The sequence below is a fragment of the Leguminivora glycinivorella genome, chromosome 9, assembly GCF_023078275.1.
Source record: "Leguminivora glycinivorella isolate SPB_JAAS2020 chromosome 9, LegGlyc_1.1, whole genome shotgun sequence".
NCBI lineage: Eukaryota > Metazoa > Arthropoda > Insecta > Lepidoptera > Tortricidae > Leguminivora > Leguminivora glycinivorella.
The window spans coordinates 11,009,542-11,070,489 of record NC_062979.1 but is presented as its reverse complement, the minus strand read 5'-3'; the positions used below and the strand labels follow the sequence as shown (position 1 = coordinate 11,070,489).

General features: G+C 36.6%; 1 protein-coding gene across 3 annotated transcripts; it reads right to left on the bottom strand.

Moving 5' to 3' along the window:
• Nucleotides 1-1,552: 1,552 nt before the first annotated feature.
• LOC125229656 lies at nucleotides 1,553-29,310 on the bottom strand. 3 transcript variants are annotated; one of them, XM_048134546.1, is made up of 5 exons: nucleotides 29,283-29,310; nucleotides 28,531-28,602; nucleotides 26,726-26,791; nucleotides 10,851-11,209; nucleotides 1,553-3,662 (listed from the first exon to the last, which is right to left on the bottom strand). In XM_048134546.1, exons 4-5 carry the CDS (start codon nucleotides 11,157-11,159, stop codon nucleotides 3,165-3,167), a joined length of 807 nt encoding a protein of 268 aa, XP_047990503.1. In that variant the 5' UTR covers nucleotides 11,160-11,209; nucleotides 26,726-26,791; nucleotides 28,531-28,602; nucleotides 29,283-29,310; the 3' UTR covers nucleotides 1,553-3,164. The 3 variants fall into 3 exon arrangements, with proteins under 3 accessions (XP_047990503.1, XP_047990500.1, XP_047990501.1); XM_048134543.1 differs by lacking the exons at nucleotides 26,726-26,791; nucleotides 28,531-28,602; nucleotides 29,283-29,310 and adding an exon at nucleotides 18,375-18,580; XM_048134544.1 differs by lacking the exons at nucleotides 26,726-26,791; nucleotides 28,531-28,602; nucleotides 29,283-29,310 and adding an exon at nucleotides 14,168-14,441.
• Nucleotides 29,311-60,948: the final 31,638 nt, after the last annotated feature.

Below are 60,948 nucleotides of genomic sequence, written 5' to 3'. Positions count from 1 at the left end.
GGCCAGTGGTTGGCAACGTGTCACTCCAATGACTCAATTTCATATTCCTTTCAACCCCTGAATTGTAAAGAATGGCACTGAAGCTTCAGCCGTTTCGTGCTCTGCCTACCTCCTATGTGAATACAGGTATGAGTATTATGAATAATGTGCGTATGTATGCTTCCTTAGACTAAGTTTCGTATTAAGTTTTGATTATTTAATTGGGTGCCCGGAAAACAGCAGTGAAAACCAGCGCCGCGTATTGTATTAGCCACTGTTTAAGCTGAATGCCATCCTATTAGGTGTAATAGTTATTTGTTATACAAGGGGCAAAGTTGTATTTTGACGCCGAGTGTGGAATTGAAAAACGAGCAAGTGAGAGGATTCTATAGTTGAACCACGAGCGAAGCGAGTGGTTCGAGAATAGAATCCTGAACTTGCGAGTTTTTTAACACATGAGAAGTAAAATACATTTGCACCCGAGTGTAACACAAAACTTTTCCCCTCACTATAGCGAGGAAACTACAACGCAAAAAATGCGTTTATCACTGCTTCCAGTAGTTCCACAGGTGGTAAATCATCTTTATTACTAGATTCACCTACTTTTATCAATTTTAAAGCAGTTAATTTGACTTTATTCAAGGTCAAATTACTTTACCCACTAGTGGATAAAATGCGTTTTTACCCGCTGGTATTAAAGGACAAAACGCGTGTTTCCGAGCTAGTGAGGGGAAAAAGCAATTATTTAGTTGGTTCCACGTATCATGTTATTCACATTTCATGGTTTTATGACCAAAAATCACCTCATTTCATTTCAATATCATGGGCAAGATTAATGCCGCACCACTTCACTGGTGCGATCACCTGGAAAGAACCGAACTGTGAGGTCGCCTCTGCAGCACCCGCCCCATACTTCACATCAAAAACATGCCTTCGGATCTCTTGCCATCACTTCTAGAACTGCCAAACGGTTCTATTAGAGCAGGCACATTGACCGATGTAAGAGACCGACGGATGACGTCATTATGGGCGGCATGCCTGGAGAAGCGGCCCGCGCTTTTTCGGTAGGAGAGACTGTGGTGGCCTAACTAGTCTACATTCGCAGATTGGGAGCACTAACCGGTATATCCAAAGTACCCAAACGGAGGCGAATCGACAACCGAAGCGTGTTGGGCTCTAAAAAGGTTCGAGTTTAGGGAGAGGTTATGCGTGAAGCCAGTGTCCAGCCTCTCTGGGTGTAACTGCCAGGAGTCTGGCTTTATTAAAATTTTTAGTTGTTTTTCATGTAGGTATTTATTTGTATAATGTATTATCCCAATAAGGCCTAGTTACCCTTCGGGTTGGAAAGTCAGACGGCACGCGCTTTCTTAAAAGCTAGTTCCTACGCCAAATCTTGGGATTAGTTGTCAAAGCGGACCCCAGGCTACCATGAGCCGTGGCAATATGCCGGGATTGCGTTAGCAAGGAGGATGATGATTTATTTGTATTATTATTATGTATATCGTTGTCTTGAGCTTACCGTGGGACACAGTCAATCCATGTAAGACTTTCCTTTAGAAAAAAACGAGAAAAATATCCTCAGAATAAATTTATTTTCGTCTTTCATTTTATATGCGGTAACAATTTTCGCATGAAACGTATAAAATATTATTTACATAATATTCGTAATAGTCAGTTCATTTACCTATTTACTACGTAACTAACGGCACATTTACATGGACATACCTATAGTATTAGAGTTTATAATTAACTAGGTATTATTTGTGTTTTTGAAGTGATTAAAAACTATTATTTTGCTAACACTCGCAACGGTTTTCTAAGATTAAGTTCACAATACGTTTGTTATGGTGTACTACTTGATCTTAGAAAATCGAACAAACAAGCCTATTTAAGTTAAGTAAGTTTTCAGGAACGTTCATATACCTACTCTAGCATAAAGTTGTAATTTAAGCAAAAGTAATTGTACTTTATTCACTCCAGCAAATCAATAAATAGGCAGAATCACTTACTTAAAAGTCTTTCTTGGATGAAAAGGCAAATAATCTTAGAATAGTAATTAAGTGAGAGAGAATTAAGAATGGTTGCGACCATAATAATACTGACCGGTCTTATCAATACAAAAATTATACATAATATTTTGTCAACTATGTTGAAATTCTGTTTAAAAAATTGGAATGTGTAGGTATCTTATCACCAATGAAACATATACAAAATATATATAAATATATTAATTTAATACTGTGGGTACTATTGAACTATTATTTACCAAAGAAATAACTGGCTTCTTTTTTCAACCGTCTCTTGTGACTCTTTGACAAATGATGTTATTACCAAGAAAAGTATATTGTTCTTATAAAGATTACCAAATTTACTATTATCGATTTTGGATCGATAAAAATAAATATAAGATTCATAAAAAAAATTGAATGATCGAGAAAAAGAAAACAAGGGCAATGGCATTTTAAAATATGAAACAATAGGACGATAATAAATAATTAAATGTTAATATTGAAGTGAATTTGAAATAATGATAAAAAATTTAAAGTGTCGGTGAAAAGGAACTTATTAAAAGTGCTTAACCTAAAATAAATTAAGATTACTTACATCGGATTACTAAATATCACAGAGAAAGTACCCAATACTTACAAAACCGTTACTTCTTACATTTCACCATTATAATGTATTTATTAGTTGCTGCATGTTTCGAAATATTGGCGAACAATACTGATTATAATGTTACTTACTTAAAATTTTATCAAACCATTAAGAAGTTATATCAGTAGGTATTCCATAACTCGACTGGGCAGTCAAACATTTTGTGGCAACAATTTTACACAAGCTTAAGGTGTTACAGAGAGCATAAAATTATAAACTAATAATAAATAATATATACATTAAGTTATGGAATAAATAGCTAAGAGTTCAAATTACGTAACTATAATACTTAAAGTCTGACTTACAAAAAAAAGTCCTGTGACTTAATTATCATTGGTTAACAATCTGTAATATCAACCGATAAATAGAAAAATCAACCTGCTCAATGATTTCCATGAATCAATTACAAGGACAAGTCGCGAGGCACGACTCGCAGGTAACATACATGTTTGTCTAGTTTTAGATGAATTCAAATCATTGAAATGCAATAAATTGGTTAAAAACTACATAGAGTAGGTATCTAATTTCAACTACAGAATTGATCTAAAATGCCTGTGCCTTCTTTGTCTCCTGTGCCGTCTAGAATTGCCGTTTCGCTGCGGAGTTCTTTTCATGAACAGTGCCTGTTCAACTTTTTTGCATTGTTCAGACAATTTTGGATTAGAGTCGTCTGGACACCGCAATTCCCAATACCACTTCTTCAGTGTATTGGCGTACGCTCTAATAGCAATCATGTCTTGTCGAAGACAGAGACTGGTTTCCACATTGTTTTTTTGTAAATCTTCTAGATTTAATTTCTTAACGTTAATGGGTGGTTTAGGGATATTTGCTTTATCCATATCATCTTCGATTTCAGTAAGGAGCTTGATGAGTTCGTCGAGCGTCGAACGAATGACAGATTCGCGTTTTTTCGCGTAGTTCTGCTGGAAATGGATGTCGAGTTGAGTGATGGTGACGTTGCCGAGGCGCTCCCAGACCAACTTGAATTGTACTAAGCTTCTGTACAGCTTCGGGATGACGTATTCAAACTGAAACAAAAGAAAAAGAAGGTCAGTGATGTTATGATAATCTACTATTGTTTTCTTTTATAATTCTTAAGTTTAAAAGAGAGGCTTAGTTAATTTTTCAGGCAGTGTTATCCAGGTTCTAAGCTCAAAGCAAGTACAAGTATATTATTGGCCGTTAAACGTGTATAAAGTCCGATATTTTACTGCGAAGCTAATTCGTGTCGAGGTTGTATTATCCGTTTTTGTGATCAACAGGATTGTTCAACTGACATTAACACAACTTTACACAACCTATGACCGATTGCTTGGTCATTACCCAGTTTTTCTTCAAATTCATTGCAAATGAAATCATACTTTACTTCATAACAGTTATACTAATTTTAATACTATGAACTTAGGTAACGAAATTAACTAAGGAGGCTACAGATCTAACCAAACTTTAAATATCTATCTAAATTTTATATACCTATTTGATCTATTGCAATAAGCATTAACTTATCTATGTCTAATTATCAATTACACAATTTATCACTTCATTATGTCAACACTCCTCTAAATTCAGGGGACAAATAGAAATATGATATCTGTTAATTTATTTGTCTTAGCATTGAATATCTGCTAACCGATGAATACTCAGGTACGTCTCGTCGTAACTGCTTATAAAACTCAAATCTAAAATGACAGAATTTGACAGAGGATACTGGGCGCTTAGGTCCTTTAGAGTTAGGTTAGAGGCATAGCTCGACTATGACACAATCTCCCAAGCATAATTGCAAGTGTCGTATCCAGTTGCAGTACCAATAACATAGCAATGGCCACTATGCGATTAGGCTGATAAAGAATTACCATAAGTTATACTATAAGCCAAGATTGGACATAACAAAACAATTGTTATACCTATTGTCAAAAATAAAACGGGTGATGTATCAAACAAGAACAACTACCGACCTATTTCGCTGGCTACCATTGTAGCAAGGGTATTCGATGGCCTGTTGAACACACAATTGGACAAATATGTAAGATTAAATGATGCTCAGTTTGGCTTTCGCGCCGGCCTATCTACCGAAAGTGCAATTGTTTGTTTAAAGCAGGCCGTCGAGTACTACACCCGCAGGAAGACTCCTATATATGCGTGTTTTTTAGATCTTTCCAAGGCCTTCGATCTTGTCAATTATGAACTACTGTGGAAGAAACTAGACGAAGTGCAATTTCCAAAGGAACTCACACGCATATTTAGGAGTTGGTACGCGAGCCAGCGAAATACTGTTCGGTGGGGTAGTGCGCAGTCGGATGAGTATGGTCTAGAGTGTGGGGTGAGGCAGGGGGGGATAACCTCTCCCAAGCTTTTCAATCTGTATATGGACGCCCTGATCGGTGGGCTTAGCAGTATGCATGTCGGTTGTCACATAGATAAGGTTTGTTTTAACAACATTAGCTATGCTGATGACATGGTATTGCTGAGCCCCTCGGTTGGTGGCCTGCGTATGCTGATTGAGAAGTGTGAATCCTACGCTCTAAATCATAGCCTTAAGTACAATGTGCTCAAGAGTGAGTACATGGTATTTAGGGCGGGAAATAAGTGCCCTTCTCATATCCCACCCATTCTCCTGAATGGCGAACAATTACAAAGAGTATTTACATTTAAATATCTCGGGCACTTAGTTACCGATGACCTGCGTGATGACGCGGACATGGAACGAGAGCGTAGGGCTCTGGCCATCAGGGCCAACATGATAGCCCGCAGGTTCAGCAGGTGTACAGCGCTGGTTAAAATAGCACTATTTCGCGCGTACTGTACCTCACTGTACGCCTGTAGCCTGTGGACTAGGTATACGCAAAAAGCGTTTAACGCCCTGCGCGTGCAATACAATGACGCGTTCAGGGTACTGTTGCGGCTGCCGCGGTACTGCAGCGCGTCTGGCATGTTCGCGGACGCGCATGTGGATGGGTTCCACGCGACACTGCGCAAGCGCTGCGCTGCCACGCTCAGCAGGGTGAGCGGCAGCCGCCACAGTCTCCTAGCCGTCGTTGCAGGTAGGTGGGACAGTGGTTTAATTAAACACTGGTCTCAGCTACATTTATGTCTAGGTTCTAAGTTAGTAATTTAAGATATTAACATTAGTTTATAAGGTTTATCTTTGTAAAATTTATTAACAAACTTATGGACTCAAATAGTCTGAAATAAATGCATTTTATTTTTTATTTATAATGTGAGACGTTTATTAAAACTGGTGATTGTAAATATATCTAATGGGGTATAATCCTGTCTAGGTCGGTCCATTAATTAGTCTGACTCCATTGTTCCACTATCAGTGACAGTTGTTTAGTATTGTTGGCAAGCGCTCAGCGCAAAGGTAGCACGTGGAATAGAAATTGCATTAAACCCATTTGGCAAGCCCATAGTCTATGCTACAGGGGCATTAGTTTACAATACTTATTTGTTAGACTATAGTGTGTCATCTTTTTTGTCCTACGACAATGAGAATTACTGTGAGTCTGGTTCAGTACTATACTCTTTATAGTTGTACTGAAGCGCAGAATCTAGGTAAATACAAGTTGCTTAGCCGGTTATCCTCGACTCTTGTAACTGATCGGTTATTATTCTTTTAAAACGTCTTGTCTTGATGCTAGTTGCGTTATTAACTTATGATACAAACGTTACATGATGACAACGGAAATTATTCATCATTTGTTTAATACTTATCATTTTAATATAAACTAGCAATTTTTGCTGACGTGGCATTGTACAAAGTTGACGGGAACTAGCTTTTGCCCCCGGCTTCGCTCGCGTTAGAAAGAGACAAAAAGTAGCCTATGTAACTCTCCATCCCTTCAACTATCTCCACTTAAAAAATCACGACAATTCGTCGCTCTGTTTTGCCGTGAAGGACGGACAAACAAACAAACACACACACTTTCCCATTTATAATAGTAGTATGGATAGCAGAATTGTCAAAACTTAGACATGTAATAAAGTGTTTAACAGAAAAAAAGCTGTAGTACGAAGTGGTTTCCTAATATTAAAATCCAAATAAAATTAAATAACTCCTAAATGTTATCTTATTAAAAAAATACTCATTTAGACTTCGTCTGTCTCATGATACCTACAAGGAAAACTGCTCTTTTCAATAAAATTTGTGATTTGCCACGCTACAATTTGCTCCATTGTAAATACAGTTGTAATTCCGTTTCATATAAAGCCGTCTTTTGTTTATGTATAAAATTTAAATGCTGCATGAATGAACTCATCTAGAATAATTGTCACACTTCATAGAATATAATATTACACCGGACGGCGGAGAGACGTAACTGAATATTTTGTTTACTTATAAAGTGTCATTTGTAAACTTCCTCCCTGTGAATGAGAGTGAGTCACGACCCATGGGATAACGTTTGTAGAATATTGTTGCTTAGTGGCGCTCTATTTATAAATATTGTTTCATGGCTTGGTTTCAGATTGTATGGGATCTGTTGAGTTTTTTGATACGATTTTAATGTGAATACTTAACATGAGGTACCTAAGTTAAAATTAAATGCACTTAAATACAATTCTGTTTTTAGCACTAACATTTAGGTGAAAGAATATAAATATTATATGACATAAATATTATAAGACATTTTTTACACAGATTGACTGAGTGCCACGGTAAGCTCAAGAAGGCTTGTATTGTGGGTACTCAGACAACGATATACATAATAATAATATACAAACACATATATACATAGAAAACACTCATGGCTCAGGAACAAATATCTGTGCTCATCACACTAATAAATGCCCTTACCGGGATTCGAACCCGGGACCGCGGTTTAGCAGGCAGGGTCACTACGGTCGTCGTCGATACATCATAACTCTTAAGAATACCTGCATGCATCTGCGAAGAAATTAACAGGTTTATGTGAAGTCCCCAAACCGCTTTGGGATAGCGTGGGTACTATTAGCCCACAAGTCCTTTCGTGCACGAGAGGAGGCCTGTGCCCAGCAGAGAGACGTACATAGGCCAACACTCCACATCCCTAACCACGGGACCACACGCAAGCCAGCCAGCCTGGGCTGCCGGTCTCCAGTACTGCGGTACCGAGCCCGGCCCCGCTCAATCAAACGGTATCACCGAGGTCGGGATCGTAGGACTGGAACATGACCGGCAGTAGTAGGTCTGCGACTGGCACTCATCCCACTCGAGCCATCCACGACAAGGATGGCCCATCACCCCACACAGTCACCGCAGCGGAGACGCTTAAGGGGCTTTTCACACCCAGAAACCAAGCAGGCGGGTTCTGAGTGGTCGAACTCATCCATTCGTTCGTTCGTACATAGGCTCAATTATTTATTCAGTTAGGTATTTGTATTTTATAATTGTTTAACAATCAATGTGTCGAAGTCGTAAAATCGTGTTTCACAGTTTCCTGCATGGAATTCCGAAGAAGAAATTGTCGAGCGATAATAAAAGCGTCGGCGCAAACGCAGGTATTAAAGCTGAAAACCGACAATACGCCGTATATTTGCGCTAAAGAGCGGCGCGAGGCGAGAACGTGTCCGGGACAAACGGCTCGCCCGGAATCGTAAGTTCACATTCGTCTCAGTTGAGCAAATAATGTGTTTTTAACATTTCTTGTTGTTTTGTTGAATCGTAAATACTGAGCAAACTCTAGCGTCTCCGGCGAGAGCTTGCGCTTGTCTCTCGACCGCCGTCGGCCCGCGAGGGCGCTGTTAGCTTCGCGGCTTTAGCGAATGCTTATTATTTAATATGAATTTGAAAAACGAAAATATGTTGTATCCTGGTTAGTTTTACTCTATGCAAGTTAATTTCTACTTTATATATTTCGTTTGCCAGCCATTCTATCTTAAAAAATAATATGTACCTAGTAAGTTAGTAGCTGTAGAAAAATAAAATATATGTAAAAAAATTCACTATATTTGCCAGAATTATTTTTTATGGAATCTGTCGTTAATGCGACATACCTACATAACTGGGACAACGAAGTGCATAAATACATAACAATCATATTTTTTTTGTTCACAAAAGAGTTGAAATATCTAAGTGACACATCATGCGTGCTTGCTTAATTCATACATATACTAAACATGCATCTAAATTAAAGCTTACTTCTTGTGTAATCGTGTTGAGGGCTATTTAAGTTTTAAACTGTCCGTAAGTCAACTAAAGTCGGAGCGGAGCTGAGATCACTTGAATTCTAACGCTTTCCTTTGCCCATAGTCAAATATTTGAATTTCTTAAGTGGCCATACATCGATGAAATGTCAAGACGAACGTCAGAAATATTTAACATACAACGTGTGTACACTGAGCGACTAATACTGCACCGCGTGAGAAGTCAGTTCGACGGCTGGTGTCGGTCATAAAACTCTCCTAATGTGAACCGACACCAAACCACCAATACACACACGCTTATTGTCTCGTGTCGCATTAGTTTTGTGTACTAATTAGTGGGTGTCCAATACTAATACGTAATAGAAAGTCGCGGTCCAGATGTGTGTTCAACAAACAATAAAAGAGCTTAAGAAGACCCGTTACATATGCTCGTGTATCTTATATATCGGTCGGAGGCGGCGAGAACAATCAATGGTCTAGAAGCAATTATCATACGCGGCGTGGACTGTGGTTATCGGCTCGCGTGCCGCCATGGACGCCGTCGATCTATGCAAATTTCCTCGAAATATTTAACTGGCTTCTTTGTTTGCCCGGCTCCCACCAACACGCACCTTAAAGCTCGGATTTATGAACCACCAGCTACACTTGAACCCTCGTAACTCAAGCTCTCGCATACGGATCTCCGTCTATCAAAGACCTTTTCTGCTTGGCTGCGCTTGGAGGCGGTGCTTTATTAAATTTGAAGCGATAATTCCTCCCAATTAAATTTTGAATTGGTAATCGATGTGTTTAAATTTCGAAACTGAACTTTATCAATTTAATTTCATGAATTAGAGCGTCGATACAAAATTTAAATGAAGTGGTATCGGGCGTTAAAAATTGCGTAAATTTTTGCGCAAAGCGGTATTGAAAATAAAGGGCTGCATTTGTAGTTATTGCCCTTAAGTACAATGTGAAGTAAATAAACGCGCGGCGGGCCGGGCCCGTGTAATTTGGCCGACGAAGCCTCATTTAAGCCGCCGCGAAGCCTCGAGCGGGCTAATGTGCGCGGGAATCTTACCTTAAAGAGAGCAAAAATTAAAAAATAATTTTAAAACATTGAACGGAAAATGAGAGATGAGCGCAACCCGTCCTCCGCCGCCGCCATGACGCATCGCAGCGAACATTTTACTACTTTTATAGCTTAATTTGCCTTCTTTGTTACTCAGATCTCCAATGGTTAGGTGCTTAAAAAATTAAAATTATTATTTAATAAGTAACTAAATGTAAACTGTAATTATTATACGTCACATTATGTCATGTGATGTGAATCACTTGATTTTAATTATTTAACCCAAACGATTCATCAGTGACCTATTTAATAGTATATCCGGCGTCTGGTTGGCCGACTTAGTCATATGCAAAAATTACGAAATAGGCAGACGGAACCGTTGAGAGGTCTTTGATCTAAAACGTTACTCACAAGTTTGCATAATATAGTGAAAATAAGTATTTGAACAGTATATTCAGTTTTTTTGTTTTTATATAAAAAAATATTGGGGACACCTTACACAGATCAACTTAGACCCCAAACTAAGCAAAGCTTGTACTATGGGTGCTAAGCGACGAGATATATACTTAAATAGATAAATACATACTTATATACATAGAAAACATCCATGACTCAGGAACAAATATCTGTGCTCATCACACAAATAAATGCCCATACCGGGATTCGAACCCAGGACCGCGGCTTAGCAGACAGGGTCACTACCGACTGAGCCAGACCGGTACCGATATGTAGGTTGACTTGAATTAAAACTGTATTTGATAATACGTATTTAAGCAATAGTTTTGTGGGTAAATTTATTATACCTACTTCTCTTTTAAATCCAGTAAGTACCTAGTCATCCATACTATACTATCTAAGTTATCGAACAACAATTGATGTAATAATACTTTAATACGAGGATGTACAGTCAGCTGCAGAGAAAAGTACATACCCTTGCATACAAATTTGTATGCAAAGGGGTGTAATTTTCTCTGCAGCTGACTGTACATAGTTGTGTATAGTACAGGATCGGGTAAAGTATATATAAATTAAAGTGAAAACTTACTTTTTTCTTTGACATCCCATTATTCAAGTCTTCGTAAGTATGATTATGTATTTCGGTGAACTTGACTTTCGGCAACCATTTCGGGTTCCCATATCTGTGCTCCATTGAGTCCCTGACTTCTTGTCGCGAGTCTTCGAAGAACCTTCTCGTGTTCTTAAGTTTTTTTATTATTTTCCTCGCTAACATCGTGTGGAGGGGTACGTTCTTTGACTTTATTCTTTCTTCTTTTGGTATTAGCTTATTTTTTGATCTTTCCTCTTTGTTGTGTCTTGTTTTGTGCGGACGGGCTTCGGCGGGCGTGAGGCACATAGTGACTACTAGTACTACGCATACAGCTACCAAAAGCTTTTTGGGAAAACCTGGAACAACATAGACGCTGTTATGGTATGGTCATAATAAAATAATATGTGCCGTTACCTGGGTAAAGGGACAGAGTAAAGGGAGGTATACGATCATTGCTCATAACGCCGTAAGCGCCATCGACGATAAGGTCCCTTTACCCAGATAGCGTCACATATAATTCACGAGGACAAATTTGGCTTACGAGGACAGAAATATACAATAAGTACTAGCTTTTACCCGCGGTTTCGCTTGCGTTAGAAATAAACAAAAAGTAGCCTATGTCACTCTCCATCCCTTCAACTATCTCCACTTAAAAAAATCACGTCAATTCGTCGCTCCGTTTCGCCGTGGAAGACGAACAAACAAACAGACACACACACTTTCCCATTTATAGTATAGTATAGTATAGTATTTATAGTATTAGTATACTAAAGCTTAGATTTAAAAAAATTGGCCGTCATCGTGAGTGACATGAATTCATCAGTGACAAGAAAGTGGATCGATTTATTGTTATCATTGATGACTTTAATTAAATTATTCAGCCGTAGATAATAATAATACTTTACAACGTGCTTGTTAATAATTGTGTAATTTCGCTTACCTATTGTATAAATAGGTTATCAGTAAATATTTTGCATACGTAGATATCGAAGTGTTATTATTTCAAAATTGTGAAATTAGGCATTACATTGTTAGTATCGTCTATATCTTTGTAGAGCTTACGAGTAGATGCTCAAAATATTTGAATAAGCACTGTTCAGACATTTGTAAGCACCTTGACTGGTCAATTATGTATCTGATAGGAATTTACTGAATATTTTAAATTCTTGTTACAGGAAAAACTGACAATCGCGTCAAGAAATCGATATTAGATAACATTGTAAAATAATAAAAGGGTTTCGACTCATTAGCTATCGACTATTTAAATTTGTTTTTTAAAAATCGCATTGTTTTATATTTTAGTAAACACAATCTCATGCATTCTTCAACGTAAACTTCCGAAGTCGGTTCACACAGTAGCTCGCATTCCTTAAAGTACCTACTTGAGGAGTCACATAAAAAATAATAAGCTGGGCGATTACGGTAGGCTCAGATATATAGGTGCTACGTACGCTGCTATAGGTACTATCTTCATCTCGTCTTCTCAACGCACTTTCTTATCCATTAAGTTTATGACATGGAAGCTAGGAGAGATGAAATTCTTTTTATAACCACAAAATTAAAATTTTGAATAAATCCCCGACATAGTGGACCGATTTTCATGAAACATGGTTAAGAGAACACTCCCGAAGTCAGCTTATAAACAAAAAAAAACTAAATCTAAATCGGTTAATCCGTTCGGCAGCTATGATGCCACAGACAGACAGACAGACACGTCAAACTTATAATCCCCCATCGTTTTTGCGTCGGGGGTTAAATGTATAAAATCAATCCACTGGTAAAACTATGCCTTTAAAAGTTGTATTCAAGTTGCAAGTAACTTTCGATTTTAATGTTAAATATTGACGGCAGAGATGTTTTGCAGCGGCCGTAAAAAATGTTTTACGGTCCAGCCAGCAATCTCTTCTTCTTTTGCAAACTTAAAAAATTGCCACCAACATCGGGTCTGAGTACAAACGCGTAGAAAGTAACCATTTCAGATTGCGTAAAAGTGACATTTTACGAGCAAGGATTGGCTTCCAGAGGTTTATTACATATGGACAAGGTACAGGCGTACCTATACTAAAGTTTTTGTGGTAGGAAGTAGTTCAATATTAATCCTTAATAACTGAATATAAAACAGATCGAACAGTTTTAATATTTACTAATTTTGAAGTTGAACACCGTTAGCAACATCAGTCTGTCAATGACATTTTTATTGAACTAATGACTTAATATTTGATGTGTTAGAATTTCGCACGTAATATATTATGTCAGATAAGGATAAAGCAGAGTTTAATGGTCAGTGAATCATTGGGTCAATCCGTGTCGTTGACAATTTAATGTATGTTAACTAAACATGACGCTATTTTCACCACAGTATACTAAAAATAGGCTGACATTTTGTTGTTCTGTTAGTTTACGTTCGTATTTCGCGGAATGTTTTTAGGCTGTGGCCATTGTGTACGATTAGTAGCATATTAGCGTCGTGGGATGAATCGCGAGAACAAACAATACAGCGTGCAGTACCACGAAAATTGAAACATTACATTACTTTGGATTTTCCCGTTTTTACAGGCGTCATAGATGTCTGCTTTAGATTTCCGCAAAGTCGAACGCGGTAAATTACAATTAGACTTATGTCATGTTAGTTACGCTTAATGGATCATTGATATGCAGCGTACTGTACTTACTCACTGTAAACTTCTGTGTACTAAGCATTTTCTCGTGTATTTGCTAAGCCAATTCTTAGAACACAATAGAGGAAAATTGAGCACTGATAGTGACATCAACTCATATGACACTAGCAGGTACAACCCGGAATCCATTTTAATCTAATTAAACAATTAAAAAGTTAATCATCCAATTTCTGAATCCGAAAAACAAAGTATCGGATGTCACCGCCGTCGGTTTCAGAGAAAAATCCTTTTGACATGTTGCCGACGGCTTGTTGAGCATTCCCACACGACTTGCTGAATAGTGCACTCTCCGCCGGGCTTCCAAAAACGACCACCGGCCGAACAATAACAATGACATATCGAGAAAGGTATTGAAGCAATAGTAGTGCACAATAAGGTGCGATCTGTATTTATTGCTGTTGTATGAATATTAATGAGGTCGGGTTATTTATTGTTTATTTATGTTTTAGCTCCATTTGTTGTTATTTCGCGTTGACTATATTCAATATAAATGATTTAAAATTTGTGATAGGTATAAATAATGACTGTTTTCGTATCATAATCTCGATCAATGAAATTAATTTTTAGCTGTTTAAAAAAATTACAATAACCACTTTCTGCACCATTTTTTTTAAATATATTGTTGCAATCACACACCAGTTAAAAAGACATCCATGAACAATGCATTGATGTAGCTCCTTCAGGCAAGTCCATATTCACGCGTCAAAATACACGGTTCTATTTATCAGGAAACAAATGACAGTTCAAACTCATCACTGGCCGAAAATCACGAGCACTTCAAAATAAAAAAAAAACCACAAAATTCAAAATTGGAAGGCACTATTTGAATTCGCACTTGTTTCGAATCGTGTGTCACCGGCGTGGGGCGAGTCGCGTGTGCGAGACCGGCGCACAGGCAACCTCCACTCGATGAATGGGTACCGAAAAGCGGCACCGTACATGAAATAGCCGGTCAAACATTATGCGAAAACCCTTACCGCGGGCTGGACTAAAGTTCTGACGGATCGCGGAGAGGATGCTTTTGAAAACTTTTATAAAGAGTGGGCAAAATTTTTTTTAATTTTTTTATTTCTTTTAGTGATCAAACTTTAAATTATTATAAAGTTTTACAGATAAAAATATAGACAGGTACTTATTTTTGATGATACAAATATGTATAAATTACAAAAAATATCCAAACATTATTTAAAATACTGTGTTACCTAATAGAAATAGCCCCACGAGTAAGATGTTTTTATTTTAAAAAATGATTTTTTTTTATTATACAAAACATCAACAGTCATTATCTAAGTTATTTGAAAAACTTTTTTTTCTTAAATAAAAGCTTCTACTCCAATCCCTTTCCAAATCTTGTGTAAGCGATTATTCGGCAGGCGGTGAATCATCGATGAGTCTATCCGAGTTTTTATCGCACGGCACGTGGGGCCGCACTAGCACTATTCGCGACACTCGGATAATTCATTGATTACGTTTAATTGCCTTGTAAGTCATATCGGAAATCAAAACCAGCTCAGACGTTTTTATCCGACATGCAAATTACACAAGATTAGCGCAAAAAATACGAAATTATGAAATTTATTTTTAATTAAATTTATCATATTCAGTAGGTGTCAATTAAATATACTATATGGTATGAATATAAATAATAATATACCTATGTTTTACATTCATTTTATTCCGAGTTTCATTTATTAAAAGCTCAGTGACGTAAAGGCGTAAAAGGCTCATACAAACGGACAGAGTATAAAGTTACTTTAGTCTTCATAATATGTATGTAGTAAGGATTCCACAAAAGCAAATTACTTGTGTCGACTGTCCTTCAAATATGAACGGCAAACACGATGCAAAAAGCATAATAAGAAAGCAAACTACAAAACATCTCGAGTCTGGGAAAAGACTCGCCAACGACTCTGTGACACAGATTAAGGTAGAGATTCACGTTCATACGTAGGCATACAAAATAAACTACTATTTTATACTAACCTCAACAGAGACAAATATGTGGACATTCGTATCACTTTGTATACTGCTCGTCTGGGAACGAGTCTGGTCGTAACTTTTACCGCGTATAGTTCGGTACTGGCGGTCGCACTATTTACTTTAACACGTTTTTTTGTCTCGTGCTTAACAAGCCGTCGCTATTGTACGTGACCGCTTATTGATAGTGTCAATACAGGATTATTAAAGGTTATGATTTATAACGCACCAAAACTAAATCTTTTGTTTTTTAGTTTGTGGGCGGTAAAGCGTCAAGTTAAGAGTTTTCGGAATTCAAATTTTGAATACAACTTTTTTTGAACTGAATTGCTTTGCGATTACTGACCAGTAGCGATGCAAGTGAAATGACGGCAGTGCGACAGACGGAATGCAATTTGTAATTGCGATACGAGTAGCGGGAGATTACAATTGTTTTTGCCGCGGTTTCCCAGCGCCTGTGTTTTTGTTCATGTAACTGACATAATGACACAGCTTTCATCAGAGTTTTTCAGACGATAATTAGTTTAAATGGCGGCTTTTCCGCCGATCGGCTCGCCGATGACTCACGGATTTCCCGAATTTTCGTGGACTCATCGCAAAAAGGGTAAGGAAGCCTGCAAAGTCTGGCCTGGTATTACTCACGCTAGAAAGCGCGGGAACAGATCCGCGTTGATTCAGCGATTTCTTCATTGACAACCTTGAATTTTGTAACAGTGAATTAGGCATGTCATAGGTGCTCCATGAATCAGACAAGTTCGAGGCTGGTTGAGACAAGTTTAGAGGTGCAGCTAATTTAAGTTTACCGTAAGCTATAGTAGCTGCCGGCGGGATTGCCTGCGCCTGTGGCGTGGTTGCCAATAGTCAAATGGCATTGTTTGCACCGCAGTATAAATCACGCTGACTGGCGCGAGAAAGCTTTTGGCTGATGCGCAAGTAAACAAGAATTTGAATAAGTATGAATAGAACGACTTACGTACATTTTACTAGCTCGGAAACCGTGTTTTTTATAGTGCATTTTTCTAGTGGGTAAAGTAATTTGACCTGATGGACTTTCATTGAGGATCACTTCCTTGTGGTTATGATGTAATTGTAAATTTATTTGCGGCCATCTCTTTCCGCATATGTTACACATATGAATATGTATTGACGTGTTAGTCATAATGTAACTTTCCTTTTCTGACGTTTCGATCGTAATATTTGTCGTCGATCGGAATGTTATTGCTACTTTAAAGGCTATAAATAGTATGAAATGTAAATGTAAGTATTGAAAGTCATAGTTATTTTGGCGAAACATTGAAACTTGTCAGTTTTTGACAGATAAGATTGTTAATCTCGATTTGAAATCTGTTGTTATTTAGACAATACAATGGTCAAGTTTCATTTAAGCTTCAGTAATCCAATTAGTTATCACTTGTTAATCACCTCGTTTATGACAACAGTTAAAAAAAGTGCAGGTAATTTTAGAACAAAACGGGACTTAATGAATGTGAAGCGATTGAAATTAGGAAGCATCGAAATTTCAACCAAAATGAGGGACAGGGAATTTCTTCTTCGTGGAATCCAGTGATTAGCAAATGTAAGCGTGAAAAAACACCGAGGGACACACCGGCTGATGTCGTGAGTGTTGTGTGTAGGCAAAGTGACAACCCTAGCGCAAAAGTGAATAATCAAGAACAAGTGCGGGTAGTTCGAGAAACTCGCGCGGCTAGAAGATGTTGATGCAATTCCTCGCCAGTCTACCTGTGACCACGAACATAATGTGATGTTCGAAACGTCGGGCCTAATATAAATGTAAGTGTTTACGCGATTAAGTCCCGTTTTGTTCTAAAATTATGAGTGCAAATCGTGTTAGTCTAAATCAATATAAAGTGCAGATATAATCCAAGATAGGGTTCATCATTCATCTGGATACCTCATCCCAAATTCCCGTAAAAAAATCAAAGTGGCTGACAGTTAATTGTGCTCTAGTGTCCCACTGCTGGGCAAAGGCCTCCCCTCTCCTCCTCCATTCGACCCTATCACTCGCATTTCCCCACCAGCTGGGAAGTACCTATGTATACTTATATAAAGAGATGAAGACTCATTATCAGTTTTCATCTCTTAATAACAATCCATAATGAGTCAGATTTTGAACTAAATATCATTTTATGAATCTTCCTTAATCGAAGTTATGCCATGCCACGCGGTCAATGTCATGAAATGTTAATGAGTTATCAACTGTATTGTTAACAATGTTGTCGGTCTATTATCAAAGGATCTCAGGAAGATTTCTGAGGATATCCCAGAAGAGTTAGACTTCCGAAGGGGTTCATATATTATTACAAAAATATGTTTAGGTGTATACGTGACTTCTTGTGCTTATTGATTGTAACAAAAATTTTATTGGTCCTCTTGAATCATCGATAACAATGGATGACCTAATGTGAATAACCTAAACCTAGAAGATATATTCGTAGACGTTATGCTTATATAATATTTAGTCATTTTAATTAATATCGTTTGTCAGATATATAATGATTTCAATTCCTTAGAAAATTCTTCTCATCGATCCTTCAAATTGGTTTTGAATTTCGCGGCTTTGCCTACTAACAAGGGTTGGTTTGGTAGTCTAAAAACATTTTCTATTTTTAAACCGGTATGTATTTATAACTACCTACTGATAAAAGTTCTATTATCAGAGAAGATACATTAAACGCTTGTATGGGACAATATCTATTGTTTATGTTATACCGGTTTAGTGACGTTACGTCACACATGTAAGCTATGAAGATAACTTACTTCTAAGTTTATAGTGAAATCGATTGTCTTATCAACATTTATTTCAGGTAATAGAAAATGGCAATAATAGTATGAAAATAATATTTACCGTTAAACGATCCCAGCTTTTCTGAGGAACATTTGTTGCAGATCGTGAAATCCATTTCTTCTAAATTAACTATCACAGATAAAATATTAATAAATAATCTTTGGTTCAGTCACTTTCACAGTCAATATATCACTGGCACATCACAAATTCGAATCGGCGCGCGTTCGATATTTGAATTTGAAAAATGGCGCGGCGCGTCGCGTTCAGTTGGCGCTTGTTCAGCCGCTACACTTGTAATGTGTATCCTGAACGTTTCACACTGCTTTTATGTGGCGGGCGCACCCGCGATAAAGGGTGCAAAAAACTGTTTGGACTAGGGCTATATTACGTCACGGATAACGTCGTTCGCGATTTGGACGTAAGACGGCCAGATGCCATAGCGTAATCGCTTATCAAAATAAATATAGACTTGAGGCAACCTGGAATTATTAAAAAGTGAAAATAGAGTTCCTCAGAAGTCGCATAGTATTTATGCCAGATCATTTGGCCGGGTCCTTCACCGTGCCAGAACGGTACAAAGTGGTAAAAAAAAAAAAATTCCAAAAAAGGTTCTTGAGGCAGTCTGTCATTTTTACCAGTGAAAGATGAGGGTCTAAATAGCCATGGAAAAATAATGCCATGACATGAGGTGGGGTCCGTACCCTGCCATTCGATCTTGAAAGTCAATTTTTTAGTTTTTCGTAAATAACTCGTAAACGGTGGCCCACAGCAAAAAAATATGTTAAACAGAAAATATCTACATAAAATTTCCTACAAGAAAGGTTATGTACGTTTTTTCGATAGGATCAATATATAAATGGATAATTTAGTAAGAAAGTTTTTTTTAATCGATTACATGCTCCGTTTTTCGTCAATACCTCGTAAACGGTGGCCCACAGCAAAAAATTATGTTAAACAGAAAATATCTACATAAAATTTCCTATAAGAAAGGTTATATAACTTTTTTCGCTAGGATCAATTTTTTAGTTGGAAAGTATTTTTAAATAGATATTTGGGCCGTTTTTTGTTGATAACTCAAAAACGGTGGCTCACAGCCAAAAATAATGTTACACAGAATTAATCTACATAATATTTTCTACAAGAAAGGTTCTATAACATTTTTCGCTAGAATCAATATTTTAGTTGGAAAGTATTTTTGAATAGATTTCATGGGCCGTTTTTTGTAAATAACTCGAAATCGGTGGCTCACAGCCAAAACTAATGTTTCACAGAATTAATCTTCATAATATTTCCTACAAGAAAGATTCTATAATATTTTTCGCTAGGATCAATATTTTAGTTGGAAAGTATTTTTCCAACTTCCCGGACCGCCGGCGAGTCGATCAGGGACGCTCCGGGCCTTAGGCCCTACGCGGAGCTCGGCCTTCGGCCTTCGCTCGGCTCCGAAGCTCCACCCTCGGGCCCTCGGCCCGCCGGTTACGCTTGTTTAAGACACTTTTGTAAGGAAATGGTATGGGAGCACTTTATGCCCGCAGTGAAATTACTTGGATTTGGCCCGGGTGGGAGCCTAAAGGTGAGCTCCGTTCCTGCGGCCCTCCGCGGGGTCGGCCTTCGGCCTCCCACCCTGAAGCTCGTTCTTCGGGCTCGCGAAAATACTTGAAAATTTTATTTTGCCATAACGGCGGCCATCTTGGATTTTCGAAAAAAAATTTTTGACATTTGTATTCTAGGGGCCCATATCTCTCCGCATGCAAAATTTCAGCGCGCTCGGACCAACTTGAAAAAAAAAAGTCGGCCATTTTGAATTTTTTTGATGCAACTTTTTTCTACTCGGGCTCCTGTATGACATTTGATCGAGCACCCCCCGGCTATCTCTTACGGTTTAAAAGTTGCCATACAAAAAAAGTGGAAATTTTTTTCACATTTGTAGCATTTTTCAATAATTTTTTTATATCATTCTAATCTAGACCCTAGAGAGATTCTATGACCAAAATTTGAGCACTCTAGGATAAACTTGAAAAATCGACAAAAAAAAAGTCGGCCATTTAAAAAAAAAAATGGCGGCCTCAAAAACTGCCCAGGGTCCTCTATGACATTTTGTCGAGCACCCCCCCAATATCTCCCCCGGTTTAGCCAGGCCGTCCAACATTTTTTTACCCAAGAGTCGCAGACCAGATTCCATATTTTTCCCACACGTCTCCCCGCTCCCTCTATACAAAGACACTTCGACCGTCGAAATCGGTTTAGCCGTTCTCCAGATATAGGGAGAGGTTAGAAATCAGTGGGGTTGCCCTTTTGCCACCCACGGGATCAAGATTTGTTAAGTCGCAGTATACAGCATTTCTCGGAACTATCTAGCTACTTACGAAAGCAAGGAGCGCCGGACGATCGAACGTAAGTCCGTTGTCTACGAGCGCTCGGCGCAGACTGAGCGGGCCCGTATCAACACAGTGTATTTTATTCGAATTTTAGGTGCTTTATAAAAATGTCTGTCGACAGAAAGGTATGTCCTATATATATAATTTTTTCTTATATGTCAACAAGAAGTTCTAGTTTAGGATAATATTATTTAAGAGTTACAATAAATGCAGGAATCGCAGGAAAAATACATAATGTAAACCTCTTTTTATCGAAAAAATGGGGAAGATACGGAAGGTTATTTATCCACCATTTCAAATAAATCTTAAAATGTCAAACTATGATTACCTCGTACAGCACGGGGAGGTCGGGGAGCATGGTCGCGCGATAGACGATAAAATAGCAGGCCGTCCCTATCGCACTATTTGTAAGTGCGATATCCGGACGGCCTGATATTTTATCGTCTATCGCGCGACCATGCTTCCCGTGCTGGATATAACAAATAGGATTGTGATCATTTATTACCCCAAATAACATATTTAACAGCACAATCACGATTCTAAACGAGTGATCCCACTACGAAATTTGAAAACGTCTACCGAAAAAACTGATTTGTTTTAAGTATAAAAAGACATATTTTAAAATATTATATTATGATTAACTAGCTTAAGATATGTTCTTTTAGGAACATTATCAGTTTTTTTATAATCACTTAAGTATAGTTTCTTTATAGTTTTGAATGAAAAATGTTACATTTTGCAAAAAACGCTCTTCTTTAGGAATAAGGCCTCTTAACCTTGGTTGATTCCGTTTCGCGCTACTTAGATAGAGGGATGCAGGTGGACGTGACTTTGATTTTAAAAAAGCCTTTGATCGCGTAGATAACGACGTACTCTTAAGCAAATTATGCAGCATTGGTTTCTCGCCTAAACTTCTTTGCCTTTTTGCTAGTTATCTACATGATAAACGGCAATATGTGCAGCACGGATGCTTTGTGTCGAGTGCCTAGTAGGCACTGCCTACACCACCCGTTCCGGGGTCAGTCAGGGCTCTATTCTGGGTCCTCTGCTCTTTGGTGTTATGGTCAATGATCTGGCCTTGGTGCCTAAGCATGCGCAATGCCTACTCTATGCTGACGACCTGAAACTAATTTACAGAGTCCAGGAAGATTCTGACTTACAATCTTTACAAAGTGATATTGATCGGGTTTATGAATTGAGTCTTGTAAACAAACTTCTGAAACTTCAGTTCAATGTTGACAACTGCGCGGTTATTACTTTTTGTAAAGCGCGTAGTCCCCTGTGTAGGCAGTATCTCCTGGGGTGGAAACCCATCGCCCGTGTCACATCGATACGGGACTTGGGGGTTGTTTTAGATTCCCACCTTAACTTTTATGAGCACATGACAATGCTTGCTGCAGACTGTTACCGCAGGCTTGGGTTTGTTGTCCGCAACGCCAAAGAATTTGACAATCCCAGGAACATAAAGCTTCTTTATACTGCCCTCGTGAGAAGTAAGCTTGAGACAGCCTCAGCCGTTTGGAATCCCCATGAAGCGCCCTACATCCTGCTGCTCGAAAAGGTCCAAAAAACATTTTTGCGTTTCTTTTATAAAAAAATTTACGGGTATTACCGATTCTTGTACCCAACCCAACAAAATTCCTTTTGGAGACGTTGGGTTTCTTCTCGTTAGTAGTTAGGCGTAATGTCGTGCTGATGTCTGTTGCATGTGGTATTTTGAAGGGGGAGTCAGATTGCCCGGTTTTAGTATCCCAGCTGGTCCGTCTATTTGTTCTCTCTGTGACGAAATATGCTTTTCGTGAATGTAGGCACCCCCTACTGGCGGTGCCGGCCGCTCGAACCGTGTTTTGCCGCAAGTAACCGCTAGTTCGTGCACTGCAAATAGTGAATGAGTTTTTAGACGTGGCACCTAATGTTGATATTCTTGCGAGCAGATGGGCGTTTATACGTGACGAATTCATGAGGTTTTGTGTGGGATTGGATGCTAGGCCTTCATCTGTTATTTATTAGTTATGTTATGGTATGTAATGTTTTGATTTTGCTGTTTATTTAATATTTAATTTTGTGTTACTTGTTGTAATGTTTATTTAAAATTCACGGTGCTTTAGTTTTGTATACTGTCATACTGTGTAATTTTCTTTGTGTAAATAAATAAATAAATCTATTTAAATATTATTGATCCTAGCGAAAAAACGTACAAAACTTTTATTGTAGCAAATTTTATGTTTGTTATTCCCGTTGAAGATTGATTTAGCTGTGGACCACCGTTTTCGAGTTATTTGCAAAAAACGGCTCGTGTAATCTAGTTGAAATACTGTCCTACTAAAATATTGATCCTAACGAAAAATCTTACATAACGTTTCTTGTAGCAAATATTATATAGATTATTTCTGTTTAATATTATTTCTGGTAATGGGGCACCGTTTTTGATGTTATTAACAAAAAGCGGCCCATGTAATCTATTTCAAAATATTTTCCAACTAAAATATTGATCCTAGCGAAAAAACGTATAGAACCTTTCTTATAGGAAATTTTATGTAGATTTTATTCTCGTGAACATTTTATTTAGCTGTGGGCCACCGTTTACGAGGTATTTACAAAAAACGGCCCATGAAATCTATTTAAAAATATTTTCCAACTAAAATATTGATCCTAGCGAAAAATCTTATACAACCTTTTTTGTAGGAAATATTATGACGATTAATTTTGTATACCATTATTTTTTGCTGTGAGCCACCGTTTTTGAGTTATCAACAAAAAGCGGCCCATTTAAAAATAATTTCCAAATAAAATATTGATTCTAGCGAAAAATTTTATAGAACCCTTCTTGTAGGAAATATTGTATTGTATTGTATTCGTTTATTTCAGACATAACAGTCCATATTGTTACATTACGTTACACTTGTATTTAAAATTAAAGCTATAGAATTCAATTATTAATTTAAAATGAAAACCACAATTAAAACAAAATAGATACGAATTAAATTAAATTAAATCAAACTAAATTAAATTATATCAAATTAAATTAAATTCAAAATTTCAAATTTCAAATTAAATTAAATTAAAATTAATATAGTATAAAATAATTTGTGAATATTAATATTATATAATAAATTAAATATTAAATTAAATTCATTCAATAAAATAAAGTAAATAAAAAGAAATGTCCGACGTGTGCCTGAAATTTGAAATTTTAAACATCAACACAAATGTTGGCACTTAACTAACATGAACTATTAATTAAAAAGTTATTTAATTTATACAGTCCGCAAGCTCTGTGGTCTAACATGTAGGTCGAGAAGCGCTTTAGTGAGTGGGCAGTCTAAACGATTTGCTAATGCGTTGAGGATACTATTGGAGCTGGTCCGCGACCTGTGCGCCAACGAGGCCACCCGTTTGCGCAGAATGGCTTGAAAGCCGTCCGTGCGCGCCTCCGCAAACATGCCTGATGCGCTACAGTAACGCGACAGCCCCAACAGCATCCTGAACGCATTGTTGTATTGGACTCGTAGGGCATTGATGGTACGTTGCGCATAATTGACCCATAGGCTACAGGTGTAGAATGATTGGCAGTAAGCACGAAATAACGTTATCTTTACTTCTTTCGTACACCTCGCAAACCTACGTGCCAACATATTGCTCCGGACCGCCAATGCCCTACGTTCTCTCTCCACGTCAGCGTTGTCCGACATGTCATCGGTCACCCAGTGACCCAGGTACTTGAACTTTGTCACCCGCGTTAGTTGCATTCCGTTCAGTCTAACAGGCGGTACTGTGTTGAGTTTACTACCGCGCGGATTGAACACTAACAGTTCGCTCTATTTTGAATTATACCTGAGTCCATGGGCCCCCGCATAGTCCTCGCACACACTGACCAGTCTCCTAAGCGCACCAATCGATGGGGTCAGCAGCACCATATCGTCCGCGTAGCTGATATTGTTTACACAGCTTCCATCGATGGAACATCCGATTTCGGTACTGCTGAGCTCAACGATTAGGCTATTTATATATAAATTAAACAATTTTGGTGATGTCAGCCCCCCCTGCCTCACCCCACATTCCAACCGGAACAAGTCCGAGCGCGAGTCCGCCCACCTGACGAAGTTCATTTGATTGTTATACCAGTACTTAAACATATCAATCACATCGCCAGGCAAGTCAGTTTCGCGCTCCAACTTGCTCCACAGGACGTCGTATGCAACCAAATCGAAAGCTTTCGATAAGTCTAGAAAGCACGCATACACTGGGGTCTTTCTATCAGTGTAGTACTGCACAGTTTGCTTGAGACACAACACCGCGGATTCTGTAGACAAACCAGCTTTGAAACCAAACTGTGCGTCTTGCAACTTGAGGTGCTTCGTAAGTATCTTATCAAACAAACTGTCCAGTACCTTAGCTACAATGGTTGCCAACGAGATAGGCCTATAGTTGGAACTATCGGCTACGTCACCAGTTTTGTTCTTCACGAGGGGAACAACGATTGTTTTGGTCAGGTCGTCAGGCAAGTAAGAGTGCCTCATACACAACGTGAAAAACATAGCCAGTATTCTGGGCAGGTGAGGCCCCGCGTGTTGCAGGTGCTCGATACTCAAACCGTCGTGACCTGGTGACTTCCCTCTAACCATGTTTTTTAACACTTCTTGTACTTCTCTGGCTGTAAAGCTGGTTATTGATTGTCGATCACGACTGCTTGCATCAAACACCCGCCCCTTCGCGTGCCTCTGTGGGGGTTCGACTCTGAAAATATTTTTAAAATGGTTTGCAATCGCACTCGGTTCGTTTAGACCATCAACATTCACTGACCGACCCGGCTCAGGCGAAAGTTTCTTTGTACATTTCCAGAACTTACTAAATTTTTTATTGAGGTGGTGAGTTGATAGCATGTCCATCTTGATTTGCTCCTGGTGATTTTGGCACCACTTTAACTTAAGTTTGAAGTCCCTTCTGGATTCCACCATCTTAGTATAAAGAGGACCTTGAGATGGCTTACCATCTAAAGACCACTCTTGGAAACTGAGCCGGGCCCGTTCATGCACTTCCTTTACGTACCTATTCCAACCTACAACACGTTTATGTAGATTAATTTTGTGTACATTATTTTTGGCTGTGAGCCACCGATTTCGAGTTATTAACAAAAAACGGCCCATGTAATCTATTTAAAAATACTTTCCAACTAAAATATTGATTCTAGCGAAAAATGTTATAGAACCTTTCTTGTGGGAAATATTATGTAGATTAATTCTGTATAACATTATTTTTGGCTGTGAGCCACCGATTTCGAGTTATTAACAAAAAACTGCCCATGAAATGTATTTAAAAATACTTTCCAACTAAAATATTGATTCTAGCGAAAAAACGTATAGAACCTTTCTTGTAGGAAATATTATGTAGATTAATTCTGTCTAACATTATTTTTGGCTGTGAGCCACCGTTTTTGAGTTATCAACAAAAAACGGCCCAAATATCTATTTAAAAATACTTTCCAACTAAAAAATTGATCCTAGCGAAAAAAGTTATATAACCTTTCTTATAGGAAATTTTGTGTAGATATTTTCTGTTTAACATAATTTTTTGCTGTGGGCCACAATAGGACATGTGCGTACGAGATCCAGGATGTAAGTATGTGAAAATTATCGGCGTCCTTATGTGCCCTGCCCTCTTATTGCAAACAATTTTTTGAGACGCTTAAGGAACGGCTAGAACAGCATTTTCAGCTGGTTTTCATTAAGTTTATTAAAAAACCTATTGAGGAAATGTAAAATTCTGTTATTACCGTATTTGCCCAAATTACAGTGTTGCATATTTTCCTTAATATAAAATGACATATGTGCTAAGTAAGTTAAATAGCATATTAGTTTCACTGTAAAAACAAAAGTATCTACAAACTAATGTACCTAAAATTATACCGTATTTTATTTACTTTTTAAATGCACTACTTCGTTTTTATTATAATATGTGTCGATTATAATGAAATCAAGTTAATTTAGTAAAATGAATTAAAAATAAGTTCAAAATGATAATTTACATACACACCAAGGTATCGTTTTCAAATAGTGTGCGAGAAGTATACTTGTCAGCACCAGGTGATTACTTCTGCGTCTGAAATAATTTAAAAAAAATACGTAAAATAATACGTAAGTACTGATATTTATATGTCGATTATGATTATTAGCAATAACTTAACCACAAAATTTAAATTTTGAAAATAGACTCGGCCTAGTTGACCGATTTCCATCATCTAAATCGGTTCATCTATTCGGGAGCTACGATGCCACAGACAGACAGACACACACACAGACAGACATACACGTCAAACTTATAAAAATATGAGCCCCCACTTTACATGTAGGCCTAATAAAACATTTTTTTCCATTTTTTTTGCACTTTGTTGGCGTGATTGATATACACACTGAGATTATTCGCGGACGGACGGACGGACGGACGGACGGACGGACGGACGGACGGACGGACGGACGGACGGACGGACGGACGGACGGACGGACGGACGGACAGACAGACAGACATGGCGAAACTATAAGGGTTCCTAGTTGACTACGGAACCCTAACAAGTCGTATCTTCTGTTGTACATGAAAAGTCAAATTCATAACTCTATGTAGTTACTGCGTTGTGAGACTTGTGAGATACGAGAGTATCAACATTGAGTAGCGGTGTGAGATACGACATTTTGTCAAAGTAGTGACGATCTGCCATTGATGCGACAATGCTGCACCGAAATTGCTAGGAATCAAGAACGATTTAATACTGGACTGAAAAAGCCCATACAAAAAAGCGTACCCCTGAAATGTATAGGCCTTTTAGGCTTCAAACTAGTCGGCGCTGTTTCGCAGCCTGAAAGTGGCCAAAATCATATTATCTCTAAATATTTTTGCGTGTTTTTATTTTTTATAAGGACAAATGACATATTTCTTTATTTTAAAATCATGATATCACGTCAATACACATTTTGAAAAAAAGTTTATTTGTAGGCTTCATCAGTGTAGTTATGATAGTATTTAATAGGTGGCGCTGAAAAATCGAGGTACGATTCTTAGTATGAAGTATGTAAATCCTATTTAAATAATCCTCGCTAGGAATTGCGTCAGCGATGTCTGATAAAAAGCCAAATGAGTTGACAGATGCACATCAAAAATGAAAATTTGCAGGAAACGCAGTATTATTCATTATGGCTAGGGTTGAGATTTTTTATTATTTAACTAAGCAGAAGCATTTATCTGGATTAGTAACATTAGCCAGCAGTAATAAATATGTCCGGTTGAAGTAGATACTCATTATGGAGTAAATAATATGACACCATAATAACTAGGTTTAATAGATAATATATGTACATGTTTAGTATCTAATCAGAAATAAACAAATATTTAGGTATTACACAACATTAATATTTAAATGAAATCTATGACTTATGAGTAAAATTGAGTTTGTCAAAATTGAATTAAGGTACAGCGGGGCAAATCTCGACTGGGGGGCAAATATAACTGGTCCATTTTTTCCGTGTTTTACGATGCTTGCATGATTAAACAGAGTGTCCACCGGTTATTATATGGTAGGCATGTTCAGTAGATACATGTAGAACTCAGAATCATAGTGTAATAATGGAAAAAATAGATTAGTTACAATTGTCCCCCAGTCGAGATTTGTCCCGCTGTACCTTATTCCATGTAACAATAACGTAAGTGACCACTTTATTGCATATTTCTTAATGTGCAAATAGACGTGTTAATTTATCTCTAGATAAGCATACTTTTAATCCATGGACATATTGATATTTGAATTTGCATCATTAATAAAGAAACTTGCATATTAATTAGAAACTTACATATTACTATGTTACATGGAAGAACCATAGAAGGTTTGGTAGTATATTCCATCTCCAACAATAGCAACACTGCTGCAACACAAGGAACACTGCTTTAGAAAAGAAGTAAGTAGGTATCAACTATTATGCGGCTACCAATGCGAATAAGCTGCGCCAGACAACCTAGGCCACCACGGTCTCTCAGACTACTCCCAGACTATTTAAAAGTGCTTATTGTAAGCCCATTTGAATAAAGAATATTTTCATTTGAATTTGAATTCTCATTGTCAGTATCAATGACGTCATATGCGGAATCAAGTGTCAATATCAAGTTAACGGGTGTCTTCAAGCCCAGACGCCTGGCAAGTAGCCTGAAGGAATGTCGTTGGTGCCTCTTGAGTTTGGGCTTGTCTTCTTGGATATTACTTGCGTAGACTAAACTTAAAAGCTAGCTAATGTCTAAAATATGCCCTTGAAGCATTGTACCAAGGATACTGGGGACATTAGTCTTAGAGTAAGCGGTCGTGGCCGTGCCTTGTGTATTAAATGGCCGACATGTAAATATGTCCATGTAAACAAAGACCTTGCTTAGACGCCATGACTCTGGCCTATATTCCAGACACTACAGATAACGCTGGTGCGGCCATATCAAGAAAACCTCAAGCGTCGTTAATATGAATAAAGACCTCGGCAATTAGCTACATATAAGTGGTGTTTGGGGTTGGACCTTTTGGGCTTTTGTTGGGGTTGAATAGTGGGTATCAGTTACTTACTTACTGCGATGGCTCAGCGACCCGAAGTGGATCTTGACCTCCGACACAATATTCCGCCATTCGCTCCTATCCTGTGCGATCTGATGCCACTCAGTCACTTGAAGGTCACACAGGTCTTTCTGGACCTCATCGAGCCATCGGTACCTGGGCCTTCCGACCGGAGAGTCAGGAAGAACTTGGAGGTGGAAGAGCTAGTGGGCGAGCCCAACGTCATCGGCGAGAGCAAGGCTTCTCTTCTCGTCTGCGATAGCTCGGCCATGTGGAGAGGATGGGGGAGGATCGTGCGGCCAAAAGAGCTCACTTGTGGGTATCAGTTAAATAAAAAAAATACATTAGTTGTTGTTGACGGTATCTGTGAAAATTACAGGAGTGGTGTGAATACAGTATAGAGTTTCATTCAAACTAATATGGCCTGAAAACGCTTATTCATACAATCATCGTCTAGATTTTTTTCTGTGGTTATTAACATCATAGAACAACATACGATATTTTGACACAATGTGATGTAGTAAATAATATCAACCACTACATCCGTGTTTCTTTGTTTTATTGTTGTCCGATTTTGAATTTTATAAGAGAGACGCATTTTAAAAAGTGTTTTTAAACCATATTTCAGCCTATATACGTCCCACTGCTAGGCATAGGGTCCTCTCATGCATGCGAGGGCTTGGGCTACAGTCCCCACGCCAGCCCGATGCGGATTCGGGACTTCACAAACACCTTTGAATGACTTTGTAGAGGTTTCCTCATTATGTTTTCCTTCAACGAAACGCTAGCGGTAAATAGGTATTTTCCATATTTTTAGGATTCTTGAACATGTATAAAATTATAACAGTAAAAACTGAGAAGTAAAACTAGGTACGTACATTTTTTTTTCACTTGAACAGAGTTTTTCCTTCCAGCAAGATTGCATTTTGCACTCCGTCACAGTGTTTTGTTTAATATAATCTAGTTATATTTAATGCAGTAATTGGGAAAATGTTTATTGTGTTGATTGAATAAACAAAACTTTGGACTTATGCGACCCATAAGGAACATAAAAATAAAGAAAAAACTTCACTGACCGATTGTTTGAACGAAGGATTAAGTTGCTGCCGCTGAAAAAGAAGAAGGACCTAAATATTATATGATATTTCGTACCTAAGTTCCCAAAAATTCATTGATACGAGCCAGAATTTAAACTCGTAAGCTTCAGATTGAAAGTCGGCCATTTAATACACAAGGTACGGCCACGACCGCTTACACTAAACTACTACTACTACTACTAAATAAAACTAAGTATAATAAACGAAATAGCATTGCTATGAAAAAACATCAAAATAAGTGAAAATACTTTCTATATTATTTTTAAAATGTCAAATAAATTAAATGTTAATTAAATAAATTGAATAAATTTCTAGACAGAACAATGGGAAGACTACGTTTGAATGGAGAAGCGATAACCCTTTACTCTCACAATTTCACAAATTTGGAACGCGCCTCTGATTTGCAGCCATTCCAATTTTAAATTCGCGGGACCGCCTCCGGGAGATCGGGAGGCGGCGAACGGTTCCCAGCATTCCCTATTGGTCGCCCGCCGTAATCTACTCGCCTATTACGCACGTTGCCGGCGACCTAGTTAGCGTGCGTATTGCTATGTCAAAATGCTTGTAAGTACTGTTATTATTATACTTATTCTGTAGTATGGTATACACTGTATACAACTCTAGTATGAGAATTAGTAGACATGCACAAATATTTTTGGTAACACTAGTTTACACTAGTGTCGGATTTGCTCCAGATATTAAATTGGAAATTTATTTATTTGCAGGTACATAAATATCAACTACAACTTCCATGCTTCTGCGGTTTTAAATTTAAGACTAAGTAATTATAAATAAATAAATTATAAAAAAAACAAAAGTTTATAATTTTACAAAAAACATTCTAATACAGAAATCTCTAATAAATACGTAAACGTAAAATAATTGCCAATTGTTTTTTACGGTGTAAAGTATATTTTCCTTAATGTCACCTGATGAATGTTTCAGCTATCCAGCTTACACTCACCTGCTAAGTTATGTAAGAAAAGACGTCAACAATTATTCAGTACATGGGTTATCCCGTATTGCAGAATTAAGGTAGTAAAAAAAACAACAAAACTATTGTTTTTACCTCGAGAGTAATAGGCTACTAGACTCATATCGAATTTGGCACAATTATTGTCTTCTGTAGTGTTTGACATAAAAACCAAATATTTATAGATTTTGGGTATTAAAAATGTATGATGACTACGTTTTTTCGATTAAAAATGCGTGTACCTAATTTTTTATTTAGTTTGGCCCCCGAAAACGCTGTCAGTGATGTAGTGACGTCATCGAATTCCAACTTACTTCATGTCAAAATAACCATAATGAATTTATGCCTCATACTTAAAAGTCAGAAAATGTTGTTTTTGAGTAGAATGACCTGGTGCACAGATAATCTATAGATTAACATGACTGTGTACTTTTCGCCTGATTACGTAAAAGTATACTTTAAAAATATTTTCACCACACCAACTGGTAAAGGCTTTCTTTGCTATTCGAAAACAGATAGCAAAATTGCATTTTATCCACAAGGGGGCAAAGTAATTTCATACAAATTTTAACTCGATGTCTTAATCTGGCGGCTAGATTTTACCTATAAATGATGATTTTGAATCATAAATATTGAATAAATTGATGGATTTGATTTATTTGGATGTTTTATAGTCAGTATTTTATTCGTGTTGGTGTGGTGAAAAATGTTATGTTTCACTCGGTGGCAAAGTTTGTTTAACCTTCGTGCCTTGATACCCTCGCAACGCTCAAGATTCCACTTTTTGAACCACTCGCTACGCTCGCGGTTCAATATTGGAATCTTTCGCTTCCTCAGGTATCAATATTGGCACGTGCGGTTAAACAACTGCTTTGCCCCCTTGTAAAACAAATAACTATTTTTGCTATTTATGAAATATGGTAATACTTTATTTCGGTTAATTGGACAGTACTTACTCATATAAGACTGACTTTCAAAAAAGGGTCAAGTGGCCTATTACAAAAAGCCACTATTATTTAAAAAAAAAATACAACAAAACATAATAAGCTTACTGATAAAGGTTATAAGACTTACGCTGCGCAGCTCAGATGTAATAAATAAACTTTTTAACAAAAAATAAAACCGCCTTCAAATATAAGCGCGTTTCAAAACACGTAGAAACTAAAAAGCAAAAAATATTAAACCTTTGAATTCAGATTTCTTATCGTATTGCAATAATCTAAACATCCAAATTATAAACAAATCAATTATTTTTGTAGTCGGTGCCAGACCTGTTCGTCGCCTTGCTATATTGCCTGTTTGGCCCCACCCAACCATACTCAGGCTGGCCCCGACTCCAAAAATAATTGATTTGTTTATAATTTGGATGTTTAGATTATTGCAATACGATAAGAAATCTGAATTCAAAGGTTTATTATTTTTTGCTTTTTAGTTTCTACGTGTTTTGTAACGCGCTTATTTTTGAAGGCGGTTTTATTTTTTGTTAAAAAGTTTATTTATTTGTTGATTTTTAGTGGTTCCTATTGATATTATATGTATCAATCCGAATATATGTACTATCAGCTGCAAAAGTGCATGGCGAATTTATCAATGAATTCATTCATAATTTCTCCATGCACTTCTGCAGCTGATAGTACAGTAGTGAAAGAATTATCCTTTAACTCCTAACCATTGAGGAGTTGCTACCTCAGTACCTACAATGCTATAGCTACCTCCTCCTTTTTTGAAGTCGGTTAAAAAGGTGTAAGTTCTACATAATATTTCCTAATGTCTTCATAAAACAAAGTTGCGCGAATTGATCCGGTTATACACCCTGTTTTTATTGAATTCCGTTATCTTTAGATCAAATACAATTAACTTCTTTAAGAAACTAGCGTCTTAACTCTTACGGTTATCGAGTTATTAAAAAAATAAATTACTGAACACCAATTTCTAATGTTATTTGTTTTGATATGTGCCGTCAATCACTTGACACTAACTTGAATGTTATTCTTAAGGGTCTCTCATACGAATAAATTCATTTATTATGTATGAAAACGACGAAAATTTTTTTTTTGCGAATTTAACTAAAACTGATATACAGGGTGGTTCCTGTTAATGAATCTAGCTACGTGTCGAATTTAACGGAAAACAAAAAAACACAGTGTATTGTTTACACTTAAATGTTCCAAGACAAACGTGTTAAGTGCAAGTCGCCATAATGTTTTACTTGAATGAAACTGTTATATAAAATACAATTTATTCACATGTGTGATTTTTAAGAAACGTAGACTTGAAATACAGGCTATTAAATCTCTTTTTGATAGATCGACATAAATGAGTTTTTGTCATATTATTAAAGACAATTACGTTATTGAAGGTTTGTCAATGAGCTATGGAGTGCAGCAAAACAAATTGACCGAATAATATTAAAGACAATGAAATTTATTTTAAAGTTGTATCGCAAAGCAAAAGCAGAACTTTTCAGTTTAGTATAAAGTAAGAATGGTAAGTGTCAAAAAATAATTTGTGAAAATTCTTTATTGTAACGCTTCAATAAAGCGCTACGCTTGCTACGAACATTGTCTACGAATGATAACGAAACGTAGTAGCTTTAAGTATTAAAGGTGAATAACTTTTAATTTACTTATGTACACTTTTTGCGGCATATTTTTACATATTTGTTGAAAAATAAAAACAATTTATTATGCATGATGTTGCTTTATATAATTTTTACACGGAATTATTATTCATCGTGATTTCTTTAAAATATTGTTTGCCACTCTGATCTCGCATGTAATCACTAATCTGTTACAAGAACAGTAATATAAAATATAGAAAAAATATTCTTTAAACAAAAAATAATAATTAAAAAAAAATCTCTGAACATTTGTAATTTTTGGGAGAAGGGTAATTAAAAAAATCAAAATGTTAATTTTGAACTAAACATATACCTATTTAAAATCATATGAATGTCATAAAATATCCCTTAATCACTCTCTTCCGGAACTACTTCCTGTATGAATGAAGCCTTAGCAACGACACGAGTATGTCAACGCGTATCGTGACTGGCGCGCATTGTCTTACGCAGTAATTGCTACAAAACGAACGCCGGTGGCGATGCTAACAAAAGACCTAATTACGTGTCAGACATTGTGTTACACCGTACAGAGCGGGTAGAGGAAAACATAATATTTAAATGAATAATAAATAAATAAATATTGGGGACACCTTACACAGATCAACTTAGCCCTAAACTAAGCAAAGCTTGTTCTATGGGTGCTAAGCGACGATATACATTATACATACTTAAACACGAAGCGTGTTGCAGATATTGTGGTTTGTTTTATTGATAATGTAGAATAAAAATCTGACGACGCTTACTTTATACTTATATACATATACATAGAAAACATCCATGACTTAGGAACAAATATCTGTGCTCATCACACAAATAGATACCCTTTCCGATATTCGAACCCAGGACCGCGGCTGAGCAGGCAGGGTCACTACCGACTGAGCCAGACCGGTCGATTTTCAGATGATATAGTTCTAGTGCAATTATGCTTAAATAAATGTGGATAATGTTGTCGGTTTTATCGTAATTTATTCATTTGAAAATTGTATTTTTTATTCTATATGGTCACATCGTCAAGCGTCAGTGCCTCAACCAAATTCGGTATTTTTTTGCTGTCATCGGGTCAACTTAATAACTTTATAGAAATGTATGAGGTGATTTTTCTCTCTTATACAAACTCAAATATGAAAGCATGTCAGACAAGCGGACTTTAAAACAAAATGGGCTTATTTTGATTTGAGCCTATGGTTAAGCACTTCAGTAAGTAAAGACGTTGAATCGTATTGAGTGTATTTCAATTACTATGACTGTCTATGACTATGACTGAACGGAGTTTCGCTCGCAACGGTGTAAAGGCGCCCAGCGTACGAAGCGTCCGAAGCACAAAAAGCGTGCCTTTCTTAGGGAATTCTACGTCCGACGTAATTCATGCACTCATTAGGGTTTTAGAACATCCTGATTTGAATGATTACAAGGAACAGTTTACGGTGAAACCCCCGCACCGTGTTTAGTCATGTTTATGCAAATGCCAGCAAATCCGCAATCCGTGACAATAGTGCCATAAATAAATCTGTTTGCGTGTAAATCTCAGTGAACCCGAATATTTGGAGTTAACATTGCTTGGTTTTAGGTAATAGTGTTCTAAAATACATTATATTTAGTCAAATATTTGAGATTATGTTGCAATTGGCGGTATCTTTGCTTAAATTTGCACCGCGACTAATCCATACTAATATTATAAATGGGAAAGTGTGTGTGTCTCTTTATTTGTCCGTCTTTCACGGCAAAACGGAGCGACGTATTGACGTGATTTAATTTTAAGTGGAGATAGTTGAAGGGATGGAGAGTGACATAGGCTACTTTTTGTCTCTCTCTAACGCGAGAGAAGCCGCGGGCAAAAGCTAGTATCAATATAAGTTTTGCGTGCCGCGCCGGCACGTTACTAGTGGTTGTGTTGGGTGCCTTTGCCTTAAAATTCACCTAGATCATCAATCAACCATCATCAATCTAGAACATCTTTAATAATTGCAAGGGGGATTTTTTTAAATAATATTTATTTTTGAGTATAGAATGTGGCAGAATCTTAAAGTTTTAGTAAAAAATTCCATCTGCTTAAAAATATACAACGCTAGAACTGCTTAAAAATAATTTAAAGCATATATTATACAAAAAAAAAATATTATTTTGGCTCCAATTAGATCTACCGGCGCAACGCTCTCCCAAGTAGTAACGAAATGAATCACAGTTGCCGATGAAAGATACAATCTAAAACAGGCCACCAAGAATTTTCGGCGCCTTAGAAGCTTACTAAACAACCTCTAAATCAATTTTAAATTACCTGTCAAGGATAATAAGGCTTCCATCACCATTCAGAAATCTTACAGTCATGACAGTGGCATTTCTGAAGCTCACGAAAAACCCTTCTCAATTCCGAACAGATTTCAATGTGAATTTCCAAGTAACTTAACTAGCGCGCTATCTCTTTCACTTACATTAGATTAGTAAAAGATGTAAGTTGCATTTGGTTGTTGAAAGTTCAGAATAGGGAGGCGATAGCAAAAGTTCAGGTGTGACGTATGCGATGAGTCACAGGGTCACGATAGTAATTCGCGGAAGAATTTCGGCCGGATACCTACACAGGAGGAAATGCCTTAACTGTCTGATCACTATGACGTTAGAGAGGTTCCCGCTTCCTTTTTTGGAAGGCTTTAACGCTGAAGAATTGATGACGCGATCAAGAACTAATATCTGACTTATGAAAAGTTTAGAGCCAAAGAATAAAACGTGACGCAATGAAAGACTAAAATTAAAATCAGGGAATCAAAGCACAAAAGGGAAATTGAGAGACTTTATATTTCAAAAGTTCTACTCGTACTAGGAGACATTTGTTTTGGTATAATAGGTACACACAGATAATATTTAGATGTACGTCCCTTGGAGTGAAAAAAAATTGTCTACATAGCAACTTAGATGATGTCGCTTTCGTATGCGCAAAAAAGCCCCGAAAATGTCAATTTTTATGACAATAACTGTAAAATCACAGCTGCATATTTGCATCGAATTATGTTTAAGCTTCCTAAAAACATGAACTGTTACTTTGATAGTATGCAGCGCGCGTAAGGACATAAAGTCAAGTTATTTTAGCCTGTGGCGAGAAGATGCTCGGCGAGTATGAAAAATATTGTTTTATTAACTTCGTTTAAGTAACGAGGTATGTTCCCATGGTATTATTTAAGTTTACATTGACATACTCTGCGACTTACTTTTATGTATAAAAACAAAATTAATTGTCTCACTTGGAGAAAAGAGTACCTTATTGTTTTTTTTTAATAAATTTTTAATAAACTGTACTGTCATTCTATTTCAAATCGGTAGGTATACTTTGACTTGAAGAATTGTTAAGTAGGTATCTCGTAGAAACAAAGTATGCATGTCCTCCCAGTCTTTGGAAGATTCTTAGGTATACAATGCGCACGAAATATTTTTTCTTCTTTATGTTCAGTTCTTTTTCTCATTTATAATTTACTAGTCTTTGCCCGGGGTTCCCCCCCACCCCCATAGAGACAAAAGGTAGCCAATGTCACTTTCGATCCCTTCAACTATCTGTATTTCCAGTATCTACATTTAAAAAATCACGTCGCTCTTTTTTGCTGTGAAAGACGGACAAACAATTTATAAGTATGGAAGTATGGACCGGCGTTGTTGCTAAGGATAAATGACAATGTCTTGAAATGTTTAAAATAAATGTTATAAAACTTTAAATTATAACTAAACCTTTAACCGCCGGATGCCGACAAAACCGCAACACCAACTATTGGTTTAAGAACAAGATTCAAGACGAGATAAATGAATCTGACCCTTGTTATAACCATAAATTTTGACTAAGGGATAAATATTTCGCTTGTTCAAAACTTCTGTGTAAAAAAGTGATGTGGGATGATAGGTTTAATCAAAAACGGTTTAGTATTATATACCGTTCGCGGTTTGATCAACAATTCAACACCTTGTGAATTTTTAGCACAGTTTTACTTTGTGACATCAAGGAATTGAGAAATAAAAAGAATCGGAACAATATGTGGCGTTCCGTACCTAAAAAGTCCTTAACCCTTCAAACGCCTTGTTCCAGATACTTCATATGTGTCACAGACAATTTGAATATTGAAGGTTATTAATTCATTAGCAAGTTTTTGACAACGGGTTTCTAGGAAATGGAACAAAATGTGTGATGCAACATTATTATTATGAGCCTATTGTGTCCCACTGTTGGGCAAAGGCCTCCCCCTTCTTCCTCCACTCCTCTCGATCTTGAGCTACAACTGGCCAGTTTGTCAAAAAGGAGTCCAAGTTATTACATCAATTATCCGAGTTTTTGAGCGCAGCGTGGTGTTTCGGATTCGATCCCTTAGTTTCACACCTAATATGCTGCGCTCCATAGCTCTCTGGCAAACCCCGAGTTTGGACTTCTGAGCTTCCGTCAAAGACCAAGTCTGTGCACCGTAAGTGAGGACTGGAAGTATGCACATGTCCATGAGCCTACGTTTAAGTGACAGAGGTAGGTCTCCCTTCATGAGGTGTTCATTGACCAATAGCTCTTCCAGGCGTTTTCGGTCCGTCTGTGAACCTCTTTTTCTTGTCGCGCCTGGAAAGATGCCACAAATTACTAAAATTACCATCATTAGCCTAACAGACAAAGAATAAGTCGCCAACAAACTGGGAAAGCCCATAGTTAAAAACGTAAAACAATTTATTCACAAAGGCTCATTTGAATATAAAAGTGCACAGTTGTACAATTACGGCGATCTCGTTCGAAGTCATCTCGCGCACGATGCAACGTTACCGGAAAAACTGGAAAGGTTTTCCATAAAACGGTTTTTTCTTCAGTGAAGCTATTTGAATACGGTGCATCGCTCCCACGGCGCTTGCAGTCCTTGGAGACTTAGATGGCGTTGATGGGTAGATGCTTGTCTTAGCTATGTACGATTCACATCAATGGAGCGACTTATTGCGCTAAGCGGCAGTGTCTGTTATTAGCCACTGACGTTACCAAGGTACAGCGCGGGAAGCATGGTCGCGCGATAAATGATAAAACATCTGGCCGTCCCTATCGCACTTACTAATAGTGCGATAGGGACGGCCTGATATTTTATCGTCTATCGCGCGACCATGCTTCCCGTGCTGAGGGCTGCGAAGGTACTAGTAAGTACGTACCCATTTTGAGTTTATTAGGTAAGCGTTTTTAGGAAGTTTACTGCTTCATATTTACGTGTAAAGCTTATTTTTGATTTGGCAAGAGTTCAGTTAATCTGAAACAAACTTCACAGTGTGTAACGTCAAATTTGTATTAAGATGTTTTACAATAAAATGCACGAGTAAAATTTAAATTTTTCAAATAACGTCCAAAATATACTGTAAGGAGAAGAATATTACGAGTAATCTACGATAATAATACAAGCTATCACAGTGCTAACAAATTTGTTATGAAAATGTATTGCAGGAAATACGATTGCCGCATCTATAATTCTTGTTCAATCTGTTTCAGATGGGAAATGAGCAGATTATCTTAACGTAATAGCCATTAACAATTATGCCGCGAGAATACTTACCCACGGAGCACTTACCTTAGTGATACACAGAAATGTTACGAGGGTAAAAACTATAGGAATACCCGTAGCGTGACTGTGGTGTATGTAAGAGTGCAAATCATGCAAATTGTAGATATTGTCACGAGGCTACGATACGTGACTAAATCATTTTATGTAGTAAGAGTAAGGTGGATTTTTCGGAGGTGCTTTAATAAGCTTAGCGCGTTATAAATATTTCGTCAAAATCAAAAATTTTGCTTAGTTTTATAACACCTCTATAGGTATTCTAAACTATAAAGGCAATCAACTAGACTAAAACATTTGGTGATATATTTTAGTCTCATTATTCTAAGTAAAGCTCGTACTTTCCAAATAGAAATATAGGTATTCCTAATCCTACACTGAGAGAAAATACAACCAGTTTTCATGTTCGTTCAACAATATCAAGTTTTTTGGTTAAAATAGCGCCTACGTGCTCTTTGGTTCAAACAACAAGCTACTTGTCATTTGAATCGGCAATATATTTGAATCAACAAGTCGAATTTATGAAAACAACTTGAAACATATTGTTTTAAACATACGTTTGGCTGATTCAAACGGATAAATCGCAACCAGTCGAACTTGTTAAATTGACAATGCAAATTTCTCTCAGTGTAACAGTAAAAAATGCTAGGTACTTCAACTTTAAATATTTATGCCAAGTTAACGATTTCTGTTATACCTAGGCGAGGTAGAAAATAATGAGCAGCAAAAAGTACAAAACTATCTTAACTAAACATCCCAGGGTGGGCGGGTGATGATACTGATGATCGGAGAATCCAATTGACATGTGAGCGTTAACCTTTAAAGTGCAATACCCGTATCACATAACAACATTATGTCATTTACATTGGCGCGTGCCTTTTATGTGAGAGCGAACGTGCCATAGGATAGAAACATGTTGGAGGTCCTTAAACTGTAGGTACCTAATGTTCCCGATTTCTCACACATATTGGTTTGAAAGGGCCCTATTATGTTGCAACTTTTTAATTTATACCTTTTTTACCAGACAGTGTGTATTTACAGTGAAGTGCAAAAGTCGATGTCGAATATATCAATTAATTTATTTATCATTTCTCCATGCAATTTTGCAGCTCACTGTAAATTACACATAGTTAAAGAAACTGAATTGCATGTACATAATATTCACTGATATTTAATTTTGGATACTTAGAAGTTTTTATATCATCATCGTTAAAAATGTTAAAGTTGAAAGCTTCGTAATGATCAGCCAGTCATCTTACCGCTATGTTTTATAGATTAATTAAACTAGCGTAAGTTTAAGTGCTAAGGGCCACTTTTGCACCACCCGCTTAACTCAAGGGCTATCAACTGTCAAACTACATTTAAAATGCTGAGTTTTCCACGGGTTAACCCTCCATTTTCGGTGGTGCAAGTGAACGTAAGGCCTAACTTGAACCAATCACTTAACTCAGGGCTAATGGGCTGTCAACTGTCAAATTCCATATAAAATTCCCATTTTCGTTGGTGCAATAACCCTAAATGTATAAATAAATAAAAAAATAAGTCGCATTTTGTATAAGTATGAAAAAAAGGAAACGAGGGAGTTTCTCAATTCCTGCCAAGGGCCTTGGCAGAGATTGGCTACTTCTTTAATATAAAAAAAACCGGCCAAGTGCGAGTCGGACTCGCGCACCGAGGGTTCCGTACAAACCTAAGGTTTTCGGAATTTTTCCTTTATGTGTGCTATAAAACGTTGCTTCATGCCAAATTTCAAGATTCTAGGTCGACTGGAAGTACCCTTTAGGTTTTGATTCCCTTGCGAGTACTTGCGAGTTTCAAAATATGCAGCTTAAATTGCTGTTTCTTTTGATTGCGTTGACATAGAAGTTTGATTTTGTTACAGCTTAAAGGTATTATAGACCTGAGTATTTGGTATGAATTTCAATTTAATACCTCTACGCGTTTATGAGGAAATGGGTAGTAAGGTTAAAATTATAAAAAAAAAATATATTATGTGATGTAACTAAAAATTTATGGTTTTCGTAATTTTTCCTTTATCTATGCTATAAGACGTTGCTTCGTACCAAATTTCAAGATTCTGAGTTCACGGGAAGCACCCTGTAGGTTTTGATTCCCTTAAGTAAATAAATATTATAGTTTATGGCAAATATAAGAATATATTTCATGTTAGAGCTTTTCCCTAGTTCCCGTCTCTAGCTGGCTACTGGCCTTGTTATGCTCTTCAATTATTTGCAGCTTAAACTGCCACTGAGCCTCAAAGAGTCAGTTTAACATTGCTTGCAGTGTCATTCGGGATTACTTTGCAGTCCATAATGATCTATTGTCGACTATGACAAGCGTTGCAGTTTACTGCTTGCCAACGTTTAAAAAATAATTGAAATTTATAATTTTGAACATTATTGGTAACCAGAAGCAAGTAAAATTAATGTACAGGGGTGCTATTTCGACAGGTGAGTAATTTCAATTAATCGATTTTTTTCCATAATTACACTATTAACTTCTTTCACTTATTTTATAATTGAAATGTATAAAACATCGAAAAGAATCGACTAATTGAATCCCCTGTACTATCAGCTGCAAAAGTGCGTGGCGAATGTATCAAAGAATTCATTCATAATTTCTCCATGCAATTTTGCAGCTGATAGTACCTTAAGCAAAACATTTTTATTTATTTTAAGTATAAGAATAATGAACGAGGTCTCCAACATTACCCTAACTTTTGTTAATGAACCAACCATTTTACATTCAACGATAAGAGATAAGCTAACAAACTGCCCTACGATTTATTTCTACAGTCGCCACAAAACAGCCTTACTCAATCCACGATACAATTACGCAACAACATACATATTCAAACAAAGCAAATGAAAAATCTGAGAACCGATTTGCGTCCACAATAGTGATGGAATTTAAACTCTGAGAGTAATTTTGTACCGGCGCGGAACAGGAAATACAGGACGGGTGGCATAAAGAGGCCGTCATTAACCGTCCAGTCTTGAGGAATTAGCCTTTTTGCCGTCAGTTTTATGTAAGCATCTAGATTTCCGCGCGTCTTTATTATACGAATGGGAGAGAAAGTCTTACTCTAATTACTTCGAGAAACATTTTTTCGACAAAAGGAAAATATCTACAAAATTATATTGAAATTACTTTTTTTTATACCACGTCGGAGGCAAACAGGTATACGGTCCGCCTGATGGAAAGCGGTCACCGTAGCCTATGGACGCCTGCAACTCAAGTGGTGTCACGTGCGTAGTGTAGAAAACTAAGTAGTGTAGAAACTAGGAGGTTTTGTGATAGGTGGACCAACGTATCTGAAATGCAACTGTTACAGTTGCACTAACGTCAAAGAGTGATAGAGAGACACATATTGTTTGTTTTATCGCAGTGCAAGCTTTTGTCACCTGGAAAATAATTAAATTATAGACGATGATGATGACGATGAAACCAGGAAAATTGGCATAAAGATAAGTTGCTACGACATAATGATGATAAGATTGATAAGGCTGCATCTCTATTCTCGCCTCAAATCAACGTAATGTATGTGCTTGCTTACATACCCACGTCGCTATTGAAAAAATAGAATCTTCTTCATCGGCTACGAGTATACTACACCTGCTAAAACAATTTATTCAATAATATTTTTTTTTTTTAATTTTAGAACAATCGGTTAAAAATGCTTTTTATTCAGAACTGTATATAACACACTCTTAGCAAGAGGTTTATAATACTCCTCGACTTTGCCTAACGATTTTGGACTGGTAATAAGACTAATAAGTTTCAAATTGTAGTCAAGTCCATCTTCAGTTGTGGGTGGAAGGCGTTTGGCTTGTCAGTTTAAAGCCGTTACCAATCGTATTGTTCATAATTATTCATTACTTACTGGCTAATCACAGAACAGCTACTTAAGAACACAGGGGCGATCGATTCTCCAGACAAAAATAGTCCTCATTTTACTCTCCGTATAATATTTTTCTGCGGCCTTCTCCGGCCAGAAAGCGTCAAATTTCAGGTCGCTGCGCTAAATGAGGTTACCGCTTCCCGGTTTAGATCATAATTATGCTTGTTGACCTCGCCTCGGCCGACAATCACATGTGATCCGAGACATTCCTTACATTTACTAGCCTAGGTATTTATCTACTAAATATTACACAATTAACTAGGAGAGTTCGGTTTTATTTAAGAATTGACGACCGGTCTGTCTCAGTCGATATAGTGACCCTGCCTGCTAAGCCGCGGCGGTTTATTTGTGTGATGAGCACAGATATTTGTTCCTGAGTCATGGATGTTTTCTATGTATAAATATATAAATACGTAGAGGTATCTATGTATTTATATATTTAAGTATGTACAGAGTGTAACAAAAATGGTGGTGATCCGTTTAAGGGCGTACTCAGTATCGTATTCTTATCAGGAAAAAGTAGAAGAAAATTTTTTTTTCGCTAAAAAATTTTTACTTTTGTATGAGCCGGGCCGCGCGAATCGGTCGAATCTCCATACAAAGATAAAAAAAATTTTTGCGAAAAAAAATGTTTATCCTACTTTTTCCTGATGAGAATACGATACTGAATACGCCCTTAAACGGATCACCACCATTTTTGTTACACCCTGTATATCGTCGCTTAGCACCCATAGTACAAGTTTTGCTTAGTTTCGGGATAAGTTGATCTGTGTAAGGTGTCCCCAATATTTATTTATTATTTATTAAATCAGGTACCTAATTCTTAACATAATCAAGTAATAGAAAAAATCTGCGTATGATTAGGATACATCCGTTAGTACGAATATATTTCCAATAATACAGGGAGGAAAATGAGGACTACGATTGTATGAGAAACTGGTTCTGTTGCAATCCTCTCCTTTCGTCTTAACCATTTGTAAAAAAGTATAAATACATTTGAGATTTTAAGGGACATAAGCCTTTTATGATAATGAAAAGGAGGTATATGATAAAACGAAAATAAAATTGTCATGATATATTTTAAACTATAGACAATGGATTATCGACATCTCTTTTAAGAAATGGAATTTTTTTGAGCATGAAGTCATTGGCTTCATATACATGACATTAGGCTTTAAAAAAGCTCAAGAAATAACGTAAACCTTACCGAAAAAAAAACAATATTTTATGCTCAATTCATTAAGAATATCATCATCATCGGTGAGAGCTGGTTCCAGTGGTTCCGGCATATTGAGAGGATGGGAGAGGATCGTGCGACCAAAAGAGCTTACCTGTGGCGATCTTAACTGAGAAAAAGCCGGCCGGAAGGCCGAGGCATCGATGGATTGACGAGGTCCAGAAAGACCTGTGTGACCTTCGAGCAACCGAGTGGCGTCAAATCACACACGATAGGAGCGAATTGTGGAGTCTAGTCTCGAAGGCCAAGATCCACTTCGGGTCGCTAAGCCAGCGCAGTAGGTACCTAAGTAAGTATGCATGTCTCATGTACATAACGAGATGATTATTTCACCTAAAATCCCACATAAGTATTGCTTGTCATGAGTCACTGTAATAACGATCATTGTCTTAATTTAACAATGAGCAAAAAACTGATCAAAGCTGACCGCGTGTTAACAGGCGTGTAACGTGTTAAATTGACCTGACTATTGTTTTTTGGTTTGATACAATGTTTTGCGGACTCAATCCAATGTGTCACTAAACTTGTCAAAATATATTACAATGAATTAAAGTTTGTAAACGGTCAGATACCAAATTTTTTTAACAACATTTTTTTATTGGATAGGAGGGAAATGAGCAGACAGGTCGCCTGATGGTAAGCGATCACTGCCGCCCCCGGAAACACCAGTTATATCACAAAAAAAAAAAATAGGATTAAGTCAACGGTGCGACCCACCATACAAAAAATTTGCCAAAAAAATCAAGTTCTGAATTTAATTTTTTTGGAAGGTGTGATAATTTTACCATTATGCCTTTAATTTAAAAAGATGTAGTATCGCTCGCAGACGTTTCTTCATGATAAAAAATAAGTTTATACTACGTCCTGTTAATAATTCAGCACAACTATCAAACACGGCAATGTAACTAAAATCGCATACGAGTTCTCGCGCCGTGTGAATGGGCCCTTAATCGATTCACAGGGGAAAATTTTCAGTTTCACAAGAAAAATTACCAAGAGTTACTAAGGAATTATTTAGATATTTGTAAGGTAGTGATTGTAAAGGTTGAGGCGTGGGTGCCGTTTACGCAAAATTACTGTCATAAGTTAGTATTAATTTTAGTGACCAATAAATATTTACTGCCGTGTCCATGTACCATTTTATGTATGACATGTGTTTACTTACTATTCCCACGTAAAATTGTTGAGGGGTATACATGACACATACTCTTACGCCAGTATTCCCAAAACGGGTAGGCAGAGGAGCACATAAAACTACTCAAATTTTAATTAAGGGATGGACAGTAAACGAAATTGTTAGCCTATCGCCCACAACAGAATTGGACCCACATGACTTCTAGTTCTTAGTCTTCTAAGTTTTCAAAGATACGTAAAGATATATACTTACACTAGCTTTTGCATCTACATATTACTATAAGTTGAAGTACTGTAAGTAATAAAATGTTAGGCTAGGTCCAACGGTATTGTAAAATAGGTATTTAACTATGACATTATTACAATATGTATGTCTTGTATGACGTATGTCCGTCTTCGTCAATCGTTCAGTACTCATAACTTTCATCATACACTGGTAATGTATCATATTTCATATGACAAAGTTCACTCGTTCTGTTCATGTTCAACATACATGTATACTGTATATGGTTAAATTAGTACCTAAGTAGATGTATGTCCACCATTGTGTTTTTTATTTTATTCAACTTTGAAGGACTTATTTTATTAAACGCCAATTGCTAAGTGCGTCTTCGCACTATGCTTTGTGAAACGGGTTCTAAGTGATGACAAGTTGTCTTCTGTGTACTATGATTTATGTTTTCCACTTCAATTAACATTATTCAATTTACAGTACAAGTAGATTTTAGGTTTAAAAATATATAGGCTTACTAATTCCAAACAAATAAAGGAGTGTACAAGTTTCTAACGCGCACGTGACACTCCATGACTTGCAGGCGTCCATAGGTGACGGTGGCCGCTTTCAATCAGGCGGACCGTATGCTTGTTTGCCACCGACGTAGTATTAAAAAAACTGTTTTAAAACCTTACAATCGTGCTCCAGGCTGCGTAGAAAAGACGACAATCGTTTAAGAGCCGTCTAATTGTCGCACTGCTAAAGAAAAGCGATAAGGAGAAATATAACCAACCGATTAGCCTCTTGCGTAGTTCAACTCTAAAAGCATTGGCTATCCATATAGTAACGCATATCCTTTGTTGTGTTCAACGTGCATGAAAGGTTGTATTTGGCTACACGAAAGCAGTTCGTTTGAACATACCTACCTGAAAGACGTAGATACAAGACATTCTTTATGATTTATAATATTAGAAAGATAACGTGTGTGTCATTCGTCACTCATCTAAAGATAAAGTATTAGCATTTAGCGCAGATCCTATTTTTAAACACATTGTTGTTGTTTTGATCGTTAAATAGAAATATGGCAATAAACGTTATTTACTATAATCTAATCTATACTTAGTAAAGTACGTCATTCATTCTTTTCACGAATTGAGAGGATGATTTTAATACATCATCAACATATTATCGTCACTAGAGACAGGTAGAACGACGTCATTATATTACTTAACAGCATCCGTGTTTTTAAAATAGTAAAAAAATACTGTTTTAAATATTTATTTGCCTGTGTGGTGACGGGTTAAGAATTTCACCACCCCCTTTCTTCCCGTGGGTGTCGTAGAAGGCGACTATGGGATATGGGTTAAATTGTGGCGTAGGCGAGAGGCTGGCAACCTGTCACTGCAATGTCACAGTTTCGTTTTCTTTCAACCCCTTATTTGCCAAGAGTGGCACTGAAGCTTTAGTAGTTTCATGTGTTCTGCCTACCCCTTTATGGGATACGGGCGTGATTGTATGTATGTATGTATGATCGGCGATTGACCCTGCTCGCACCTGATGGACAGTGAGGACACTCCATTCTCTCTAGCTTTAAACAGACCGCGGATATATTTTTCAGTGAAAACTGATAAAGAGAAACCTCAAATTCCTTCTGACATAGGAAAACTACTTGAAGAAACAAATATATCAACTTATCATTGCAACAAGACGTGTCATGTGGAGCGCCTCTATCATTTTTTATTGCTCAGTTGCGCAGGAACTGCTGAAATGGGCCTCTTATATGTAAGTAGGAACAGCATATTTAGTAGTACAAGGTGATGGGTAATACAGAACTCGTACCGCTCCTTAAATAGTATTGAATACCCTGGTACCCTGAACGTTCCTTCACATCGCGTGTCACCGACGTCACCTGCGTTGCGCCAAAACTACGAAATGCCATACAACCGCCTACAGCCTCGTGGAAACCAGTAGGTCACTATACTAGGAGCTCCCGGCACATACTCTACGAGCATTGATTCACGACGTGTGGGCGACTATCGCAAGGTCGACGTACTCTTTGCGGTACCTATATTTGCATATGCTCGGGTCAGACATAAAAAAAGTGGCACCAATAGATATTTTTATGCAGTGGTGCGAATCAGTATCAAGGTCAGAATACTCTGCTCTCTCCTGTTACTGGGTAAGTGTAACATCAACTTTGTATGATAAATGGCTTATTGTACATCGAGATAAGTGTCGTTTATTTGAGTGGTTTCCGATGTCGGTGAAGTGAAAGCGTTTTAACGTGTGTAGGTTTTCATGATTGTATAGGATTAGTATTGATGATTTGATCAACTGATTAGTTGTGTACCAATCGATCTTAACTGGGAAAGATTGGGGACATTTAATTTTCAGTAATTCACTTTCATTTAGCAAGTTTTATGGTTTCACTCACGTGTTTTTTAGTCACTAGCGTGTTGATTACAGTACAGTACAGCCTCCTGCAATGATATGTAATTTTGTACAATTTAAATCTGACACGGTCTTCATTGTACAAATGTACGTTCTTGTTCATAAGCACAGATGTCATAAAATTATGAACAATCAAGAGCCTGAGACATATTTAAAATTACAGGCAAGAATCAACTTCAGTACAAAATTTGACACGCTCGGCCCCTATACAAATATATGAATTTGTTTCTTCTATCTAAATTAAGTTCTGTGTTCATAAGACTATGTCACATTTTAGCCTTCTAAGAGGGTGGACAGGAAATGAAATGAAATGAAATGAAATGAAATGAAATGAAATGAAATGAAATGAAATGAAATGAAATATTTATTTTTCAAGTAGGCATATTACAATGCGCATATGAACGTCAAATAAAGCTACGCCGGCTCTAACCCTACGCCTCAGCCTCGAGAAGATTTCAGTCCCCCCTCAGTTGGGAGGGGGGTATCCACTATGGGACCGGCAAGAAACTCGGCGGGCAACTTCTTTTCAAAACATTACATCTTATAATTAACATGCATTAAATAACAACATACAATTTAACATGCAAAAGTATTCATCAAAGAATATGAACAGACTAGGTACTCTATGGAAATCAATTTCAATAAATTATATTATTGCTTAATAATACGTCGTTCTTCTTCAGAGAAAACATATCAAATTGTCATAGAAGAAAAAGATAATATGAATCTCAATATCATTAAATATGTAATTTACCTACACAACATAAAATATAAAATATTTGATGTGCTTTCTTATCTGAACTGTGTCCTCTATACATAATACAATTATTTTAATTGCTATTCGTTTTTTGTAGTTTCTGGTTCGGGCCATGCATGTTTGTCTGTCAAATAGTCCTCGACTCTGTAATAAGCCTTTAACATCAATGATTTTTTTAAGTAGTTCTTAAGAGCTGGGAGGGGTAATCTCAAAGCAGTGTCAGGTAACTTATTATAAAAATGAATGCATTGCCCAACAAATGACTTCTGTACTTTACGGACACGAAACTTCTTTATGGCAAGCTTATTTTTGTTTCTAGTGTTATAATTATGGATATCAGAATTCTTAGTGAAACAGTCTAAATTCTTAACAACATAAATTATACTATCATAAATGTATTGGGAAGCTACAGTTAAGATATTAATTTCTTTGAAGAGTTCTCTTACTGATTCACGTGTTCCTAAGTTGTAAATAGAACGAATGGCTCTCTTTTGTAATACAAAGATAGTCTGTATGTCAGCTGCTTTGCCCCAAACCAGAATACCGTATGACATTACACTGTGAAAATAACTATGATACACTAGGCGAGCTGTCTCAACATTAGTCAGTTGCCTGATTCTCCTAACGGCGTATGCGGCTGAACTTAATTTGCTTGCTAGTTTCTTTATATGAGGACTCCATTGTAGATTTTTGTCCAATGTTAAACCAAGAAACAGTGTTGTATCTACCATCTCTAAGCATTCATCATTCAAAAGTATTTTTGTATCGATTGGTTTAACATTCGGCAGAGAAAATCGAATACATTTGGTTTTCTTAGAATTAAGAAGTAAATTGTTGACAGTAAACCACTGCAGTACATCAGCTAACGTGCTATTAATTACATTGTAATCCGTAGATTTTCGGTCAACATTAAAAAGCAGTGATGTATCATCAGCAAAAAGTACTATTTCACAAAAGTTTTTCACTATACATGGCAAATCATTTATATAAACCAAAAACAGGAATGGACCTAAAATTGAGCCTTGTGGCACTCCTAATTGGACTACAGTCCCGCTAGAGCGAGTTTTGTTAATACATCTTTAGACAAAGGGCCTGGCCGGACTGCCATGGTAAAATCGCCCCTGGCTAAATATGAAATATTGATATGCAGGATTATTCGTATTGTTACTACATGTACTACTACTGAATATTATGCCTCAAACTATTTCCGTTTATGAAAAAAATTAAAAAAAAAAATGTTTTTTATTTTTTTCTTTAAAACCGCGTATCCGATTAACTTGTTCTTTGGATATTTTATAGATATATTAGGGATACATCAATTAAAAAAAAAATGAACTTCCTGACTTTTTGTTAAGTACATTTTTTTTTTAATTTATGTTTTAAATTTTTTTTTACCACATACGAGTTAGCGACACCTACTATATTTTCATATAATAATCGCGATTTTATACTCTATTACATATATTTTTATCAAAAATATTAGTTTGGATCAACAATGTCAAAATAAGTTATTTATATATTATTACCCTTTAGTACTTAGTACGTTGCTCCTGGAAAGAGATGTATGAAAATTTTGGCATAATTAATGGAAGATTTTTTTAAATTGGGATATGTACATTATAGGCCGAAGTTATTTTTCATCAACCCTCCCCACCCCTCCCCCCTCTGCGTCACCCATCTACTTCCCCTTAAAGAGCCGAAAATGCGATTTTTCTCGATTTCTGACAAAACCGATTAAGATACAGAAAAAGCGTGTAGTAACGAAGTAATCCTTAATAAATTTACTACAAATCTCTCATAAACACTTTAGTGCTAGCACTTATAGTTTTCGTGCAATCCGTCACGAAAGTTGCTCCTTTCTTCAATTTTCTTTAATGAATGAAAAGTTTTCTCCTTAAATGCTTACGAAATCATCGGTTTGATAGTACTAAAATATTATAAACTCAAGAATTAATTTCAGGGGAAAAAATCACTACCATGGGCGGGACTTGAACTCACGGCCTCTAGATTGATATATATGATAGATAAATAACGCTAGGGGTACCATTGATTCATATAGTAGAAAGCTGAAAGATTCGCTAACTAGAGATGAGCTTTTGGTGGCTCAGTTGGTAGAGCCCTCGAGTTTCTATCCAGAAGCCGTGAGTTCAAGTCCCATCCATGGTAGTGATTTATCCCCTTAATTTAATTATAGTCATGAGTTTACAATATTTTAGTCCTATCAAACAAATTTCGACGATTTCGTAAGCATTTTGGGAGAACACTTTAATATTCTTTAAAGAAAATTGCAGCAAGGACCAACTTTCGTGACGGATCACGCGAAAACTATAAGAGCTAGCACTAAAGTGTTAATGAGAGATTTGTAGTAAATTTATTAAGGATTATTTCGTTACTACACGCTTTTTCTGTATCTTCAACGGTTTTGTCAATAATTTAGAAAAACCGCATTTTGGGCTCTTTAAGGTAGGGTAAAGGGGTGACGCAGAGGGGGGAGGGGTAGGGAGGGTTGATGAAAAATAACTTCGGCCAATAATGTACATATCCCAATTTAAAAAAAATCTTCCATTAATTATGCCAAAATTTTCATACATCACTTTCCAGGAGCAACGTACTAAGTACTAAAGGGTAATAATACATAAATAACTTATTTTGACATTGTTGATCCAAACTAATATTTTTGATAAAAATATACACCGTGTTTCACTTAACACTAAAAACCTGAAAACAGTTTGTTCAGAATCGAGAGTAGAATCGATTGAGCTATATCTTGATGGGGGTAATATTTTTATTTAAATTAGTATTATTAGTTATTTTTTACGTGCCCATTCTATTGTACTCGTAATACAACAATGTGTATATCGCATTGCTAGAGGTTTATTACCTTTTTTCAGTATTTAGGGGTATTAATACTGGCCGGTTACTTGGACGATTATTTTTTCCGCTACTAGTTTGACGTTGTTTGTTAATATTAATGTTTATCATAAGTCATAACAAATTGAACTCGTACCTAATTACAACCTTGTCATTTTGAATATTGAGTTTATTTGCTTACTGTGATTACCTGTCCAATTTGAAGTTTACTGTGACAAAGCTTTAAAGTGTTTTACAGTGACATCTTAGCTGTCTATTGGTAAACCTTATGTCGTTGCAGTAACGTACACAAATAAATAGTCTTATGGTTTAAGATGGTAGTTAGCAATTATTTTATTGAGTGTAGAGCTAAAAATCAAGTAGAGGTGTACAGAAAATTAAAAATTCAATTAAAAAAAAAGTAACGATCAGATTAAAAGATGAATACTCTAGATGAGTTTAAAAAATAAAAATCAGTTGGGGTGTCTGAGGTTTTGAGTGATACCGGAACAGGCCCTTTGCGCTAACAAACATATTGAAAAGCTAAAAAAGCGAATAATAAGCGTTAAAAATGTATATTTTTTGTACGTTACGTAATCACTTGCCACATTCTTCACGAAAACAGCAATTTGAAACCTCTCATTAACTTCATTAATGCAGTATGTATTTACTCGAAAGGGACAAGCAAGCTCGCTTACTGATTATTTCTAGGCCAAAATAATTTCTGCATGCCAAAGGTAAGTAATTGTTATTATTATGGGCGAGTATAATTATACATGGGGGCAATTTCTCGTTCGTTTCCTTTAAAATAATGATAAATGTTTGCGAATGACTGCTTGGAAGGGTGACGAGTTGCACGTACACAGCTTCATCTCGATTTAAATCGTCTGAACCGCTACCATGAGGTTTTGAATTTTAAAACGAATTTGACGACCGGTCTGGCTTTGGCCTAGCGCGTAGTGACCCTGCCTGCTAAGCCGCGGTCCCGGGTTCGAATCCCGGTAAGGGCATTTATTCTTGTGATGAACATATAGATATTTGTTCCTGAGTCATGGATATTTTCTATGTATATAATATAAGTATGTATTTAGCTTTACTTATTTTGGGGCTAGGTTGATCTAAGTAAGTGTCCCCCAATAGTTATTTACTTATTTACTTAGTTTAGCGGCGCTTCTCCATTTCTGCTTACAGGAATAGTAGGTTACATACCTGCCAGTAAAACAAATAATGTGTGTTTGTTCACCTCGGCTCTGCTTTTGCCGACAATAGCATGTGATCTGAGGCTTTCCTATCTACTAGCCAAGGTAACTTCGTTTGGCGTAGCGGCCTCAAATTTGGCGCTTTCCAGTCGGAGGACATTTTATTTATTTATTTATTTATTGTATGACATGTACATTATAGCTAGTTTATAATGTAAATTTTCATTCCTCCAAGGAGAGCAGAAAATGTAATTTTCAATAAACTCATAATAGCCACGCTATTCATTAAGGTATATAATTCGCAAGAAATGTTCACGTGTTTATGAATGGCGAAATAATACCCAGACGTAGGTTTTAACAAAGATAATACAACCTCGTATGTATAAGAAAAATAAAATCTAAGCAAAAATAGTATTTTATGCAACTGGCGTTTAAGTGAGGTCAAAAAAGCCGAGTGGCGTGAGTAACAATTTGAGGCGAAGCCGAAAATTGTTAATAAAGACGCCACGAGTATTTTTTGACTCAGTTAAACCAACGGTGTTTCATACATACAATACTTTTTTTACAACCTTACTTACTTTTTAATAATTTTCTAGAATAACTTTCGTGAAATTCGCACTATTTCCTGTATTTTGACTTGTCGGCCTCCCCTCTGTTCCTGCACTCTAAAGGCTTCCTAACAATGCTTTAAGAGCTATATCGTATGCGTGGGTGCGCGGGGCGCCGGGCCGGGGCGGGTATGTTTTATGTAGGGTTTTAACGATCTATGTACGGCACTGTAAATGTCGAATAACAACACGGGAGTAGAAAATAGTATTTTATGCAACTGGTGGTTAAAAGAGGTCAAAAAAGGCGAGTGGCGTGGGTAACAATTTGACGCGGAGCCGAAAATTGTTAATAAAGACGCCGTGAGCATTTTTTGACTCAGTTAAACACCGTTGCATACAATACTTTTTCTACGACCAAGCACTTACTTTGAAAGAAAATTATAAATTCAATAAATACCTACTTTCAGTCATCTTAGTTATCTAGTGGACCACCTATCATTTCGAATATGCAGTTTGAGTGCAAACATGAAAATAAAACTGTCTATGGTACATGGTTCTTTGAAGCCTGGCCACTAAGACGAATTGAGTCGAGTTGAATCGAGTTCTCATACATTTGAATGCGATTCGATGCGTCGCCAATGATCGCAGCAGAAAACGAACGAGTCTCGACTCTGCGAATGCCAGGCTTTATCTGACATTCTAAGGTTGGCAACAATGTACCTATTTCATACAATATTTTAATTTTCTACGATGAAGTGATTGGTTTGTTAAGTTGGTAGCAATGTATTTACTGAACTGTAACAGCTATATCGTGCTACTGCTACTAAATGTTTTCAGGGTATAGACTAAATAGACTTGTCCTGACATCTTTTATGTAGGGTTTTAAAGTACTATGCACGACCTTGTAAGTCACGAATAACAGTACGGGAGTAGAAAAACATACTTAAAAACACAAAGAAAAATGTATGCTCGTCAATATGACTTTTAACAAATTTGAAGACTTCAGGGGCCCATTTCTCGAAGCTACAACTTACAATTTACAAGTAGTCAATGTCTAATATGACAAGTTAGAAAGAGACATCTGCTTGTAACTTGTGACTTTCAGTTTTGAGACATGGGCCCCAGGTAAAGGATGTGGATATTATGGATGGGTCAAACTTAATAGTAAAAAATGAGTTTAGAAATTTTTTAACCCGGTGTCGAAAGCAGTTAATGCACTGTGACTATATATATATATATATCTGCTTTGGCAATACATATACATACGTACATGAACGGGTTAGGCAGAGCACATGAAACTGTGTTCCAGTGCCACTCTTACCAGTTCAAGGGTTGAAATAAAAAAAAATGTGATGTTGCAGTGGCAGGTTGCCAGCGCATCGCCACAAATGGCACCCATATCTCACAGTCAACTTCTAAGGCACTCGCGAGAGGAAAGGAGGTGGTGAAATAGGCTACTAGACTCATATCGAATTTGGCACAATAAATGTCTGTCTTCTGTAGTATTTGACATCAAAAACCAATATTTATACAGCGCGTAAACCTAATAAGGGCGATAAATGAAACCAGGCATATAATTCAATATTGTTATCATTAATTAAGAGGTGTTTTTGAATTACTTTTAATTTTCACCCCATAATGAATTTTTGAAAAAAATCCCAGCAGCAATGAACTGTAAACGTGGTTGCGATGACAATCAATGACAACTGTCAACGAGCGGTTAACGCGAGTGTGTTTGCATTACGTTGCTGGCCGAATTATTTTGTATGGATAAAAAAAATATTTCAATTTTAAGTAAAAGTTATCTAATTCCATTTTTTATGTCCTATACTCACCACCGTTAAGAGGTTCGCCCGTATTAGGTTTACACCCTGTAGATTTTGGATATTAAAAGTGTATGATGACTAGGTACGTATTTTCGATTAAAAATGTGTGCATGTTTTTTTTTGCTCACCGGAAACGCTGTCAGCGATGTAATGATGTCATCGAATTTGAACTTACTTCATGTTAAAACAATCACTGACCTAATGAACTTTATGCCTCATACTTAAAAGTCAGAAAATGTTGTTTTCGAATAGCATTGACCTGATGCACAGATAATCTAAAGATTAACATGACTGTGTTGTTTTCGCTTCATTACGTAAAAGTATACTTTAAAAATATTTTTTTGCTGTTTTTAGGTCATAATAAAATATGGTAATATTTATTTCGGTTAATTGGACAGTTCTTAATTATATAAGACAGACTTTAAAAAAGGTTCAAGTAGCCTATTCTCAATCCGGGGGCAATATCATCTGTATCCGTTCTCTTTGGTAATAATAAAAATAAAACTCCCTTCACCGAATCATATTAGTCATAGTGATAGATACAGTAATTAATTTCACTTTCGCAGTAAGGTCAAACCACCTACTTCGTGAATCCTACGCGTATGTTTTATTGCAATATCTATAAAGTTGTTTTGATTACTGTACGTTGACTTTAATAAATATATGAATGAAATAAAACTATGAAAACGGATTATATCGCGTATAATGAATTTACAATTCACCCGTCATTCCCCCGTCCCCGTTCCCATCGTTTTTCAGTCACCCGTTGACCACGAATGCTGTAAAGTGTTCGAATCGTCGGCATGAACTGTAAATTCATCATACGCGATATAATCCGTTCTCATAGTTTTATTTCATGAGTAACTATCGCGGTAAGCGAAGACAATATTAAATAATTATATGAATCGTTAATATTGGCAGTTAATTTGCGAATTAATTTGCGAAATTTAACGATCTTATTTGATTAATTCCGTCACTTAATAATACGTAAAAGCATATTAAAATATAGAGGTACTTAGTTAAAACGTTCGAATCAAAGGTATTACCGAAGTAGGTACATATGTAAAACGGGGAAGCAATATTTTTAATGGTAAATAATCCAAAAACACAACAATACAAAATAATAATATTTAAGCCTATATACGTCCCACTGCTGGGCACAGTCCTCCTCTCGCGCATGAGAGGGTTTAGGTTTAGACCCAACGCTTATACAAAAATATGAATAACTAGAAACCAAACAACAAAAACCTTGTTTGGAAACTTAATTCATGATCGTTGCATAGAGTTTAAAAATGTAAACATAATTATATTGCAATAATGTAAATTAAAATTAAAATCAAAAGAAATCTTAATTATGCTAAACATAATTTAAGATAAGTGATAAATAAGACTGATAATTTCATGGATATACGTATGTAACACACATAAGGTAAATGCATTTCTTAATTTATGTTAAGCTAATAAAAAACTGCTCAGCTTAATGCAATTTCCTTAATTAAACGTTTGCAAAATTAATTTGACAAGCCATAATACGAATAGTAATAATACGCGTACCGTAAGTATCGGCGCTTTCAACTCAGTGACCAATAAAAGAAGGTTTATTTTCTCGTAAGAAATGAAGGAGAGCGTATGCCTTTTAAATTTGATCGTATATTTTTCAACGCTCGCGCATAACGTCGTCGGATCAGTCAATCAAAGCGCACTTTCGCCCCGCCCACGCGCCGTACCTACGCGCTGACCAAGTTTCGGGGGATGAAAGCGAAATGGTGTCAATGACCTTCTTATCAAACAGTTCTATGTATCACGACTCGCGTTCAAAGACCTGTCACTCGCAACAATACAGATTGGTTCGGATTCTACCATTGTGGCTTCTGTGTGTAGCAATTTCGATTCATGAGAGATCGTGATAGTATTTAATCTAATAACTGGGGAAAGGTTTTATAATTTAATGTATGTTAAAACCCCCTTGATATAGTAGATAATATTATGTTATGTGTTATATTTTATGCATCTAGCTTATACTGGCGTATTTCTGTGAGCGATATGTTTAGAACTATAGCTAAGTAATGTAAGTCAGACGTTAGCCTATATACATATAAAGTTGTAATAAAACACTTTATTTTATAAAAATAAACAAATAAAACAGGAATAAATAATACACTAATGTAATAATTTAACTTGTACAAAGGTACTTATCCCTTTAAATAAATTGTTGAGACTTTGATTCATAATAAGATTGATACCTAATGCTTCCAACAAACTTTTGAAATAACAAATTAACATAAATAGACTAATCTTAATAATTTTTCAAAATATCATAAATATGGCAGAATATTGTATTTTATTGTAGTAATAAAACCACTCCTATTTATGTTGAGTTTACTTGTTTGTCATTTAATATAACCACAAAATTAAATTTAAAAAAAAACCCCGACATGGTCGACCGATTTTCATGAAACATGGCTAAGAACACTTCCGACTATTCAGCTTTCAAACAAAAAAAAAACTAAATCAAAATCAGTTCATCCGTTCGGGAGCTACGATGCCACAGACAGACACACACACAGACAGACAGACAAACAGACAGACAGATAGTCATATAGACACGTCAAACTTATAACACCCCGTAGTTTTTGCGTCGGGGGTTAAAAATACATAGTTTACCTCGATGAGCTGCTAAATCGTAGCAGTTTATAAGCAAAATGACGTACCTACGCGATCCAGGCTTTATAAATTGTTCCTAAATGGGCCATTTTTTTCAAAAGTGTCCACCCCACTTTTTTGTAACATCGGTATTTTTTACGCGATTCATATTCAGAATTGCGAGGTCTTTCGATCCGGATAGGAGAAAAAAAATGTCCCAAGATTTCCATAAATTTTTCAAACCTTCCATTCCGTTACCGCCATACAAAATGACTGTATTAAAAAATGGAATGGGGCAAAATCCTTGGGACACTTTTTTTTCTTCTATTATGATTGAAAAAGCACGCAAATCTGAGTGGAAACCACATAAAAATTTCTAAATCCAAAAAAAAGTGGGGTGGACATTGGACAACTTTGAAAAAAATTTTCCTAGAAAGTCTTTATAAAGTTCTACTTTTGTGATTTTTTTCATATTTTTTAACCATATGGTTCAAAAGTTAGAGGGGACGCACTTTTTTTTCCTTTAGGAGCGATTATTTCCGAAAATATTAATATTATCAAAAAACGATAAGATCGTAAACCCTTATTAATTTTTAAATACCTATCCAACAATATATCACACTTCTAATGAACACAAGTTAAATTATAATCTATTGAAAATATTTCAACTTGTGCTGTCTTAAAGTAGTCACACTACTATGTATATAAATTAAAACCGAAATAAATTACATATATGAAAGAAAAAGTGACCAAGTCCTCTGGTGCCTGAGGCTGGAATCGAACCAGCGTACTTTCCTATCGCGGGAAATGCCTCTTAATCCGCTCGGCCACCCAGGTCACAGCTGTCGAGGTCGAAATTATCTCTCATATGAGTAATCTATACAAGGACTCGTAGCCAGAGGACTTGGTCACTTTTTCTTTCATATATGTAATTTATTTCGGTTTTAATATATCACACGTTGGGGTTGGAATGAAAAAAAATATCAGCCCCCACTTTACATGTAGGGGGGTACCCTAATAAAACATTTTTTTCCATTTTTTATTTTAGCACTTTGTCGGCGTGATTGATGTACATATTGGTAACAAATTTCAGCTTTCTAGTGATAACGGTTACTGAGATTATCCGCGGACGGACGGACGGACGGACGGACGGACGGACAGACAGACATGGCGAAACTATAAGGGTTCCTAGTTGACTACGGAACCCTAAAAAATGACCCTATAATGCGGTGTCTGTATACTGTGAAATAAAATGTATATTTTTCAATACAAAATGGAAATGAAACTCGATTATGACACATTGCTTGAGACCTTGTTGATAACTTGTTATTTAATTTGACTCTTAACTCCGGAATCACAAGCACTTAATAAATTCACAATTCAATATGGTTTATCTAGGCAATCAGATAGTAGACTGATTGGAAATTAAATTATCCTAGGCAAAAGTCGTTATATCAACAAGGCCTTTTGCTATACAGTTGGAATTAGAAATCGTTCTTAATGTCAACCGATCTTATGCTTGATGATGTCAAATTTGTATGCATTGACCGATAAATCGCGCCCTAGACAGAGCATGTCATTGTGCAAGTTCGCAGACGGTGCGTAGGCGCATGGAATGGTCGAATAGTTCATCATTTCGTAGCATAAGTTTGTAGGTAGAGTGGTACTTAGTGTACGTACGTATAATTTCTATTAGATGTGCAATACGCGTGCGTCTGTGAGAGTTGAACATGCAATAGAAGGACATTAAAATTCCTGATAATATATTGTACTAAAAACAACGTACGTTTTTTTCCATACATTTTTATAGGGGCAGTTTTATATACCAGGAAAATGGTGGACAACTTTTAAACACGTCACATCTCTTGGGGCTTTTTAGAAGTAGGCGGAAGGGAAAAAACTTGAGATCACGAATCCATTTTGTGACTGGACGCATTATAATTAAAGAATTGTCAAAGTTTCATAACAGTCGAAGTACAGTCACGGACTTTGATTGTTGATCCAATTCTAGCTCATTATATATGTATATACTGGAACGTCATAGGTTAACTATGCTTGACTATAAAATGTCCAGTATAAAATGAGTCCTATAATTTATTTAACAATATTTTTGCCACTTCCAGACTGGGTCAGAAGGAGGTTGATAAATAGTACCGGTAATTTTTCACAAGTGATTTCTAAATTTAGTGTTAGCCTAAGTAGTACCTTCATAATTGATTAAAATTTGCTTGGGTTCATGTGTTTGATTTAATTTTTAATACTTACCCCCTTATTCATAAACGTACTCTAAAGTTATCAAGCCGATAAAGTTCGTCTGTCCCTTTCCGACGTATTGGTGTGATAGAAGGGGACAAACGAACTTTATCGGCATGTACATACTTTTAAACAATAAATATCTTTTGTTGTAAACTATTTACATGAACTAGTTCTTACTTATTTACAGCCGGGTAGGTCGCTGAGTAGAAAGTCGTAAATAAAGTACCGATTTCATGCTCTTAATTAAACTGGTATTCAGCATGTGATTGGATACAGATATAAATTTTATTAGCTTGATAAATTATTTTATTATTATCCTATGTACCTATATATGTTCGTACAGTTGTTATCAGAAATATCGGAGCGGCATAAATGCAGAACAAGCGATCTCCGCTCTCACACATGCACTCTAGCACATTCATAATATAG

Bases quoted from the DNA above. Each gene is read 5' to 3' on its own strand.
- LOC125229656 (XM_048134543.1), bottom strand. From the start codon at position 18,429: ATGGATTTCACGATCTGCAACAAATGTTCCTCAGAAAAGCTGGGATCG. The intron at 11,210-18,374 runs GTAAATATTATT...ATGTTGTTCCAG, and splicing joins AAAGCTGGGATCGTTTAACG to GTTTTCCCAAAAAGCTTTTG. The intron at 3,663-10,850 runs GTAAGTTTTCAC...CTTTTGTTTCAG, and splicing joins ATGGGATGTCAAAGAAAAAA to TTTGAATACGTCATCCCGAA.